The sequence below is a fragment of the Coregonus clupeaformis genome, chromosome 8 (genome assembly GCF_020615455.1).
Source record: "Coregonus clupeaformis isolate EN_2021a chromosome 8, ASM2061545v1, whole genome shotgun sequence".
In the NCBI taxonomy this organism is placed as follows: Eukaryota; Metazoa; Chordata; class Actinopteri; order Salmoniformes; family Salmonidae; genus Coregonus; species Coregonus clupeaformis.
This window is the reverse complement of record NC_059199.1, coordinates 33,073,410-33,134,357: the sequence shown is the minus strand read 5'-3', so window position 1 is coordinate 33,134,357 and position 60,948 is coordinate 33,073,410. Positions and strand designations below refer to the sequence as shown.

Sequence of the window (60,948 nt, the reverse complement as noted above, 5' to 3'; positions counted from 1 at the left end):
CCAATGCCACCTGGTGGTGGTAATATTATGGACATTTTAACTTAACACGGTCCTGTGTTTGAATAGTGTCCAGCAAGATTTTCACTGAGTTTAGACGTTTACAAAACTTGATCAAACAAAGTATACAAAAAGATAAGATACACACAAAAATGTTTATTGTAAATAGATCAAGATAAGATGTGCGCAAAAATGTTTATTCTAAATAGATACAAAAGATAAGATGCACACACAAAAAACACAAACAACACTTTTTTTCATTCCCAGTGTTTGTAACCAACTACAGTTGCGGCCAAATATACCAATAATAATAAAACAAATTGGTTCTGCAATGTTGAAAATTCAATAAGGTGTAGAGAACAAAACTTTTTCAATTTCTTGTTATTTTATAAATAGAGAATTATTTAAGATAAGTGCAAGGGTTCCAATGTATTTGGAGGCAACTGTATGTACAAACATGTTCAGCAAGCAATTCAAGTCAATATATACAAATACAGGCTTCTTTTCCATTCTCTATCTTTCATTTAGTCCTGTGTGAAATGTCTTTGCCTGCGCGCTCTTCCTCAAGAGGTCTCAGATTCTCCTCATGGTCACTTTCTCCATGTCCCCCTCTTGTTCCGCATTCCTCTCCGCCCTTCGCTTCCCCTCGGTGGGGGTTGACGAGCAGCGAAGGGTGCAGGGTCCCCTCGAACGTTTTGCCCAGCTCCTTCCCAAAACATGCCTGAAGTCGGTCCACTGACTTGAAATACAGAGAAATAGAGACAGAGAAAGAGGAAAGGGTGACGAAAGAGCAACAGAGCAAGATCCAGATCATCATTGATGACTAAAGAGAGCAATAGAGTACTGCTTTCCAAATCCCAAAGCTCTGACAAATTGTTTCACAATTTACAAGAAAAGGTAGGAGTTAGGGGATTTTGACAAAGAAAACAGCCATCATTTGGAAATGAGGGCCTACAAATGCAACTGTAGCCATCATATTTATTTCTCTATAAGCAAAATCAGGGTGAGCGGAGACACGGACACAGTCATTGTGAGTCTCCTCACCTTCACACTTTTCAACAGTGTGTGGAGGAGAAGCCAGACATCGGACACAAATTCCGACGGGGTGCGGTAAGGGGGGACCAGTTTCTGCAGCAACCGTCCCCGTATCAGGGTGATGTCGATGTAGTGAGAAGACTGGGAAGAGAGCTAAGGAGACGGAGAGTGTCAAAATACTATTTTTCTCTAGCGTCAAAGCAAGACAACTGACTAACATCAAACTGCAATTGTATACAGTATATCCAACACAGACAGTTGAAAAACAAAGTCATACTTAATTAAAAGGACTAGTCATGTCAGCAACCTACATGGTAATAAACATGAAAAGTCTCCTGTGATTATGTGTGACATTTTAATAGCGAACACCATCTATGACAATACTAAGAGGGATGTTGAGGATGTGAATGCAGTAAGTTGCACTTGTCGATTACCTTGGCTGGTCTGTAGAGGACAACGCTGTACCTTTTGCATGAAAGGACAAGTAGTAGGCGCTCACATCTCTGTAGGGTTAACCCCAAAGGGTAAGAGATGGTTTACACACATGGACAAGCAGATCCACACTGTAGACCAGTATTTACCAACTCCTTTCCTCCTGTACCCGCAACAACACATTTTTTGCTGTAGCCCCAGACAAGCACACCGGATTCAACTTGTCAACTAATCATCAAGCCCTCAATGAGTTGAATCAGGTGAGCTTGTCTGGGGCCACAAAAATATTTGCCGTTGTGGGTATTCGAGGACTGGAGTTGGAAACATTGCTGTAGACTACACTGGAAAAAAACACCTTGGATCAGGCAAACTAACAGAAGCAATAGTGATTTAATGACCAGACTAAAAAAAAAAGGTGGGTTGGATGAGTTTGGGTTAAAATAACCAATCAAGATCTGGTCATATCAGAAATACATTGCTGACATTTTTACTCTACCCTCATTTCTTTCAATTAAAAATGAGATCATTTAAATTAAAAATAGGGTCAGGGTCCATAAGTACTAGATGTGGACACAGCAAACAATACCAGACATGCGTAGACATGCTCAAAACAGAGAACTGGGCATACACAGTCATAAACTCAGCAAAAAAAGAAATGTCCTCTCACTGTCAACTACGTTTATTTTCAGCAAACTTGACGTGTAAATATTTGCATGAACATAACAAGATTCAACAACTGAGACATAAAACTGAACAAGTTCCACAGACATGTGACTAACAGAAATTGAATAATGTGTCCCTGAACAAAGGTGGGGTCAAAATCAAAAGTAACAGTCAGTATCTGGTGTGGCCACCAGCTGCATTAAGTACTGCAGTGCATCTCCTCCTCATGGACTGCACCAGATTTGCCAGTTCTTGCTGTGAGATGTTACCCCACTCTTCCACCAAGGCACCTGCAAGTTCCCGGACATTTCTGGGGGGGAATGGCCCTAGCCCTCACCCTCCGATCCAACCGGTCGCAGACATGCTCAATGTGATTGAGATCCGGGGTCTTCGCTGGTCATGGCAGAACATTGACATTCCTGGCTTGCAGGAAATTATGCACAGAACGAGCAGTATGGCTGGTGGCATTGTCATGCTGGAGGGTCATGTCAGGATGAGCCTGCAGGAAGGGTACCACATGAGGGAGGAGGATGTCTTCCCTGTAACGCACAGCGTTGAGATTGCCTGCAATGACAACAAGCTCAGTCCGATGATGCTGTGACACACCGATCCCAGACCATGACGGACCCTCCATCTCCAAATCAATCCCGCTCCAGAGTACAGGCCTCAGTGCAACGCTCATTCTTTCGACGATAAACGCGAATCCAACCATCACCCCTGGTGAGACAAAACCGCGACTCGTCAGTGAAGAGCAATTTTTGCCAGTCCTGTCTGGTCCAGCGACGGTGGGTTTGTGCCCATAGGCGACGTTGTTGCCGGTGATGTCTGGTGAGGACCTGCCTTACAACAGGCCTACAAGCCCTCAGTCCAGCCTCTCTCAGCTTATTGTGGACAGTTTGAGCACTGATGGAGGGATTGTGCGTTCCTGGTGTAACTCAGGCAGTTATTGTTGCCATCCTGTACCTGTCCTGCAGGTGTGATGTACCGATCCTGTGCAGGTGTTGTTACACGTGGTCGGCCACTGCGAGGACGATCAGCTGTCCGTCCTGTCTCCCTGTAGCACTGTCTTAGGCGTCTCACAGTACGGACATTGCAATTTATTGCCCTGGCCACATCTGCAGTCCTCATGCCTCCTTGCAGCATGCCTAAGGCACGTTCACGCAGATGAGCAGGGACCCTGGGCATCTTTCTTTTGGTGTTTTTCAGAGTCAGTAGAAAGGCCTCTTTAGTGTCCTAAGTTATCATAACTGTGACCTTAATTGCCTACCGTCTGTAAGATGTTAGTGTCTTAACGACCGTTCCACAGGTGCATGTTCATTAATTGTTTATGGTTCATTGAACAAGCATGGGAAACAGTGTTTAAACCCTTTACAATGAAGATCTTTGGATTTTTACAATTATCTTTGAAAGACAGGGTCCTGAAAAAGGGCCGTTTCTTTTTTTGCTGAGTTTATGTACCCAGATGTGCATATTCAAGTGAAATATAGCAGACGTGCCCAGACATGCTCTGCAAAGTAAAAGGCTCACCATTTGGTCAGGAGGGCTCATACACAGTTCCCCGTCAGCCCCACTGTAGTCCTGCAACTCCGCCAGATTAGAGCGGTCCCGGCACAGCATACACTGCCAGCGCTCACTGGAGGAGTAGCATCACACATATCAGGCCAATACAGAGAGACAAATCCCAATGCCTTATTTGGGCCTACACTGAAACATCTTTCCACACAGGGGCCCACATTTTTTGAGATCTATATACAATACAGATTCTAATTAAGAAACCAATTATTGAAGAAATAAAAAATATCCCAAACTACACTGAACAAAAATAAAAAAACGCAACTTGTAAAGTGTTGGTCCCATGTTTCATGAGTTGAAATAAAAGATCCCCGAAATGTTCCATACACCCAATAAGCTTATTTCTCTCAAATTATGTGCACAAATTTGTTTACATCCCTTTTAGTGAGCATTTCTCCATTGCCAAGACAATCCATCCACCTGACAGGTATGACATATCAAGAAGCTGATTAAACAGCATGATCATTACACAGGTGCACCTTGTGCTGGAACAATAAAAGGCCACTAAAATGTGCAATTTTGTCACAACACAATGCTACAGATGTCTCAAGTTGAGGGAGCGTGCAATTGGCATGCTGACCGCAGGAATGTCCACCAGAGATGTTGCCAGATAATTGAATGTTCATGAGGCCGATACATAAAGCTTAATAATGAGCAGTGATACTAGCAAGAGCAGTGTGCAGGTTTCTTCTTTTTTCTCATAATGTTAATTTCTCTACCATAAACCTCTGTCGTTTTAGAGAATTTGGCAGTATGTCCAACCAGCCTCACAAATGCAGACCATGTATAATCTGATGAAACTGTGTTTTCACAACCGAAGAATTTCTGCACAAACTGTCAGAAACAGTCTCAGGGAGTCTCATCTGCGAGCGGGGTCGTCCTCAACAGGGTCTTGACCTGACTACAGTTCGGAGTCGTAACCGACTTCACTGGGCAAATGCTCACCTTCGATGGCCATTGGCACGCTGGAGAAGTGTGCTCTTTACGTTTCAACTGTACCGGGCAGATGGCAGACAGCTTCGTGTGGGCGAGCAGTTTACTGATGTCAACGTTGTGAACAGAGTGCCCCATGGTATCCACTGGCATCACTTCACGTTTCAGCATGATAATGCACAGCCCCATGTCGCAAGGATCTATACACAATTCCTGGAAGCTGAAAATGTCCCAGTTCTTCCATGGCCTGCATACTCACCAGACATGTCACCCATTGAGGCATAACCATAATTCAGGGCTAAATATATATATATATTTTAAATCACTGTTCATTCAGAATGCAATTAAGTTAGTTAATTAAACAAGCTTACGTTGATAAGGCATAGATGGGTGGAATGTGACACTCCCTGTGGAAGCACCGTCCACACACGACACACAGGGTGAGCTTCCCTGACATCCTACATGCTGTGCAGTGTTTCCTCCTGGCCAGGAGGGGGCGTAGCTGGTGGGTGCTCCTCAGACTGTCTGGGCTCGACATGGAGGAGCAAGGAGACTCTGGCTGCTGGAGGATGTGTAAACCAGTGTCAGCAAGAAAATGTGATATTTACACACATTCAAACCAACACTATGAAAGTTGGCCTTACCGGTGCGTCCGTCTGGATCACCTGAATGACAGTTTCCTGCCCTTTGACCCCTGGGAGGAGGCGGAAGCAGGCTGGCGGGGCACCAACAGGGGCGTCAAGGATGGGCATCCAAATCAAAGACACCTGCAGAAATCTACAGAGAGCCATGCACTGAGGTTAAACCCCATGACGGTGCACACAATATGATGTACGCATGCATGTACACACACTCAATTATGCTACACACCACCACACTGAAGTAATGCCAACAGAATGATTTGTGCTGTTTTTCTGGTTGACAAATGTTACAATAAGGATAGAAAGTTTGTCACCTGCTATTAAGCCCAACAGACACCTGGCACCCAGTCTTTTCAATACTGTCAGCAGCATTGACATCAAAATCACCCATATTGTCATCTTCCTCCTGTATGACAGCAAGATAAATGGTTTACATTTTACTGTTGCGTCTGGGAGAGACTGTCAGCCTTACTTCTCAGAAGAAAATAATAATAATATATAGAGTGGGGAGAACAAGTATTTGATACACTGGCGATTTTGCAGGTTTTCCTACTTACAAAGCATGTAGAGGTCTGTAATTTTTATCATAGGTACACTTCAACTGTGAGAGACAGAATCTAAAACAAAAATCCAGAAAATCACATTGTATGATTTTTAAGTAATTAATTTGCATTTTATTGCATGACATAAGTATTTGATCACCTACCAACCAGTAAGAATTCAAGCTCTCACAGACCTGTTAGTTTTTCTTTAAGAAGCCCTCCTGTTCTCCACTCATTACCTGTATTAACTGCACCTGTTTGAACTCATTACCTGTATAAAAGACACCTGTCCACACACTCAACCAAACAGACTCCAACCTCTCCACAATGGCCAAGACCAGAGAGCTGTGTAAGGACATCAGGGATAAAATTGTAGACCTGCACAAGGCTGGGATGGGCTACAGGACAATAGGCAAGCAGCTTGGTGAGAAGGCAACAACTGTTGGCGCAATTATTAGAAAATGGAAGAAGTTCAAGATGACGGTCAATCACCCTCGGTCTGGGGCTCCATGCAAGATCTCACCTCGTGGGGCATCAATGATCATGAGGAAGGTGAGGGATCAGCCCAGAACTACAGGACCTGGTCAATGACCTGAAGCTGGGACCACAGTCTCAAAGAAAACCATTAGTAACACACTACGCCGTCATGGATTAAAATCCTGCAGCACACGCAAGGTCCCCCTGCTCAAGCCAGCGCATGTCCAGGCCCGTCTGAAGTTTGCCAATGACCATCTGGATGATCCAGAGGAGGAATGGGAGAAGGTCATGTGGTCTGATGAGACAAAAATATAGCTTTTTGGTCTAAACTCCACTCGCCATGTTTGGAGGATGCTTTTCTGCAAAGGGGACATGACGACTGCACCGTATTGAGGGGAGGATGGATGGGGCTATGTATCGTGAGATCTTGGCCAACAACCTACTTCCCTCAGTAAGAGCATTGAAGATGGGTCGTGGCTGGGTCTTCCAGCATGACAACGACCCGAAACACACAGCCAGGGCAACTAAGGAGTGGCTCCGTAAGAAGCATCTCAAGGTCCTGGAGTGGCCTAGCCAGTCTCCAGACCTGAACCCAATAGAACATCTTTGGAGGGAGCTGAAAGTCCGTATTGCCCAGCGACAGCCCCGAAACCTGAAGGATCTGGAGAAGGTCTGTATGGAGGAGTGGGCCAAAATCCCTGCTGCAGTGTGTGCAAACCTGGTCAAGACCTACAGGAAACGTATGATCTCTGTAATTGCAAACAAAGGTTTCCGTACCAAATATTAAGTTCTGCTTTTCTGATGTATCAAATACTTATGTCATGCAATAAAATGCAAATTAATTACTTAAAAATCATACAACGTGATTTTCTGGATTTTTGATTCCGTCTCTCACAGTTGAAGTGTACCTATGATAAAAATTACAGACCTCTACATGCTTTGAAAGTAGGAAAACCTGCAAAATCGGCAGTGAATCAAATACTTGTTCTCCCCACTGTGTGTGATATATATACACACACACACACTACCAGTCAAAAGTTTGGACACCTACTCATTCAAGGGTTTTTATTTTTACATTGTAGAATAATAGTGAAAACATCAAAACTATGAAATAACACATATGGAATCATGTAGTAACCAAAAAAGTGTTAAATCAAAATATATGTTATATTTGAGATTCTTCAAATAGCCACCCTTTGCTTTGATGACAGCTTTGCACACTCTTGGCATTCTCTCAACTAGCTTCACCTGGAATGCTTTTCCAACAGTCTTGAAGGAGTTCCCACATATGCTGAGCACTTCTATTGCTGCAGAATGCTGTGGTAGCCATGCTGGTTATGTGTGCCTTGAATTCTAAATAAAACACAGACATTGTCACCAGTAAAGCACCCCCACACCATAACACCTCCTCCTCCATGCTTTACGGTGGGAAATACACATGCGGAGATCATCCGTTCACCCACACTGCGTCTCACAAAGCCACGGCGGTTGGAACCAAAAATCTCAAATTTGGACAAATTTCACTGGTCTAATGTCCATTGCTCGTGTTTCTTGGCCCAAGCAAGTCTCTTCTTATTGGTGTCCTTTAGTAGTGGTTTATTTGCAGAAATTCAACCATGAAGGCCTGATTCACAGTCTCCTCTGAACAGTTGATGTTGAAATGTGTGTTACTTCAACACTGTGAAGCATTTATTTGGGCTGCATTTTCTGAGGCTGGTAACTCTAAATGAACGTATCCTCTACAGCAGAGGTAACTCCGGGTCTTCCATTCCTGTGGCGGTCCTCATGAGAGCCAGTTTCATCATAGCGCTTGATGGTTTTTGCGACTGAACTTGAAGAAACTTCCAAAGTTCTTGAAATTGTTCAACACTTTTTTGGTTACTACATGATTCTATGTGTTATTTCATAGTTTTGATGTCTTCACTATTATTCTACAATGTAGAAATATTATCAATTTTGTTTGGTATTAAGGGCAGAAAGGCTGTACAGGCCAGAGTAAGTTATGATTCAGGGCATTAACTAGGTAGATTTGGACCAAAAGCAAAACACTTACCTCTATCGGAGAGCAGAAATCATTGCTGAGGTCAAGGGTGAGGTCAATGTCAACTTCCTGAGTGCAGCTGGGGACACTGACCACATTGACAGTGTCATTTGTGGATACCTCATTGGTGGTTGACATGTCTGGCTGAATCTCTGTGAAGTCAGTTGGGGCTAGGTCCCTCTGCAGAGTAGCAGTCTGCACAATGTCGGTAAGGACAGTTTCACTGTGGATTGGCTCCATCTGCGCAGTGTCTGTCTGGACTGCATAAACTGCTTCAGTCAGGACAGGGTCTGTCTGCACGGTTTTAGTCAGGTTAAAGTTCGACTGGACAATTTCTTTCTGCACAGTTTCAGTCTCGGCAGAGTCCGTCTGCATAGTTTCAGGCTGGTTATCAGTCTGGAAAAAATTCCTCTGCACAGTTTCACTCGCATGAACCATTTCTGTGTGGACAGGGTCAGTCTGGACGGTTTCAGTAGGTAGAGTGTCAGGCATGATCGCTAAGATGGGTTCCATTAGCCCTGTAACTGATAAGCTGTCTGTGGCTGGCGGTTCTTCCTTGATCATGATCCCAGATACTTGTGTGCTTACGTTGACAAAGTCAGTCTGGTCAGTTTCAGTATGCACAATGTCGGGGTCAAGCATGTCTGCCCTCACAGACTCCATCGGTCCTGTAACTTGCCGTAATGTTTGTTCCTCCTTGATTCCAACAACTTGAGCAGGAACAATTTCCATCTGGGCTGTTTTAGTCTGGAAAAGTTCTGCCTGGTCAGATGCAGTCTGGACAAGTTCGGCCTGGTTGGTCTCATTCTGGACAAAGTCTGGCTGGGCAGTTTTATTCTGGACAATGTCTGTCTCCGTGGTTTCTTCCATGGCAAAGACTGTCTGATTAGGGTCTACCTGGATGAGGTCAACGTTGGTCTGGGCAATTTCCATTTGTACAGAGTCTGCCTGGGCACTAGTAGTTTGTACGAGGAGAGTAGAGGCGGCTTCATCCTTTCTGCACAATCCTGACTGAGCAGTGGCATCCTGGGTGGGCAGCTTGGTGTCCTGGACCGTTGAAATATAATTCTTTACCCGTCGAATAATTCTGATTGGATATTTTGGACCAGTGGACTGAGAAGCTTCCTGTTGAGAGGGTGTGATAGTGTCTTATTAATGAGATTAAGACTATCAAAGGCCAGAGGTGTGTTCTTACTTAACAATTCATAAATACATGCTTTCAAAAAGTTTCCAATTACATTACAAAACAGATATGATAATGAATTATTCACAGCTGATCTTCAAATTTTATTTTATACTTCAGATAATGCAACACTACAGTAGTCATTCCAAAGTTTCCCAAATTGTGATTTAGCAAAACTTTTTAACTTTCCATTATTTGCTCAACTACACAATACCTAACTGAGGATACTACAAAACAGGACAATTGACAAACTAGCGTAAAATGAGATTTGGGAGACCAACAGACAGAATATGGATTTTAGAGGAAGTAAAGAGATGGGAGGCAAAAGAGAAGGACACAGATCAACTACTATGGGATAGGAACTACTAGGAGAAACTATAGATAAGAGGGAAATAAACAGTAAAGACATTTCTTCCCAACTAACCATAGGGCTCTTTGGAGAGGTGGGGTCTGGCAGACGTGGTGGGGAGAGTCCTCCTGGGACAGAACCAGCTAGCACTTGGTTTTGACCTCCTCTAACAGTGCTCAAGATGTTGAAAAAGGGCATGTCATTATGGATGAAGACCAGGCTTCCATTGTCAAGCCTGCACACAGTGCCAGTGTGACTGGAAACTGGAGCGCTGTTGGACAAAACCAAGTATGGGGGGACAGCCCTTACACATCCAAAGCTGGGGGGAGTGTTCACGGTGCCAGGAAAAAGAGTGCCATTAGCTGGTGACATGCCCCAAGTGACAGAGTTCCCCGTGACAGGGAGTGTGAAGGGAGCTAAAACTACCTGATTGGCTGTCGTGACACTACTGCCTGAAGCCTTAGTAGCTTCTTGTCTGTACACTGGAGCCGTTGCATTCTGGTCCGTGATGTTGGGTGTAGCTTCTCTTTCCAAGACAACTGTAGCAGCCATGTCCACAGCCTGCTTTTCGGCACCTATAGGGGGAACCCTCTCACATGGAGAGTCCGCTGGTACCTTAAAGGGCTGCAAACGAGTTCGTTTAATTTGAGGACCCACATTTACATCCCCTGCTTTCCTTTTGACATGAAAGGCCCGGGAAACAAGTTCCACCATCAGGTCAGACTTTGAGGAGCCACCCTGATATGGGACAAGGGTGTCCTGGACAAACCCTGATAATAATGAGCAGTCATTGTTTCCCGTAGAGGACAAGGACAGAGGGCTGTCAGAGCGGGAAGAGGATAGTGCCTGTAAAGAGGGTCTGCGAGAGTCAGGGGAAAAGTGGTAACATGACAGTTTCTCTGGTTCATGGGGATAGGGGAAGGGGGAGGACTGGGGGCAAGAAAGCGAGCGCATTAGTGTTGGTTGACGTCCCGAGAGGGGAGCATTTCCCGCTGACAAACTGGAGGTTTCCTGGGATGAAGGTGACAATGCTGAGGATGCTCTGCTGTTTCTCTGCTGTTCCAGTGAAATATTGGGAGGATTAATTTGAATGGGACTAACCAGAGTCTTTCTCAGGTTTAGCCGAGCAAACGGGACCTCCTTAGTCACAATTTCCCCTGAACGCAAACAGAATGACACACACACATTAATTAAGAGTGCAACTACCACCATCTTCAACTATTTTTCTCTAAGCTTTAACGTCAAACAATCTTTCTGGCAGCATCAAGCCAACAAAAAAGCATCATCACTGCAGAGATGTCATTATTCATAAGTGCGACAAATCTAGACGCATCACTGCAAGTTTATAAATATGATAATTGAAAGTGTACAAAAATCACATTGCTTTGATACGTACCAAAACACCCAAGGGCTTGGTGGATGTCCTGGCTACAGTGGAGCTTCAGCTCCTTCATTGTAGACACTGTGCTGTTTTTTTTGGCTAGAACGGCTTGCAGCTGAGACTGGATCTAAAAGGAGAAAGAAGAGGATGGTAGGAGACAAGATGGTGAGAAAACTTGAGCACTGGTGGGTTAAGAAAGGGAAGATGCATTTTTCTGTACCGTAAAAACTTCAACTAAAGGCAGTCTCAAATAGCCGCCTGTCCCTTTTAATAGCCGGACATCTGCACACATTTCAGCAAATAAACGCCGAGTCTAAATGCATTTTTTATGAGGTTGCCATGGACACAGCTCTGATATTCCCAGTCAAAACGTGTTTTAATTTTTTATTCTGTCATCGTTGCTAGCCATGGCGCCACGAAGCGTATGATAGGCAGCCTAGTCTTTGCAAGTCTGATTTGCGATGGATTTGTAATTATAATGTTTATACTGGTCACAATAAACAGTGTGGTTGTCTTTTCTACATTTTATTGAGCAAAAGCTGTGTGCGTTAAGGAAATAGACGCCTGGCTCAAATAGATGCCCATCTAAATAATAATAATAATAATAATAAAGCCATTTAGCAGACGCTTTTATCCAAAGCGACTTACAGTCATGCGTGCATACATTTTTACGTATGGGTGGTCCCGGGGATCGAACCCACTACCCTGGCATTACAAGCGCCATGCTCTACCAATTGAGCTACAGAGGACCACTGGTTGTGTTCAGTGAAGCAAATAAATGCTGGGTTATTAATTGAAGTTTTACGGTAACAGATCAGGGTAGTAGCATGTATTCTCTCTAATGTTACCTCTATATTTACTGTTTTCTTCAGTGTAATTCTAAGTTACCTCTGATCGTAGATTGGACTTTTTATCTACCTGTCTTTTGCAGGATAACAGGGAGGTGTGATCCTCACTCTTCAGGGCTTTCTCTGTGAAGGCCAGCACATATTCCTGCCTCTCTCCCAGCTTCCTAAGTTGGGCCTGTCTCTCTGTGACACACTCGCTCTCCTTCCAACAGTGATCCTAGGCAACAAACAATGAGTCGATGACCAATCATTCAAATATAGTGTGCGGTATCAAGTTATCTACACAGCAGGCTGGATACTGTGGATACCACAGCTATTTTTCATTGGCAGGACTGGGTTGACTCTGGGAATTAAGTTGACTTGTAAGTTGCATGAGGAGTAACCTCATCTGAGACTTGAAGATACCTAGGCTTTAGCGCAGCAGGCTAAACATCATCTTCAGTCCCTCAGACTAATTTCGTCTGATACTTGGTTGGTTCAGCAGTGAGAAAGTATGAACAATACAAAAAACTGGTACAAAAGTGCTGTACTGGTAGAGTATGTGGGTAGGGTTGCTATCTACAAATGTAAGCTCATTCGGCTTTGAGGTTTATAATTAACAGCTACTTCTGAATAGTTGTCCAATGGATAAAAATGTTTAGAACATTTCTCCTATAGCTGTCGTTTCCATTTCACATGTCGCAATTTTTTTACTATTGGAATATGAGGACAGAGAAGAGCTTTGACTGTGCTGAGCGCAAACTGTCGTCCCGTAGGGGTGGGAGGGCCAAGATACCAGATTATTCCAATCTGTGTGTGTTAAATGTTACCTGCATTTCCTTGGAAAGCTGCATGGCTCTCTTCACCAGGACACTCCAGATGCCCTTGAGGATATCCTTGACCTCCGCCCTCACACTCTCCTGCAGATCCTCCAAGTCAGACAGCCTGGGGCAAAGGTCACACAGCTAGCTATGAGATTTATTCATTCTTTCATGAGACTAAATTACCACAAATGAACAGATCAACAATGACTGACCCAGTGAGACTTGGAAACTGTCTTGGATACAGCAGACTGCTGAACAATTGGTGTGCCGCCATCATTTTACGGCATCATCATTTTCATTCACGCACACCCAGACAAATGCGTTAACAACTGACCGTCCATCCAGGTCCAACAGGTTCTGTTGTACAGTCGCTCTCTGCATCCTCACAGTCTCTATTAGATACTGTAAACATTTCCTCTGCTCTGGTAAAGCGTCCTGGGAAAACTGGTACCTAGAGAAAATAAACAGAAAAATTACAGAACGAGTGAACATCATCAACAGTGGGATCTTTTAAAAAATTATCCAGAAGGAAGCAGAGGGAAGAGTTTAACATACTTAAGTAAAAAGTATACAAACAATTGTTTTTGGCATAAGTAGTAATGTAAGGCATGAGGGAACTGACAGCATCTATGGGCTCCATATGTATATACAGTGCCTTCGGAAAGTATTCAGACCCCTTGACTCAACATTGTTACGTTACAGCCTTATTCTAAAATGTATTAAATTATTTTTTTCCCCTTCATCAATCTACACACAATATCCCATAATGACAAAGCAAAAAAAGGTTTAGAAATGTTTGCAAATGTATATAAAAAAAAAGATATACCTTATTTATATAAGTATTCAGACCCTTTGCTATGAGACTCGAAATTGAGCTCAGGAGCATCCTGTTTCCATTCATCATCCTTGAGATGTTTCTACAACTTGGAGTCCATCTGTGGTAAATTCAATTGATTGGACATTATTTGGAAAAGCACACACCTGTCTATATAAGGTCCCACAGTTGACAGTGCATGTCAGAGCAAAAACCAAGCCATGAGGTCGAAGGAATTGCCCGTAGAGCTCCGAGACAGGATTGTGCTGAGGCACAGATCTGGGGAAGGGTATCAAAAAATGTCTGCAGCATTGAAGGTCCCCAAGAACACAGTGGCCTCCGTCATTCTTAAAATGGAGGGAAATTTGGAACCACCAAGACTCTTCCTAAAGCTGTCAACCCAGCCAAACTGAGCAATCGGGGGAGAAGGGCCTTGGTCAGGGAGGTGACCAAGAACCCGATGGTCACTGACAGAGCCCCAGAGTTCCTCTGTGGAGATGGGAGAACCTTCCTGAAGGACAACCATCTCTGCAGCACTCCACCAATCAGGCCTTTATGGTAGAGTGGCCAGACAGAAACCACTCCTCAGAAAAAAGGCAGATGACAGCCAGCTTGGAATTTGCCAAAAGGCACCTACAGCACCATCAGACCATGAGAAACAAGATTCTCTGGTCTGATGAAACCAAGATTGAACTCTTTGGCCTGAATGCCAAGCGTCACGTCTGGAGGAAACCTGGCACCATTCCTACGGTGAAGCATGGTGGTGGCAGCAGCAGGGACTGGGAGACTAGTCAGATGAACGGAGCAAAGTACAGAGAGATCCTTGATGAAACCTGCTCCAGAGCGCTCAGGGCCTCAGACTGGGGCAAAGGTACACCTTCCAACAGGACAACAACCCTAAGCACACAGCCAAGACAACACAGGAGTGGCTTCGGGACAAGTCTCTGAATGTCCTTGAGTGTCCCAGCCAGAGCCCGGACTTGAACCCGATCGAACATCTCTGGAGAGACCTGAAAATAGCTGTGCAGCGATGCTCCCCATCCAACCTGACAGAGCGTGAGAGGATCTGCAGAGAAGAATGGGAGAAACTCTCCAAATACAGGTGTGTCAAGCTTGTAGTGTCATACCCAAGAAGACTTGATGCTATAATCACTGCCAAAGGTGCTTCAACAAAGTACTGAGTAAAGGGTCTGAATACTTACATAAATGTGATCTGTTTTTTATTTTTAATACATTTGCAGAAAATTATAAAAAACAGTTTCTGCTTTCCATTATGGTGTATTGTGTGTAGATTGATGAGGGGGAAAAAACAATTTAATCAATTATAGAATAAGGCTGTAATGTAACAAAATGAGGAAAAAGTCAAGGGGTCTGAATACATTCTGAATGCACTGTAGCGCCAATCCCTTTATATAGCACCATTCTTGTGTATTCAATTTTACTCTGCATTGTTGGGAAGGGCTCATAAGCAAGCATTTCACAATAAAGTCTACACCTGTTGTATTCTGCGCATGTGACAAATACAATTTTATTTGGAGTTGCCAGCAAGGAGGTGCTTGAGGGAAATCTTACTTGTGTTCTCTGTGGAAGGTTAGCTGACAATCACGGCAAGTCAGCTGATCACAAGTCACACAGAAAAACTTCATCTGCTCTCTCTTATGGACGGGACACAACGCTGTCCTGCTGAAACCTGGAGATTTAACATTTCACGCCATCACTGACAGCTAATAAAATATTCAACTGCGGGCATTAACACTGCTTTGAATAAGGTGTTCCTTCGGATGAAAAGGTTTAATTGACCAGTGCTAAAGGTTTGTGGTCATAGTCTGGTCTGACATAATGGCAGAAGGTTGTACCTGGAGGTAATTGGGGTAGGACATTATGGTCGCGTGTTAACTTCACCCTCTTGTGGGCTGCCACACAGACAGAGCAGAGCGGTTCGTCACATTCTACACACCAGCCACAGACCACAGGCTCATCACAACCCCCACACTGAGAGAGAGGGGTATCACATCAGCTTTCATTCCATTCATAGCCAATAGGCTACTGCATGTATACATTGAGTGATAACTACTACTTTGTTCACTGTCATTCACAGCAGCACCCATCCACTACCTACCCAGGTTTTTGAATCAGAGGCAAAGGTAGGGAGGAAAGGATAGTCAATGATTTCTGAAGAAGTGTATTGCCTTCCACACACCGGACATTCTAGGAGAAAATGGAAGTGATATTCAATTCACAGGATGGACAGGAATGCTTGTCTGCAATCACTTTGTCATGTCTTTATCAGACTTGCATATTTTAATTATTGGACAGACTGTAAATCAGACTGGTCAGAGACTGAATCAGGTCAGTGGTCAAGTCTCTTCAGCCTACTGAAATTCAAAAGAGTTTGAGTGACATCGTTCAACATGGCTCACCTGTCTTGAAATCACTCTGGGGAACACACTCCTGACACACAGAATGTAGGCATGGTAGAAGTTGAGGATTTCTGTCAGGCTTCAATTCCGTACAACACAAACCACAACCATCGAGGGGCCACAGAGGGCGCGCGGTTACAGGTGAGGTTGTCCCCCTGTCAGCTCTCGGAGATACCATTTCACCAAACGATTATAAACTGTCTACCCGCGTAACCACCATGAAACAAAAAAGGTGAGAAGAAACGTCAGTTATTAAGAGTGAAATGCGTACAATGACACGAAGCATTTACCTGGGGTCACACTGGCACTGTTAGTTTTCATTTGGCATATTAAACGTTAACTAGCGAACGTTGAATGGTTTGTGGCCACGTCTTATTCCTTGAGATTGTGAGACTATCTAGTAGCAAGGCCCTCAAATCAATTTCCACGCGACCCTTAGCTATTGACAGAGCGGCTTAAAGTCATTCGGCTTTAACCTACATTAAGACGAGTGTGTTAAAATTAGCCAGCGCTTACCTCAGACTCCAACAAACATGTTGTGTGGCGCGAAGGCAGAAGAAAAAAAAAAGTTGTGTTCTTTCTGTGGCGTTCTCGCGACTGTCAATTACCGAATCCCAATTGAAGGGGCAATCTGCTGTTCAAACGACAACAACGCATATACCCTGCCACTGTTTCGGTAAACAGCTGCGGGGTGGGGCTGAACAAAATTCATAGACAGAACTGTGTATGCAAGGACTAGCCATCCATTATATACAATTTATATTTTAAACAATGTTTTGAGGCTATACAGTGTTTGTTTACAATTAGAAATTGTTTACACACAACGGAGTAAAACAAGCATATACTTTGGGTTCTGATGGGGTTGGACAGTTTAACTAAGATCATGAGGAAACGTTACGTTTCTACACTCTAAAACGTAGGGGTTCAACAAGGGTTCTTCTAAGATCCTTGAAGAACGTTAGGGTTCTTGGCAATGAAAAATACCCCAAAAGGTTCTTCCAAGAACCTCATAGGAGGTGGGGTTCATTGAGGAACCTCCTTAGGTTCCTGCAAGAACCCCAAAGAACTAAACTGCACAACTGAAAAATGTGGTGTACATTTATACATTATTTTATCCAAGAATAGAATCAATGGTTCAATAATTGAAATGACCATTATTTCCAGATCCCAAACTGTAGCTTTAAGCTTAAGCTGCTGTCCTATTCACTGATATTGTTAATAAACTGCAAAATTCACCTGAGCTCCGTAGACTGGTCTTCCCTGCCTGTCTGACCCTCCTGGGACTCCTGTCACCATCTGATCCTGCTAATACATGATGACCATAGTATTGTGTACTGACTGTGCACTTCAGGCCACTCTGTATGCGTTAGCTTACCTATTCTATTAAAAACACATTTTTCGCATTATTCACACACTCAGACTTCGCTGCTTCAACTTCAGTAGACTACCTCTCCTAGTTGGGCGTGAGACTTCAAGTGCGCCTACTTCTTCTTCTTCTTTGATGAGGTTTAACGGCGGTTGGCATCCAATTTGTTGCATTACCGCCACCTACTAGACTGGAGTACAACTCCCTTATATTATGCTTGAAAAATAATATAAAGAAATACCCTACCATCTAACACTACACTCACAAATTCAAAAATATTATCAATAATTAACACCACCCTACTCCACTATTTAAATATATTCATTCCTACCTACCTCATGCCCTCAACCTGAAATGATGGGAAATCACCACTTAACACTCCCTGTAACTCTTCTGATGTCAAGTCTCGCACACCCAAATACCTCTCTGCAGCTGCCACCACAACCTCAATTTTCTCGACTTACGTTCCATCCCTGCAGTACAATTAATAACCATTGCTATAAATGCTAAAAATCCAATTTTACTGAAACATATCACTTGTTGGCCTATCCCTCTGTATTGGTACATATCTACTACTCTCACCACTCCTCCCCCTTGACCCATCTTCCTCTACTTTCTTCACTGCCCCAGCATATGACAACTTCTTCACTACTCTTACCCTGGAAACCTCAACCTGCCTGTCTCGCACAGGACATTTCTGATCCCTAGCACCATGGGCACCCCTACAATTAGCACATACCACTACTTTCACCAATGCTATACATTCCTTTGTCTCATGCCCTTCTGCACACTTCTCACACAAGTGTGCCTAGTATGTGTGGTCTCATTGAAATAGAGTAGGCTGCCTACATGGGCGAAGAATCATGTGTCAGTTAACTTGAATATGAAATTAACTTTTTTTTTAAATAGACTGTAGTTTACTACAGTGTCTGTATATAAATATGATGAGGAAACAATGGCTATATATCATGAAATAAAAGTAAAAAAATGTATGTAGCAATCTCAGATTTCCCCTTTAAAAACAGAGGCACAACATGAGGGGGTTGTGTGGAAAGGCACCAGGTAGGCTACGTCTTGGGCCTTTTCTCATTTAAGGAAAAGTCCATCCTCCACCATCTCTCCTCCGTCCTCGCTCCTCCATGAGCTGAAAACAGATAAGTGGTTGAGGAGATGTCAATGTGTTAGTAGGCGAACGGAAGAGTGTCCTCTATTACTCAGATAGCCACCTTTCATCGAGGATTAATCTGCCACACCCCCTTTGCATCAGCTTTTGTTTTTGTCGGAGGAAATAAGCATGCATACATTTAAAAACAATATGCAGCTTATCGTTTTATCTATAAAATGTTTTTCACAACTAACTTAATTCGTTTTGATCACTTTATGCATTTATTTTGAGATCCACCCCTATAAAAGTAATTTGCCTGATGAGGTGCGAGTGGAGGTCAGTCATTTCATACAAGCACATTTTCTTCCACTTTCCCTCTCCTCTCCATGATTACCTTTGACCAAAAGGAGGCGAGAGAGAACAGAGGAGAGAGAATGCAGGAATTCAGCTAAACCAATTGAGAAAAGGCCCTCGATTTGAAAACTCTTCCATGAAGGACTCAGGTAGGATACACACTATCCTCGATGAAAGTTGGCTATCGAGGAGGGGAGGACACTCTTCCATTCGCCTACTAATGAATTTACATCTCCTCGACCACTTATCGGTTTCTGGGTCACGGAGAAGAGGACGGAGGAGAGGGTGGAAAACTGATCTTTACCCAAATGAGAAAAGGCCTAGGCCTATTTGAAGTTAAAGCAAATTGCCCCCAATTTATGAATTTAGCTACATCAAATAAAAAATATATAGCAGGTGACCAGCGCTAGTTTCTTGTGTGTGAAGAATAATCAAACCACCAGTTTTAAAGTGGTAAAGGTAGAAAAAAAAATGTTGGAGACTTTTTTTATTTAAAAAAAATCCCTCAGTTTGTCACTTGAAAGTCATGTTGTTTGGGACAGGTCACCTCAATTAAAGGGATGTTCCACTTAATACAATCTAACATGACTTTCTGACTTATCTTGGCAGTACCTGAATGCCCAAGACAATATTTTGGATCCGTTTTGCTTGCCTAGAGTTTTGGAGTGATTTTGGGGTCATTGCAGCGACCCACACACTTCTGTATTATTTTGTGATAAAACTCATAGAAACACACAAGACACACCTATTAAAATAACATACAACTAAAATCTAAATTCCACCAACCTTTTAGCGGCCCCTGTAATACGGGATAAATGACATGCATGCCAAATGTAATCAATTACATTAAATGTGTAAGCATGAACAAAGTCTTTGGCTTACGGATGGTGAAATTATTATACTTTATTTTATTAATACTGTAATAATTGTAAGTACAGGCAATGAAATGTGTAATTGAGCATGATTTACAATCCATGCTAAATATCATATTATGATATGTATTTATATGTATTATATAAATATTATATATGATAATATATGTATTTCATTAATTCTGTGATGTATGCTTTTAAATGTTTTAAATTCCACTTTGTATGCTCTACTACACAAGCCTAAGTGAAGTGAGCAAATTGTTAAAAAAATGTATGAAGCATTTTGTATTGCATGGTAAGAATATGACTGACTTACACTGCTCAAAAAAATAAAGGGAACACTTAAACAACACAATGTAACTCCAAGTCAATCACACTTCTGTGAAATCAAACTGTCCACATAGGAAGCAACACTGATTGACAATACATTTCACATGCTGTTGTGCAAATGGAATAGACAACAGGTGGAAATTATAGGCAATTAGCAAGACACCCCCAATAAAGGACTGGTTTTGCAGGTGGTGACCACAGACCACTTCTCAGTTCCTATGCTTCCTGGCTGATGTTTTGGTCACTTTTGAATGCTGGCGGTGCTTTCACTCTAGTGGTAGCATGAGACAGAGTCTACAACCCACACAAGTGGCTCAGGTAGTGCAGCTCATCCAGGATGGCACATCAATGCGAGCTGTGGCAAGAAGGTTTGCTGTGTCTGTCAGCGTAGTGTCCAGAGCATGGAGGCGCTACCAGGAGACAGGCCAGTACATCAGGAGACGTGGAGGAGGCCGTAGGAGGGCAACAACCCAGCAGCAGGACTGCTACAGTGGGGAGAACAAGTATTTGATACACTGCCGATTTTGCAGGTTTTCCTACTTACAAAGCATGTAGAGGTCTGTAATTTTTATCATAGGTACACTTCAACTGTGAGAGACGGAATCTAAAACAAAAATCCAGAAAATCACATTGTATGATTTTTAAGTAATTAATTTGCATTGTATTGCATGACATAAGTATTTGATCACCTACCAACCAGTAAGAATTCCGGCTCTCACAGACCTGTTCGTTTTTCTTTAAGAAGCCCTCCTGTTCTCCACTCAATACCTGTATTAACTGCACCTGTTTGAACTCGTTACCTGTATAACAGACACCTGTCCACACACTCAATCAAACAGACTCCAACCTCTCCACAATGGCCAAGACCAGAGAGCTGTGTAAGGACATCAGGGATAAAATTGTAGACCTGCACAAGGCTGGGATGGGCTACAGGACAATAGGCAAGCAGCTTGGTGAGAAGGCAACAACTGTTGACGCAGTTTTTTGAAAATGGAAGAAGTTCAAGATGACGGTCAATCACCCTCGGTCTGGGGCTCCATGCAAGATCTCACCTCGTGGGGCATCAATGATCATGAGGAAGGTGAGGGATCAGCCCAGAACTACACGGCAGGACCTGGTCAATGACCTGAAGAGAGCTGGGACCACAGTCTCAAAGAAAACCATTAGTAACACACTACGCCGTCATGGATTAAAATCCTGCAGCGCACGCAAGGTCCCCCTGCTCAAGCCAGCGCATGTCCAGGCCCATCTGAAGTTTGCCAATGACCATCTGGATGATCCAGAGGAGGAATAGGAGAAGGTCATGTGGTCTGATGAGACAAAAATAGAGCTTTTTGGTCTAAACTCCACTCTCCGTGTTTGGAGGAAGAAGGATGAGTACAACCCCAAGAACACCATCCCAACCGTGAAGCATGGAGGTGGAAATATCATTCTTTGGGGATGCTTTTCTGCAAAGGGGACAGGACAACTGCACCGTATTGAGGGGAGGATGGATGGGGCTATGTATCGCGAGATCTTGGCCAACAACCTCCTTCCCTCTGTAAGAGCATTGAAGATGGGTCGTGGCTGGGTCTTCCAGCATGACAACGACCCGAAACACACAGCCAGGGCAACTAAGGAGTGGCTCCGTAAGAAGCATCTCAAGGTCCTGGAGTGGCCTAGCCAGTCTCCAGACCTGAACCCAATAGAAAATCTTTGGAGGGAGCTGAAAGTCTGTATTGCCCAGTGACAGCCCCGAAACCTGAAGGATCTGGAGAAGGTCTGTATGGAGGAGTGGGCCAAAATCCCTGCTGCAGTGTGTGCAAACCTGGTCAAGACCTACAGGAAACGTATGATCTCTGTAATTGCAAACAAAGGTTTCTGTACCAAATATTACGTTCTGCTTTTGTGATGTATCAAATACTTATGTCATGCAATAACATGCAAATTAATTACTTAAAAATCATACAATGTGATTTTCTGGATTTTTGTTTTAGATTCCGTCTCCCACAGTTGAAGTGTACCTATGATAAAAATTACAGACCTCTACATGCTTTGTAAGTAGGAAAACTTGCAAAATCGGCAGTGTATCAAATACTTGTTCTCCCCACTGTACCTCCACCTTTGTGCAAGGAGGAGCAGGAGGAGCACTGCCAGAGCCCTGCAAAATGACCTCCAGCAGGCCACAAATGTGCATGTGTCTGCTCAAACGGTCAGAAACAGACTCCATGAGGGTGGTATGAGGGCCCGACGTCCACAGGTGGGGGTTGTGCTTACAGCCCAACACCGTGCAGGACGTTTGGCATTTGCCAGAGAACACCAAGATTGGCAAATTCGCCACTGGCGCCCTGTGCTCTTCACAGATGAAAGCAGGTTCACACTGAGCACATGTGACAGACGTGACAGAGTCTGGAGACGCCGTGGAGAACGTTCTGCTGCCTGCAACATCCTCCAGCATGACCGGTTTGGCGGTGGGTCAGTCATGGTGTGGGGTGGCATTTCTTTGGGGGGCCGCACAGCCCTCCATGTGCTCGCCAGAGGTAGCCTGACTGCCATTAGGTACCGAGATGAGATCCTCAGACCCCTTGTGAGACCATATGCTGGTGTGGTTGGCCCTGGGTTCCTCCTAATGCAAGACAATGCTAGACCTCATGTGGCTGGAGTGTGTCAGCAGTTCCTGCAAGAGGAAGGCATTGATGCTATGGACTGGCCCGCCTGTTCCCCAGACCTGAATCCAATTGAGCACATCTGGGACATCATGTCTCGCTCCATCCACCAATGCCACGTTGCACCACAGACTGTCCAGGAGTTAGCGGATGCTTTAGTCCAGGTCTGGGAGGAGATCCCTCAGGAGACCATCCGCCACCTCATCAGGAGCATGCCCAGGCGTTGTAGGGAGGTCATACAGGCACGTGGAGGCCACACACACTACTGAGCCTCATTTTGACTTGTTTTAAGGACATTACATCAAAGTTGGATCAGCCTGTAGTGTGGTTTTCCACTTTAATTTTGAGGGTGACTCCAAATCCAGACCTCCATGGGTTGATAAATTTGATTTCCATTGATAATTTTTGTGTGATTTTGTTGTCAGCATATTCAACTATGTAAAGAAAAAAGTATTTAATAAGATTATTTCATTCATTCAGATCTAGGATGTGTTGTTTAAGTGTTCCCTTAATTTTTTTGAGCAGTGTATTTGTCCTGCTAAATGGCTCCTCTTGACTTTTCCATCTGATTAAGTTACAAGTTAACATACCACCATCTTAGTACATAAAACACAACAGTATGCGGACACCTTTGCACTCTCTACATAAAGGCTTCCACCCTTTGGCCCTTTAATGTGATACAGCCTTCAGTCAACAAACTCACTGCTAAGCTGGAGCTGAAACCCCTCAAATAGTTATTTTAAGCTCTCCCTCACATCACCGGTCACCACAGTAGTCCTGATGTCAGAGTCATGGCCTCCCTGTCCATCAGTGGGTAATATAAGCCTCAGCCCTCTACCCCTACCCTCTAAGCACAGCCCCTTCTCCTCCACCAAGTCTCTGGGAAATCTCACCTCTGACACCAATATGGTTTGTGCTCCCACCTCTTCTGCCACTCCCTCCATCCCAACTGTGCTCTTTAGCCAGTCTTCGGGGGGTACAGGCACTAAGAGCAGTTGGCCCTCCTGCATCCAGAACACCTGCACCTCCTTCTGCTGGCTGTCCGCTTGCTCTGCTTCTATGGAGATCAGGTCTGTGAGGAGTAGCCCCTGCTGGGAGGCTGGGCCAGGCTGCAGGAACTGAACCCGGCTGTGGGTTATCCTGCAGTGCTGTTCTGCCCGAGGGCTGTGCCTGTATCTGCTGGAGGTCCACATGTGATTGTGTTTGCAACAGGGGATTGGACAGCTGAGGGTTGCAGTGAAGTTCCATGCCAGCTTTCACCCCTTTCTCAGGTGGCAGCGCCACCTTGACTACCAGCACATCTCCACCACTCTCAGACACGCCACAGTGATAGTAGTAGTTTTCTTAGCTTTCCTGTGGCACTCCTGCATATGTTGTGGCCTCTCCAATCTTTTGACCTCAAGCCTTCTTCGGAATGTATCTTCCTCTTCGACCCTCTCTGTCCCTCTCATCAACGCAAGAGCTCCAAGGGCCATCATCCACAGTTCCCTGTCCACCTTTTCTTATCCAAGAGCTTCCCCTGGATACTTTAACCCCATCGCCTCCCCCCCTCCTCTTCTAACCCAGCTTTAGTCTCTGGAGTCAGTCCCAGTAATTCGGTTCCCCAGGTCTGTCTTCAAATAGCCCCATGTCCTCTGGCACTAAATCCATCTCAGTCTCCTCTGGCTCGGCCAGGTTGGCACCTCCTCCTGCCCTATCTCCATCTCCTCGCCAATCCCTGAATTCGACCTCCCCTCCCCTGCCCTTAGCTCTGTCCCATGAGCGAAGCAGGGTGTGTTTCAGACGAGTTTCTCTGAGGCGCAGGAGCACATGCTGCAGCCGGTTCTCCTTCCGCCTGGCCATACTGAGCAGCCGCAGGAACTTTTCCAGGCTGTCGATGGCCCTGTCATAACGCTTCCACCACAACAGGGGGCAGTGCTGAGCATAGTTGTGTTCCTTGGGCAGGTAGAAGCCGGGAGGTGGAGGGAGGCGCAACATGTATTGCGATGGGGAATGAGGACGGGGAGAGGATGGCGAGCCAGGAGTGTCTCCGGGTGAAGCGCCTGATGGGTGTTGAGAGGGACTCTGTGGTGTTTCGACAGTCGGCGCAGATATTCCCGGGAGGGAGGGACTGTGCTTTGCCCTGCTCCATCTGGTTATTCGGTTCCCGATTGGGGGTCTCAGAGCAATGAACTTGTTCTCCACTACCTATATTTTAGTCTTCAGTTTCTTGTTGTGCGCCATTCTGGCTGTCTTGTTCCACTTTCAGAGAGCAGGACCTCCGAAAAAAGGGAAGATTGCTATTATCACGCATCACAGCTCTGCGCTACATGTACAATAGCGACTCTTAGTTTATAATCATAAAGTGTATACTACAATCACACCGGACACTGTACTTCCATATCCATACACGATTAACACATTTTTGATTGTTCAGTTTTCTTACTTAGTCTGTAGGCTTATGACAATCTGTTTGCCCTTTCCTCTAGGAGTTTCCCCCCCTCTTCTTCCTCCTGGCTACGGGACCATTTCAAAGACTGTGGGCGATGCATCGTCCTTCAGCGCTCAATTTGTAAAGTAACCAGAAGGTAAGATTAGGAAGATTTAAAATGCTGGCAGTTATCCTTGATGCACTGTAACAGTGCATTCGGAAAGTATTCAGACCCCTTGACTTTTTCCACATTTTGTTACGTTACAGCCTTTTTCTAAAATTGATTAAATTGTTTTTTTCCCCCCTCATCAATCTACAGGGCTCCCGAGTGGCACAGCAGTCTAAGGCACTGCATCTCAGTGCTTAAGGCGTCACTACAGACCCCCTGGTTCGATTCCAGGCTGTATCACAACCGACCGTGATTGGGAGTCCCATAGGGCGGCGCACAATTGGCCCAGCATCATCCGGGTTTGGCAGGTGTAGGCCGTCATTGTAAATACGAATTTGTTCTTAACTGCCTTGCCTAGTTAAATAAAGGTTAAATAAAAATACACACAATACCCCATAATAGAAATTCTAGCTAATTTATTAAAAATAACTGAAATATCACATTTACATAAGTATTCAGACCCTTTACTCAGTACTTTGTTTTAGCACCTTTGGCAGCGATTACAGCCTCGAGTCCTCTTGTGTATGACACTACAAGATTGGCACACCTGTATTTGGGGAGTTTCTCAGATTCTTCTCTACAGATCCTCTCAAGCTCTGTCAGGTTGGATGGGGAGCGTCGCTGCACAGCTATTTTCAGGTCTCTCCAGAGATGTTCGATCGTGTTCAAGTCTGGGCTCTGGCTGGGCCACTCAATGACATTCAGAGACTTGTCCCGAAACCACTCCTGCGTTGTCTTTGCTGTATGCTTAGGGTCATTGTCCTGTTGGAAGGTGAACCTTCGCCCCAGTCTGAGGCTTTGGAGCAGGTTTTCATCAAGGATCTCTCTGTACTTTGCTCCGTTCATCTTTCCCTCGATCCTGACTAGTCTCCCCGTCCCTGCCGCTGAAAAACATCCCCACAGCATGATGCTGCCACCACCATGCGTCACCGTAGGGATGGTGCCAGGTTTCCTCCAGACGTGACGCTTGGCATTCAGACGCTTGGCATTCGCTGACAGTCCTTTAGGTGCCTTTTGGCTGCCATGTGTCTTTTACTGAGGATTGGCTTCCGTCTGGGCCACTCTACCATAAAGGCCTGATTGGTGGAGTGCTGCAGAGATGGTTGTCCATCTGGAAGGTTCTCCCATCTCCACAGAGGAACTCTGGAGCTCTGTCAGAGTGACCATCGGGTTCTTGGTCACCTCCCTGACCAAGGCCCTTCTCCCCCGATTGCTCAGTTTGGCTGGGCGACCAGCTCTAGGAAGAGTCTTGGTGGTTCCAAACTTCTTCCATTTAAGAATGATGGAGGCCACTGTGTTCTTGGTGACCTTCAATGCTGCAGAAGGCTCTACGGACAATTCCTTCGACATCATGGCTTGGTTCTTGCTCTGACATGCACTGTCAACTCTGGGACCTTATATAGACAGGTGTGTGCCTTTCCAAATCATGTCCAATCAATTTAATTTACCACAGGTGGACTTTAAATCAAGTTGTAGAAACATCTCAAGGATGATCAATGGAAACAGGATGCACCTGAGCTCAATTTCGAGTCTCATAGCAAAGGGTCTGAATACTTATGTAAATAAGGTATTTCTGTTTTTTATTTTTAATACATTTGCAAAAATGTCTAAAAACCAGTTTTCACTTGGTCATGATGGGGTTTTGTGTGTAGATTGATAAGGAAAATGTTTATTTAATCAATTTTAAAATAAGGCTGTAACATAACAAAATGTGGAAAAAGTCAAGGGGTCTGAATACTTTCCGAATGCACTGTGCATCCTGTATATTTTTATATATCTGCATCAATATCAACAGCTCAACAACGCTAAGCTTACTTTGCAATTTATTACATTTTCTTTCATTTCAGTCCTTATACAGACATCCCCAAAAAATTAGGATTAAGGGGTCAGACTGTAACTCTAACCATCAATACATAAATAGCTCAAAAGGTGAACTAGTGGCTAGTCCTAACCACCCTGCCAGTTAGGCTGAAGTTTTTCCAGTGGCAACTAGGCACTAGAGATACACTGGCCAAAATTATGTGGACACCTGCTCATTCCAAAATCACGGGCATTAATATGGAGTTGGTACCCCCCTTTGCTGCTATAACAGCCTCCAATCTTCTGGGAAGGCTTTACACTAGATGTTGGAACATTGCTGCGGGGATTTGCTTACATTCAGCCACAAGAGCATTAGTGAGGTAGGACATTTTTTTGTTCTTCTTTTCTTTTCTTTTTAGGGGGTAGATCAGCTTTAATATTGCAGATAGATTGTAACTTCCATCAATGTAATTGTTTGCATCACTTCCAATCCCCCATATGTTTTTTCCACCGCAAATATATATATACACACATATACATACACATACATACATATACACATACAGTGGGGAGAACAAGTATTTGATACACTGACGATTTTGCAGGTTTTCCTACTTACAAAGCATGTAGAGGTCTGTAATTGTTATCATAGGTACACTTCAACTGTGAGAGACGGAATCTAAAACACAAATCCAGAAAATCACATTGTATGATTTTTGCCATCCAGCTGGTCCTATTGCAAGAGGATAGTGATGACCACAGCAGCGGTTTTTATACTTTTCCTCGTTAAATAAGATTTGGTTCATGTGATCACCTAATCAGTACCTAATTCAGTAGACTGAGGTGTGCCTGTGTTGGAATTCAACAGACACTGGAATGGAATGGCTGTCATAATTTGCAGTGGTCTCTTAATTTTTTCCAGAGCTGTATATATAGCAAGACTGGTTTGTCATGTCATGAGTTACATGTCATCTTTCATTGTTTTAATATCTGATAAGCTCAGCATGATAACAAACGAGCTCTAGCAAAAGCCTTAGATGTAATTATTGGGAATTATTTTTTGGAAAATGATTTGAACTGATACAAGATGAGCTGATAAAAAAATTGTTTTTCACAATATCTGTCACGTCAAAATTGTAAAGCAAATCCCATGCAATTATAATTATATTATGCTTTGAACAAAGAAAAAACTGAAACATTATATTTTGTCTTTGTCAGTGCTTTAATGCAAAAAAGAAACCAGTGCAAAGTAAATTCCTCATACTATCAATGTCACAGATCAAACAGAAACACATGACACATAATAATTTCAATCTAGTTGAATTTCACATTAATCATCTAACCATGATCATGCCTTTGGCCAAAGGGACCGTCTGAAATGCTGAACTATGCAATGCGAAGCAGTCACCAACTCGTCGATCACCTCATCCCTTATTCACCATGACATCTCTTTAAGCCAAACTTGTCAACTGCATCATTGGTGTGATTCCTGCCCAACTCAAGTCGACACTTCTCCCCAGCCAGCATGCCATTTCTGGAGTGGAAGACCTTGGCCAGGGAGGCGCTCATAGGAGAGGGGATGTACTCTTCACAGCGAGAGCCTCCAAGGCTGGGAGCACATTGCACCGTATAGGAGAAGAAGAATGTGCCAGATTGGAACACACAGACGTCACTCACATTTCCTCTACGCAGATCAAAGGAACATTCACCCAGGACATCTTTGTTCCAAACTTTGTCTGTGTCATACACCTTGAAAGTGAGTTTGGTGGCAAAGTTGATATGGATGGGTCCGAATTCAAAGCTTGCTGGCCAAACGGGATTGTCGTCGTCTTTGATCACCTCAGTGATTTTGACTTGTTTATCATATGAGATCTCAACAAAGCCATCCGTTTCGGTTGAGATGTCCCCGTATAGGCCCTTTGCTCTCAAACCATAGACTTGCAGCCTGGCCAGGCCTTTCCCAGCAGGGCAACAGTTGGACTTGATGCTCTGATCACTGTTGCAGACACAGGCACAGTGATCCCTTGGGCTGGTCCTCGTACCAATCTGACAGGACTCTGAGCATTTCATTATCAGGGCGTTTTCCAGGATGTACTCCTCCACTGCTTTCTTCAGCCCAGGTAGAGCAGGATGTCCACTTTTCAACAGGAAGTGAAGGGGCTTAAGGGAGTAGTGCACCACGTCAGGGATTGTTTTCAAGGACTCCAGCCAGTCTTTGTAGGCATTTGCGTCCAACCCACCTGAGAACAGCAGGTCGCCTCCATTTACTGCCCCTCCTTTAATTTCAGAGTGGCGGTCACTGAACATTCTGCTGAAACTTTGGTTGGTGCCAAGTTTCTTCTTTATTTCATTACAGTAATGAAGCTCGGCGGTCAAACTAGCGCTGAATTTATATGACAAGGAGGCCTCGACATCCAGACAGTCCTTCACTGCAGTGTCTGTCAGTCCGTTCATAGTCGCCTGACAAGACTTGATGGAAGTTATAGCGCTCACTTTCCCTCCCAGGTTGACTTGAGAGGTGAAATGAGTGCCATACGTGTCTATCAGGATTTTATAGGCTGGCTTAGAATTGAGGTCATAAACAGTGGGGAGCTTCTTCAGCGAATTCAGAAATTGTTTGTGAAGAGGAGGATCTTCGACCAGGCTATATCTGAGGAAAAAAGTGACAATGGTTTGGTTAACATTTAGCAATAATGGGTATTATCTTAGTCTTTAATAGCAGTTAAGTTGAACACAATTGGTATGCATGTGATGGTATTGTATGTGAACCCATGACCATGCAATGGCTACACAATATTCATGAAAAGCATTATACAGTGGGTAAAAAAGTATTTAGTCAGCCACCAATTGTGCAAGTTCTCCCACTTAAAAAGATGAGAGAGGCCTGTAATTTTCATCATAGGTACACGTCAACTATGACAGACAAATTGAGGGAAAAAAATCCAGAAAATCACATTGTAGGATTTTTTATGAATTTATTTGCAAATTATGGTGGAAAATAAGTATTTGGTCACCTACAAACAAGCAAGATTTCTGGCTCTCACAGACCTGTAACTTCTTCTTTAAGAGGCTCCTCTGTCCTCCACTCGTTACCTGTATTAATGGCACCTGTTTGAACTTGTTATCAGTATAAAAGACACCTGTCCACAACCTGAAACAGTCACACTCCAAACTACACTATGGCCAAGACCAAAGAGCTGTCAAAGGACACCAGAAACAAAATTGTAGACCTGCACCAGGCTGGGAAGACTGAATCTGCAATAGGTAAGCAGCTTGGTTTGAAGAAATCAACTGTGGGAGCAATTATTAGGAAATGGAAGACATACAAGACCACTGATAATCTCCGTCGATCTGGGGCTCCACGCAAGATCTCATCCCGTGGGGTCAAAATGATCACAAGAACGGTGAGCAAAAATCCCAGAACCACACGGGGGGACCTAGTGAATGACCTGCAGAGAGCTGGGACCAAAGTAACAAAGCCTACCATCAGTAACACACTACGCCGCCAGGGACTCAAATCCTGCAGTGCCAGACGTGTCCCCCTGCTTAAGCCAGTACATGTCCAGGCCCGTCTGAAGTTTGCTAGAGTGCATTTGGATGATCCAGAAGAGGATTGGGGAGAATGTCATATGGTCAGATGAAACCAAAATATAACTTTTTGGTAAAAACTCAACTCGTTGTGTTTGGAGGACAAAGAATGCTGAGTTGCATCCAAAGAACACCATACCTACTGTGAAGCATGGGGGTGGAAACATCATGCTTTGGGGATGTTTTTCTGCAAAGGGACCAGGACGACTGATCCGTGTAAAGGAAAGAATGAATGGGGTCATGTATCGTGAGATTTTGAGTGAAAACCTCCTTCCATCAGCAAGGGCATTGAAGATGAAACGTGGCTGGGTCTTTCAGCATGACAATGATCCCAAACACACCGCCCGGGCAACGAAGGAGTGGCTTCGTAAGAAGCATTTGAAGGTCCTGGAGTGGCCTAGCCAGTCTCCAGATCTCAACCCCATAGAAAATCTTTGGAGGGAGTTGAAAGTCCGTGTTGCCCAGCGACAGCCCCAAAACATCACTGCTCTAGAGGAGATCTGCATGGAGGAATGGGCCAAAATACCAGCAACAGTGTGTGAAAACCTTGTGAAGACTTACAGAAAACGTTTGACCTGTGTCATTGCCAACAAAGGGTATATAACAAAGTATTGAGAAACTTTTGTTATTGACCAAATACTTATTTTCCATCATAATTTGCAAATAAATTCATAAAAAATCCTACAATGTGATTTTCTGGAGAAAAAAATTGGATTTTTTTTCCTCAATTTGTCTGTCATAGTTGACATGTACATATGATGAAAATTACAGGCCTCTCTCATCTTTTTAAGTGGGAGAACTTGCACAATTGGTGGTTGACTAAATACTTTTTTCCCCCACTGTATTAGCCTCATATTAGAGTCTCTTTAAGAATCTTTGAGTTTAGTTACTAAAGTTGAGTGCCTCACCTGTAGATGCTACAATGGACTTCATGCCTGGTAAAACTATATCTGTCCTGCTTCGACTTTGCAATGGCATATGTTGCTTCTCTGGAATGTGTCCCTCCAATGATTGTCTTAAACTTTACTTCATTCATCGCAAGGTCCAGGCCAAGTTTCCAGTTGTTAGTCACAGCTGAAGTTGTGGTATTGATGAGGGACTCACTGGATTCATAGATGCTGCTTGAGACCTCCCGCTTGCAGTTGGTGAGGGCTCTCCAGTGTGCCATGGCTGCTGGAAGCTTCTGCTTTGCTCCATCCAAATAGAGATTTACAACTAACTCGCAAGTGTCTCCCTCCCTCTTCCAATTTTCCATGTCGATCACATAATAACTTTTTCGCTGCATCTTCACAATGTCGAAACCTTCCCCTGCCAGATTGTAACCAGGGACAAACTCGGCCTGCTCACATTCCTGTGGCGTGCCAGGAATCTTTCCCCTCAAACTCCCTGCCAGGCACTGGAGTGTGCCTGCCCAGCAGATCAGTAGAAGTATCCACAGCTCCTTCATCACCCTCTTCATAGAAAAAAAAGGGATCATATTTGGTCAAGGGGACATCCACAGATTTTTCGCCAAGTCAGCGTCAGCTCTGAACCAGCAACCTTTCGGTTACTGGCTCAATGCTCTTAACCGCTAGGCTACCTGCCACCACACACTGTAGTGAGCTTGTAATGGTAATTTACGAGTAAATGTGTTGTTTTACTGATCCATTTGATCAGTGAAATGTATTGCTGTTGTAAGTACTAAGTACTTATCAATTACAGTACAGTGAACATGAAATAAAGTTTTAAGAAATAGGACAATATACCTAGAGATCAAAAGATAAAATGTATCAAGTTTGAGACTTCATATCATACCATGTGCTCTTTCTCTTGGAGATGTAAAACGAAGACAGAGATAAGAGCCTTTAAATACACTGCTGGGTGGCTTGAGTTTTTTTTTGTTGTTGGTCATTTTCACAGAATATGTAGTGGCATATCCCACATTTCAACGCAACAAAAGAGAAGAAGCACATTCTCCTCTATGTAGTAATTTTGTGACAAGTCAGTTGGTGGCTTTAGCATTAGAATGCAAAAACTATGAGTTTTAGGAGTTGGGTTATGCAAGATATGGTTCTGTTTCGAGTAAAAATATGTGAGGATGATTTCAAATGATTGAAAATACATAGTTTCATTTTACTTGGACAGTAGTATCTTCAATGATGTTCTTGCTCTGTCATTTTTTTATCTAACAAATCTTTGTGAGTCATTCACACACACACACTTCTCACACTTTACCCTCACCACAGCCACCGTTACTGGTAGAGAGCGCTTCGTGAGACAGCTTGGACAGCAGTGTGACCCTGTGGGTGCATGGATGTTGCACAGGGTTTTTTTCATGTTGCAAAATAAACCACTACAGCCACACAGGGCAGAGATGGAAACTGTACTGGTTGCTGAGGGGAAGTGGGGGAGGGCAAGCTCAAAAACTGAGGGGGCAAAAATATGTTTATCTTAGGGCTCGACTAATGATTAGCGATTGTGTGATGATACTGTATGTAGGCCTATAGTCTAGCCTGGCCAGGCCACATCCAGCATTTAGAAATATGCAATGGTTTGAAAATATATGCAGCCACTTACATTTGATGATGGCCCATCCATATTCATAATGTAAAAGTTGACATATCATCACATGAGGTTAGCAGTGTAGCTAAGCGGTTCCATTATTTGTTCAGTCAGAGCACAGGTGCGGTGAGTACAGCTTGTGTGCATGACGAATACTGTAGTGTAGCTACTACACATTTCCTATTACAATTCCAAATGATATAAGGTCTATCAACATTCTCCCACAGGATAAACTACTACCACTAAGACTACTAGTTTAAACTTTAAGTCACGATGACAGTACAGTAACATATTTACCTCCCAATACTTTATTAAATGTCTATTTAGGATGATCTAAGTCTTCAACATGGTGAAAACAAGATTACAGGAAAGAATCCATGTTTTTATTTTTTAATTTTGCAGCCAAGAATGGACAATTAGTCTTTCAGAGTACATTACCCTTTCCCTTTAATTTAAACCATTGTAGCACTAACGCCCAACACAGGTTTATCTTCAATGAGTGTTCACCTGTCTACAAATTCAAGTAAATTCTCTTAGCTCCAACAATACCATTCAGCTTATATCATCCCTGTACATCCGTTGTCAGTGTTGCTGTAGGTGGGTGTGGTGGTGGAATCAGGCGCAGGACGCAGAAGTACAGTCCAAAGACTTTAGTGAAATATCCACAAGAGAAACGCACAAACTAGCCCGAAGGCGAAACTCCGCACGCAGGCGAAAACAAAAGGGGCGCACTACACAGGTGCGACAAAACACTCCAACACAATGGAGAACAGCTCAACCGAGCAAACAGTAATACGTCCAGCAAAACGCACGACAGTGAAAACAATCACACACAACACTAGACAAACACAACGAGAAATTATAGGACACTAATTACACTAAACGATAACAGGTGTAACAACAATCAGACAAAAGCAAACGAACATAGAAACATGCAACGGTGGCAGCTAGTATTCCGGAGACAGCGAACGCCGAAGCCTGCCCGAGCAAGGAAGAGAGGCAGCCTCGGCCGAAACCGTGACAGTACCCCCCTTGACGCGCGGCTCCAGACGTGCGCCGACTCGGCCTCGGGGACGACCAGGAGGACGCGGAGCAGGGTGCGTCGGGTGCCCACGATGGAATTCCGTCAGGAGAGACGGGTCCAAAATGTCTCTCCTCGGCACCCAGCACCGTTCCTCCGGGCCGTACCCCTCCCACTCCACTAGATATTGGAGACCCCCCATCCGACGTCTCGAATCCAAGATGGACCGCACGGAGTACGCCGGTGCCCCTCGATGTCCAATGGGGGCGGAGGAGTCTCCCTGATCTCACTTTCTTGGAGTGGGCCAGCTACCACCGGCCTGAGAAGAGACACATGGAACGAGGGGTTAATACTTTTATACTCAACAGGTAGTTGTAATTTGTAACACACCTCGTTCAATCTTCTCAGGACTTTAAATGGCCCTACAAACCGCCGACCCAGTTTCCAACAGGGCAGGCGGAGGGGCAGGTTTCTGGTAGAGAGCCAGACTCGATCACCAGGTGCGTACACCGGTCCCTCACTGCGGTGGAGATCGGCGCTCGCCTTATGACGACGGAGGGCCCGCTGCAGGTGGACGTGTGCAGCGTTCCATGTCTCCTCCAAGCGCCGCACCCACTCATCCACCGCAGGAGCCTCGATCTGGCTCTGCTGCCAAGGTGCCAGAACCGGCTGGTAACCTAACACACATTGGAAAGGGGTTAGGTTAGTGGAGGAATTGCGTAGGGAATTCTGGGCCATTTCGGCCCAGGGAACGTACCTTGCCCACTCCTCCGGCCGGTCCTGGCAGTATGTTCTAAGAAACCTACCCACATCCTGGTTCACACGTTCCACCTGCCCATTACTCTTCGGGTGGTAACCCGAGGTGAGGCTCACCGAGACCCCCAACCGCTCCATAAAAGCTCTCCAGACTCTGGAGGTAAATTGGGGACCTCGATCAGACACAATATCCTCGGGTACCCCGTAGTGCCGGAACACATGGGTGAATAGTGCTTCGGCAGTTTACAGGGCAGTAGGAAGGCCCGGCATAGGGAGCAAACGACAGGCCTTAGAAAACCGGTCCACAACGACCAGTATAGTGGTATTCCCCTGTGAAGGAGGAAGGTCAGTGAGGAAATCCACCAAGAGGTGAGACCATGGTCGTTGTGGAACGGGCAGGGGCAGTAACTTACCCCTAGGCAGATGTCTAGGCGCCTTACACTGGGCGCACACCGAGCAGGAGGAAACATACCCTCACATCCCTCGCCAACGTGGGCCACCAGTACTTGGCACTAAGACAGTGCACTGTCCGGCCGATACCAGGGTGTCCAGAGGAGGGTGACGTGTGAGCCCAATAGATCAATCGATCCCGAACCTCGAGCGGAACGTACTTCCGACCCTCCGGGCATTGAGGTGGACTAGGGTCAGTGCGTAACGCCCGCTCGAGTTCAGCATCGACCTCCCACACTACCGGTGCCACCAGACAAGACTCCGGCAGTATGGGAGTGGGCTCCACGGACCTCTCCTCCGTGTCATACCGCCGAGACAGTGCGTCTGCCTTACCGTTCTGTGACCCAGGGATGTACGTGATCTTAAATGTGAACCGGGTCAAAAACATATTCCACCTCGCCTGGCGAGGGTTCAGCCTCCTCGCTGCCCGGATGTACTCCAGGTTACGGTGGTCCGTCAAAATGAGGAAAGGGTGTTGAGCCCCCTCGAGCCAGTGCCTCCACACCTTTAGGGCCTGTACCACAGCTAACAGCTCCCTGTCCCCTACGTCATAGTTTCGCTCCGCCGGACTGAGCTTCTTGGAATAAAAAGCACAGGGGCGGAGTTTAGGTGGCGCGCCGGACCGTTGCGAAAGCACGGCTCCTATACCGGCCTCTGACGCGTCCACCTCTACCTGAAATGGTAAAGAGGGATCCGGATGCGCCAGCACCGGGGCCGAGGTAAACAGGTCCTTCAGCCTCCCAAACGCCCTGTCCGCCTCGGCTGACCACTGCAGACGCACCGGACCCCCCTTCAAAAGAGACGTTATGGGAGCTGCCACCTGTCCAAAACCCCGGATAAACCTCCGGTAGTAATTCGCAAACCCCAAAAACTGCTGCACCTCCTTCACAGTGGTTGGCGTTTGCCAATTACGCACGGCTGACACCCGGTCTACCTCCATCTTCACCCCTGACGCAGACAACTGATAAACCAAAAAGGAGACCGACTCCTGGAAAAACAGACACTTCTCTGCCTTGACATACAGGTCGTGCTCCAACAGCCTCCGCAACACTCGGCGCACCAGGGCCACATGCTCGACTCGGGTAGGCGAGTACACGAGAATGTCATCTATGTACACGACCACCCCCTGCCCCTGCATGTCCCTGAAGATCTCATCCACGAATGATTGGAAAACTGAAGGAGCGTTCATCAACCCGTATGGCATGACAAGATACTCGTAATGGCCCGAGGTGGTACTAAAGGCTGTCTTCCATTCATCGTCCCCTAATGCGCACCAAGTTATGCGCGCTCCTGAGATCTAATTTAGTGAAGAAACGCGCCCCGTGCAATGACTCCGTCATGGTCGCAATCAGCGGGAGTGGATAACTGTACTTCACCGTGATCTGATTGAGACCACGGTAATCAATGCACGGCGTAACCCACCATCCTTTTTCTTCACAAAAAGAAACTCGAGGACGCAGGGGAAGTGGAGGGCCGTATGTATCCTTGTCTCAGAGATTCGTCTATGTAAGTCTCCATAGCTCTCTTCTCCTCCTGAGACAGAGGATACACATGGCTCCGTGGGAGCACAGCTCCTGCCTGGAGGTCTATCGCACAATCTCCCTGCCTATGGGGGAGGCAACTGCGTCGCCCTCGACTTACTGAACACAATAGCCAAATCCCCATACTCAGGGGGAACGTGCAATGCGGGCACCTGGTTTGGACTCTCCACCGAGGTAGCCCCTACGGAAACGCCTAAACATCGACCCACACACTGGGCAGACCACTCCATCAGAGCCCTCTCCTGCCACGAAATAGATGGGTTATGGGTACTCAACCAGGGCATGCCCAGCACCACCGGATACGCAGGCGAGTCGATCAGAAATAGCTGGATCATCTCCTGATGACCCCCCTGTGCACACATCCTAAGTGGCGCCGTGACCTCCCTGATCAAGCCCACACCCAACGGACGGCTATCTAGGGCATGAACGGGGAAGGGGACGTCAACAGAGAGAAGGGGAATCCCTAAGGCTAAACAAAATTTCTTATCAACAAAATTCCCAGCCGCGCCTGAATCTACCAGCGCCTTATGCTGGGAATGAGGTGCTACCTGTGGAAAACGCACAGGTATACAGAAGTGTGCAACAGAGAGCTCTGGGTGAGTGGGGCGCCTAATCACCTGGAAGGACTCCCCAGTGCGGGACCTGTCGTCTTCTCCCCTAGGAGGCCATCCCCAGCACCTAGCCGCGGTGTGTCCTCCCCGGCCACAGTTGGTGCAGGAGATGGACCCCCTCGTAATCCGACCCCTCCTCTCTCTAGTGCCAGCGCCCCCGAGCTCCATGGGGCACGGCTCGGAGGCGCTGGAGGGTGAAATGGACGGACCCCCCTCGGGACGTCCGCGGGTAGCTAGCAGGGTATCCAGCCTGATGGACATGTCGACCAACTGGTCGAACGAGAGGCTGGTGTCCCTACAGGCCAGCTCCCACGGACGTCCTCACGTAGACTACATCGGTAGTGATCGATGAGGGCCCGCTCATTCCACCCTGCATCCGCCGCTAGAGTACGGAATTTCCAAGGCGAACTCCTGGGCACTCCTCTTCCCCTGCCGGGAGGCAGAACAGACGCTCCCCCGCCGCTTTCCCCTCCGGGGATGGTCAAACACCGCCCTGAAGCGGCGGGAGAACTCGTCGTACGTGATGGTGGTAGCGTCTATTCTCCTCCACTCTGCGTTGGCCCATTCCAACGCCTTGCTGGAAAGGCAGGAGATCAGGGCGGACACGCTCTCGTGTCCCGAGGGCGCCGGGTGCACGGTGGCCAGGTAAAGCTCCACCTGGAGAAGGAATCCTGACACCCGGCAGCGGTCCCATCGTAGGCCCTCGGGAGCGAGAGTCGAACTCCTCTGGGTTCCGGAGCGGGAATGGGCTGACTTGCCGATGGTGAGGGCAGGGAAGATGGTGGTGGAGGTGTCCCTCGGGTCTCCCAGCCTCGGATGGTGGTGATCACCTCCTGCAGGGCGGACCCCATCCGCAGGATCTGGTCATTCTGCTCGCGGACCCCTGTCCTCCAGCGTCGCCTGTGCTGCTGCGGCTCCTGCTGATTCCATTCGAGCAGGTGTGTGATTCTGTCAGTGTTGCTGTAGGTGGGTGTGGTGGTGGAATCAGGCGCAGGACGCAGAAGTACAGTCCAAAGACTTTAGTGAAATATCCACAAGAGAAACGCACAAACTAGCCCGAAGGCGAAACTCCGCACGCAGGCGAAAACAAAAGGGGCGCACTACACAGGTGCGACAAAACACTCCAACACAATGGAGAACAGCTCAACCGAGCAAACAGTAATACGTCCAGCAAAACGCACGACAGTGAAAACAATCACACACAACACTAGACAAACACAACGAGAACTTATAGGACACTAATTACACTAAACGATAACAGGTGTAACAACAATCAGACAGAAGCAAACGAACATAGAAACATGCAACGGTGGCAGCTAGTATTCCGGAGACGACGAACGCCGAAGCCTGCCCGAGCAAGGAAGAGAGGCAGCCTCGGCCGAAACCGTGACATCCGTTTTCCTTTTAATCACATTTTAACAGAATGAGCAAAATGCAAGCACAAATGAACAGCATGTAGTTCTATTATCATTATCAAAATTGAAAAGTATAGCAAAGGAAAACTCTCATGTATAGACTATCAAAATGCATTGACCTTACACAAACAAGACATTTACAACCTCCTGGATGCAGTGTCACCACAAGGGTTGCGCATACTGTAATGAGTGGATGATGGAGGGTGTTTGTACAGAGATATTCATAAAACATATATGTTGTTACTAAACAAATGAGTTTGCATACACTACCGGTCAAAAGTTTTAGAACACCTACTCATTCAAGGGTTTTTCTTTATTTTTACTATTTTCTACATTGTAGAATAATAGTAAAGAAATCAAAACTATGAAATAATACATATGGAATCATGTAGTAACCAAAAAAGTGTTAAACAAATCAAAATATATTTTATATTTGAGATTCTTCAAATAGCCACCCTTTGCCTGGGTAAGAGTGTTGTGTCAGTAACTGAAAGGTTGCTGGTTCTAATCCCCGAGCCGACTAGGTGAAAAATCTGTCGATGTGCCCTTAAGCAAGGCACTTAACCCTAATTGCTCCTGTAAGTCGCTCTGGATAAGAGCGTCTGCTAAATGACGTAAATTTAAATGACAGCTTTGCACACTCTAAGCATTCTCTCAACCAGCTTCATGAGGTAGTCACCTGGAATGCATTTCAATTAAGCTCAGCTGGTAGAGCACGGCGCTTGTAACGCCAAGGTAGTGGGTTCGATCCCCGGGACCACCCATACACAAAAATGTATGCACGCATGACTGTAAGTCGCTTTGGATAAAAGCGTCTGCTAAATGGCATATTATTATTTATTATAATTAACAGGTGTGCCTTCTTAAATGTTAATTTGTGGAATTTCTTTCCTTATTAATGTGTTTGAGCCAATCAGTTGTGTTGTGACAAGGTATGGGGGGTATACAGAAGATATCCCTATTTGGTAAAAGACCAAGTCCATATTATGGCAAGAACAGCTCAAATAAGCAATGAGAAATGACAGTTCATCATTACTTTAAGACATGAAGGTCAGCCAATACGGAACATTTCAAGAACTTTTAATGTTTTTTCAAGTGCAGTCGCAAAAACCATCAAGCGCTATGATGAAACTGGCTCTCATGAGGACCGCCGCAGGAATGGAAGACCCAGAGTTACCTCTCCTGCAGAGGATAAGTTCATTAGAGTTACTAGCCTCAGAAATTGCAGCCCAAATAAATGCTTCACAGAGTTCAGTTTACAGACACATCTCAACATCAACTGTTCAGAGGAGACTGTGTGAATCAGGCCTTCATGGTCGAATTGCTGCAAAAAAGAAACCACTACTAAAGGACACCAATAATAAGAAGAGACTTGCTTGGGCCAAGATACACGAGCAATGGACATTAGACCGGTGGAATTTTGTCCTTTGGTCTGGAGTCCAAATTTGAGATTTTTGGTTCTAACCTCTGTGTCTTTGTGAGACGCGATGTGGGTGAAAGTATGATCTCCACATGTGTATTTCCCACCGTAAAGCATGGAGGAGGAGGTGTTATGGTGTGGGGGTGCTTTTCTGGTGACACTGTCTGTGATTTATTTAGAATTCAAGGCACACTTAACCAGCATGGCTACCACAGTATTCTGCAGTAATACGCCATCCCATCTGGTTTGGGCTTAGTGGGACTATACTTAGTTTTTCAACAGGACAATGACCCAACACATCTCCAGGCTGTGTAAGGGCTATTTGACCAAGAAGGAGAGTGATGGAATGCTGCATCAGATGACCTGGCCTCCACAATCCCCCGACCCCAACCCAATTGAGATGGTTTGGGATGAGTTGGACCGCAGAGTGAAGGAAAATCAGCCAACAAGTGCTCAGCATATGTGGGAACTCCTTCAAGACTGTTGGAAAAGCATTCCAGGTGAAGCTGGTTGAGAGAATGCCAAGAGTGTGCAAAGCTGTCATCAAGGCAAATGGTGGCTATTTGAAGAATCTCAAATATAAAATATATTTAGATTTGTTTAACACTATTTTGGTTACTACATGATTCCATATGTGCTATTTCATAGTTTTGATGTCTTCACTATTATTATACAACATAGAAAATAGTAAATATATAGAAAAAGAAAAACCCTTGAATGAGTAGGTGTTGACCAGTAGTGTATCTTTTGACTGGTAGTGTATCTGTTCTAGGCCTACCTGAGTGTAAAACAGACCTATAAGGATATTCTGTATTTTTGATTCCAACAATGTATTACAAAAAGCTATTCATTAAAAAGCTGTTAATAATTTTTTGCATTACCTTCAGTTATTTGTCAATTGATTTAAACAGTAATTCACAACATTTTGCCAGTTGGTTATTAACATACCCATGTAGTTGACAAATATTTATATGTTAATGGTTTTATTTTATCTAGTTCGATAAATTGCACTTGTTAAAATATAGTGTTTTATTCGATCACGATGATTGCAATTAGGCCTATACTGTCTCTTCTGAATAACTGCTATGTTTCTTCATAGAGACACGTCTCAATTGTCACTAAGAGGGCAGTATTTTAATGGAAGTAACACCTGTTCACCTTTGGTCACATGGTTTACTCCTCCAGTTCCTTTGGCTACCAGCGCATGGGTCACAGCACATTATTTCTGTTAACCCTTATATCTATAACATTGGCCTTGGAGGCCCACAGTGACATTTGAATTACATTTTAGTCATTTAGCAGACGCTCTTATCCAGAGCGACTTACAGTTAGTGAATGAATACATGTTTAGTTTTTTTATTCATACTGGCCCCCCGTGGGAAACGAACCCACATCCCTGCCGCGGCCGGCTGCAACAGAGCCTGGACTCGAACCAGGATCTCTAGTGGCACAGCTAGCACTGCGATGCAGTGCCTTAGACCACTGCGCCACCCGGGAGTATTCACATGACAAACAAGAGAAAAAAAGTACAAGTGATCGAATTTGGAGTTCTAAGTACTTATCAATTACAGCACAGTGCACATGAAGTAACGTTTTAAGAAATATGACAATATACCTTAAAGGTAAAACAATTTGTGTTTTGTATCCTATTGCACAACAGCTGATGAAACTAAATCAGTTTTATTTCCTGATAGTTGCTGGTTGAAAAGACAACCTACAGAGGACCTTCTAATCAGCATGTTTGCATGGATTACAACCTATATTCACCCACTCAAAAAGACAGCCAAAAGTTAGTTTAATTTTCACCGTGTTATCACTATGCTTTCAATCATCTAAAAGCCCAACCACATTCCAATGGAAAACCAATATCTGATTTTTGGTTTAGTTGTCACCCAAGTGTCCATCACTCCGCTTTCAACAATTTAAAAGAACAGCAAAGTTCAAATGGGAATACAATGTCAGATATTTTGTTTTTTTTATACAACAGATTAATGTGTTATCACTGTGCTTCATCTAATAGCAGAACCAAATTACCTGGATTGCAGTTAAGATTACATTCAAAGTACATAGTGCAAGTGATCAATGCCGTTTGAGATTCTGCGCAGATTATTACAGCAATTGTGAAGATCTCCACTGACCTGCGACAACCTATATATACTATCTTGAACATGCAAGCTTTATGTGATTACATAACAATAAATGTATGGTTACAGTAACCTAAAAATGTGGCAATGGATGTGTTACTCATTTTAAAGTTGAATGTTACATTAGGGTCGTTCCACCTCAAGAAGCACAAGAAATAGGATTTTGACACTCACCATCTCCGATTGTTCTGAAATTGTTTCTGTTGTTAGAAACCGATAAAATTAGCATTTGTAGTGTATTAAGATTATGATGGTGCTAAATGTTTTTCATGACGAAATGGAATGTTGGTTGTTCAGGCCAGAGGGGGGATGTTTTATGATGTTATTTGAAATGTGCCGCTTGGAGGGTGACGCCCGAGGGGAGACTGGTGATTGGCCAGAAGAGGGGGTAACCCTTATTTTGGTATTGTCTATATAAGAAGGGTTTTAGACAATAAACCCCAGAGCGGTTATTATAATTCGAGGCAACTGCTCTCCAGACAACGCGTGTCTGTAAACTTATGCTGTAAGCTTGTGATAATGAATAAAGACTTTCTAATCAAAGGGCAGCATAGGCAGACTCCTTTGTTTTACAGCAAGAGCACCTGCCGCCGACGCGACACGACACATTCCTGCTACATTATTTTGTTGCAATATAATTTGATCTTTGAGAAATTAGGCTAATTGATTGCACCCAAATTGGTAATCTTAATGTATATGATTCATATAATATTCAATAAATATAGTACCTAACATCCGATTTGGACCAAACTTTTTTCTAGCAATGAGTTAGACATGAGGAACCCAAAGAAATGGTCAAAATCCTCCCACATACCCTCTACACCCCACACCAATTCCACCACAACAACGTATATAGTATCAGTTCTCTATGTCTGACAAGTAGTATGGAGCTGTGGCTTGGAGAACTTCATCCTATTTAATGAATTTCCAGTGACTTTGGTGATGTTTTTTTCCCCCTGTTCAGAAAAATTAGTCAATGAAGTTGTTAGGTTTACAGTTGAAGTCTGAAGTTTACATACACCTTAGCCGAATACATTTAAACTCAGTTTTTCACAATTCCTGACATTTAATCCTAGTAAAAATTCCCTGTTTTAGGTCAGTTAGGATCACCACTTTATTTTAAGAATGTGAAATGTCAGAATAATAGTAGGGAGAATGATTTATTTCAGCTTTTATTTCTTTAATCACATTTCCAGTGGGTCAGAAGTTTACATACACTCAATTAGTATTTGGTAGCAATGCCTTTAAATTGTTTAACTTGGGTCAAACATTTCGGGTAACCTTCCACAAGCTTCCCACAATAAGTTGGGTGAATTTTGGCCCATTCCTCCTGACAGAGCTGGTGTAACTGAGTCAGGTTTGTAGGCCTCCTTGCTCATACACGCTTTTTCAGTTCTGCCCACAAATGTTCTATAGGATTGATGTCAGGGCTTTGTGATGGCCACGACAATACCTTGACTTTGTTGTCCTTAAGCCATTTTGCCACAGCTTGTCCATTTGGAAGACCCATTTGCGACCAAGCTTTAACTTCCTGACTGATGTCTTGAGATGTTGCTTCAATATATCCACATCATTTTCCTTCCTCATGATGCCATCTATTTTGTGAAGTGCACCAGTCCCTCCTGCAGAAAAGCACCCCCACAGCATGATGCTGCCACCCCCGTGCTCCATGGTTGGGATGGTGTTCTTCGGCTTGCAAGCCACCACCTTTTTCCTCCAAACATAATGATGGTCATTATGGCCAAACAGTTCTATTTTTGTTTCATCAGACCAGAGGACATTTCTCAGAAAAGTACGATCTTTGTCCCCATGTGCAGTTGCAAACCGTAGTCTGGCTTTTTTATGGCGGTTTTGGGGCAGTGGCTTCTTCCTTGCTGAGCGGCCTTTCAGGTTATGTCGATTTAAGACTCGTTTTACTGTGGATATAGATACTTTTGTACCTGTTTCCTCCAGCATCTTCACAAGGTCCTTTGCTGTTGTTATGGGATTGATTTGCACTTTTCGCACCAAAGTACGTTCATCTCTAGGAGACAGAACGCGTCTTCTTCCTGAGCGGTATGACGGCTGCGTGGTCCCATGGTGTTTATACTTGCGTACTATTTTTTGTACAGATGAACGTGGTACATTCAGGCGTTTGGAAATTGCTCCCAAGGATGAACCAGACTTGTGGAGGTCAACATTTTTTTTTCTGAGGGCTTGGCTGATTTATTTTGATTTTCCCATGATGTCAAGCAAAGAGGCACTGAGTTTGAAGGTAGGCCTTGAAATACATCCACAGGTACACCTCCAATTGACTCAAATGATGTCAATTAGCCTATCAGAAGCTTCTAAAGCCATGACATCATTTTCTGGAATTTTCCAAGTTGTTTAAAGGCACAGTCAACTTAGTGTATGTAAACCTCTGACCCACTGGAATTGTGATACAGTGAATTATAAGTGAAATTATCTGTCAGTAAACAATTGTTGGAAAAATTACTTGTGTCATGCACAAAGTAGATGTCCTAACCGACTTGCCAAAACTATAGTTTGTTATCAAGACATTTGTGGAGTGGTTGAAAAACTAGTTTTAATGACTCCAACTAAGTGTATGTAAACTTCCGACTTCAACTGTTATGTCCCATCCCACATCCTGATATTACCAACAATTTTAGTTAAAGAATAGGACAAAATCAACGCTGTATATAGATCGATTCTCCAGTAGGAGGTGTTGCCCAGCTTATAGTTTTTTTCTGATAGTAGATATAACGTTGAAGATCTGACATTTTAAAGATACAAATTCAACATAATTTATACAAGGTTTGTCTATGTTGAAAAATGGTTACCAGGATGACATAATCCTGTGGTTGAAATTTCACCTTCAAAACACATTGGATTTTTTCAAATCCAATGCATTTTCCATGTAGATTTCGCATCACAATACGTTGACAAATTACTTTGAAACAACTTTGATTCAACCAGTTTGTGCCCAGTGGAAAGTCAGTTGGTGGCTTTACCATTAGAATGCAAAAACTAGGAGTTTTAGGAGTTTGGTTATGCAAAATATGAATCTGTTTCAAGTAAAAATATGAGTAGGATTTCATATGGATGAAAAACATAGTTTCACTTTACTGGTAATATCTTCAATGATGTTCTTTGTCTGTCTTTTTTAAAATCTAACAAATCTTTATGTGAGTCATTCACACACACTCTTCTCACACTTTACCCTCACCACAGCCACCATTACTGGTAGAGAGCGCTTCGTGAGACAGCTTGGACAGCAGTGTGACCCTGTGGGTGTCAGTGACTTCAGAATGCATGGATGTTGCACAGGGTTTTCTTCATGTTGCAAAATAAACCACTACAGCCACACAGGGCAGAGGTGGAAATGTACTGGTTGCTGAGGGGAAGTGGGGGAGGGCAAGCTCAAAAACGGAGAGGGCAAAAATATGTTCATCGTAAGGCTCGACTGATGATTAGCGAATTGTGTGATGATACTGTATGTAGGCCTATAGTCTAGCCTGGCCAGGCCACATCCAGCATATAGAAATATGCAATGTTTTGAAAATATATGCAGCCGCTTACATTTGATGATGGCCCATCTGTGTATTTTGTGTAATAGGAGCACATGTTCATAATGTAAAAGTTGACATATCATCACATGAGGTTAGCAGTGTAGCTAAGTGGTTCCATTATTTGTTCAGTCAGAGCACAGGTGCGGTGAGTACAGCTTGTGTGCATGAAGAATACTGTAGTGTAGCTACTACACATTTCCTATTACAATTCAAAATTATACAGTGGGGAAAAAAAGTATTTAGTCAGCCACCAATTGTGCAAGTTCTCCCACTTAAAAAGATGAGAGAGGCCTGTAATTTTCATCATAGGTACACGTCAACTATAACAGACAAATAGAGAAAAAAAATCCAGAAAATCACATTGTAGGATTTTTAATGAATTTATTTGCAAATTATGGTGGAAATAAGTATTTGGTCACCTACAAACAAGCAAGATTTCTGGCTCTCACAGACCTGTAACTTCCTCTTTAAGAGGCTCCTCTGTCATCCACTTGTTACCTGTATTAATGGCACCTGTTTGAACTTGTTATCAGTATAAAAGACACCTGTCCACAACCTCAAACAGTCACACTCCAAACTCCACTATGGCCAAGACCAAAGAGCTGTCAAAGGACACCAGAAACAAAATTGTAGACCTGCACCAGGCTGGGAAGACTGAATCTGCAATAGGTAAGCAGCTTGGTTTGAAGAAATCAACTGTGGGAGCAATTATTAGGAAATGGAAGACATACAAGACCACTGATAATCTCCGTCGATCTGGGGCTCCACGCAAGATCTCACCCCGTGGGGTCAAAATGATCACAAGAACAGTGAGCAAAAATCCCAGAACCACACGGGGGGACCTAGTGAATGACCTGCAGAGAGCTGGGACCAAAGTAACAAAGCCTACCATCAGTAACACTGTTTTTGGTAAAAACTCAACTCGTCGTGTTTGGAGGACAAAGAATGCTGAGTTGCATCCAAAGAACACCATACCTACTGTGAAGCATGGGGGTGGAAACATCATGCTTTGGGGCTGTTTTTCTGCAAAGGGACCAGGACGACTGATCCGTGTAAAGGAAAGAATGAATGGGGCCATGTGTCGTGAGATTTTAGGTGAAAACCTCCTTCCATCAGCAAGGGCATTGAAGATGAAACGTGGCTGGGTCTTTCAGCATGACATTGATCCCAAACACACCGCCCGGGCAACGAAGGAGTGGCTTCGTAAGAAGCATTTCAAGGTCCTGGAGTGGCCTAGCCAGTCTCCAGATCTCAACCCCATAGAAAATCTTTGGAGGGAGTTGAAAGTCCATGTTGCCCAGCGACAGCCCCAAAACATCACTGCTCTAGAGGAGATCTGCATGGAGGAATGGGCCAAAATACCAGCAACAGTGTGTGAAAACCTTGTGAAGACTTACAGAAAACGTTTGACCTGTGTCATTGCCAACAAACGGTATATAACAAAGTATTGAGAAACTTTTGTTATTGACCAAATACTTATTTTCCACCATCATTTGCAATGTGATTTTCTGGATTTTCTTTCTTCATTTTGTCTGTCATAGTTGACGTGTACCTATGATGAAAATTACAGGCCTCTCTCATCTTTTTAAGTGGGAGAACTTGCACAATTGGTGGCTGACTAAATACTTTTTTCCCCCACTGTATAAGGTCTATCAACATCAACTAGTCAATTTGCTCTACTACAGTACTGGAACATTCACATTCTCCCACAGGATTAATTACTACCACTAGGACTACTAGTTTAAACTTTAAGTCACGAGGACAGTACAGTAACATACCATTGCTGATACATTACTCTTCATGGTAAATGTTGCCTAACCAGGGCATTATACATGCAGTGTAAATTCTCCACATTATGGTATCATCATGATCTGTTTATTTGTATTTTATTTTCCAGAATTGAAAATATTTATTAAAAACACTCAACTGATTTCGATGTTCTGAAAACATATTTTCCCCCCAATGAACCTTATATGTTCCCCTCAATGCTTTATGAAATGTCTATTTAGAATGATCTAAGTCTTCAACATGGTGAAAACAAGATTACAGGACAGATCTTTTTTTCTTCTCTTTTTCTTTGCAGCCAAGAATGGGCAATTAGTCTTTCAGAGTACCTGACCCTTTCCCTTTAATTTAAACCATTGTAGCACTAACGCCCAACACAGGTTTATCTTCAATGAGTTTTCACCTGTCTACAAATTCATGTAAATTATCTTAGCTCCAACAATACCATTCAGCTTATATCATCCCTGTACATCCGTTTTCCTTTTAATCACATTTTAACAGAATGAGCGAACCTCAAGAACAAATGAACAGCATGTAGTTCTATCAGCATATCAAGATTGAAAAGTATAGCAAAGGAAAGCTCTCATGTATAGACTATCAAAATGCATTGACCTTACACAAACAAGACATTCACAACCTCCTAGATGCAGTGTCACCACAAGGGTTGCGCCCTTGATCATGACTCTCAGTTCCATTACATTACACATAAGTCATTAGCCGAAGGTGTCTTCTGTAGCAGCCTGGTCTCATAGACTAGAGGTAACATAGTACATGTAAATCCGGAACACTCAAATTATATGATACTGTATGTTTCGTTTGGTATGGTTACATAAGACAGATGGTTACTTAAGGCAAAAACTAAAGTAGGGTGGTTTGTCGTATAACGCCAATGTCTAGCAACCCAAAGTTTGCGAGTTCGAATCTCATCATGGACAACTTTAGCATTTTAGCTAATTAGCAACTTTTCAACTACTTACTACTTTTTAGCTATTTTGTAACTACTTAGCATGTTAGCTAACCCTTCTCCTAACCCTAACAAAACCATTTTAGCTCACCCTTCCCCTAACCAAAACCTTAACCCTTTTAGCTAACCCTTCCCTAACCCTAACCTTAACCCTTTAACCCAGTGCTTCTCAATTATTTTCTGTTACGCCCCCCCTAGGAAGAAGTAAACATTTCGCGCCCCCCAACTCTCCGCCGCAACTGTATATAAAATATAGATCAACTTACAACAAAGAATAAACTTTATTAACATTGTTTTTTAGTCTGTAACAGAAAATACTAAAAGTGCATAAATTTGCCTGAAATTTAAAAAAAAATTCAAACCTTATTTAAACTGTAAACATTTTTTGACAATTTGATACTGAAAAATAAAATAAAATATAATCAATAAATAATAATACATTCAAATTGATCAGCAACATTAACTCAGGAGCACAATATATATAAACACTTTGACCTATAAAACAAAAATGAATAAAACAATTTGTGCTGATTATTATTATTTTTTTAATCAAAATGAGGAAGTCAGGATTAATGGCTACAATGAGCACGTTTTGCAGTGCACAGCTTTTCGAAGCGGGGTTTGAAGCATGATACTGCAATTCTCAGCTCCTGCTCAATGTTTAGCTGGGACCTGTACTTGGTCTTCAGTGCAGCAACAGCAGAGAAGCCAGTCTCACAAAGATAAGATGTTGCAAAAGGAAGAAGAATGCCCATGGCCCTCTGACCTATGAGTGGATACTGCCTCTCTACACTCAGCCAGAATTCACTCAGTGTCTGTGATGTGAACCTCAGTCTCAATGTGGAGTCAGACGTCATATCAATGAACTGGTCCTCCTCTGCAGAGCTGAAACCAGTTGGAGCTGGTGCATTGAAAGGATCTCTCACCCAGTCATATTGGGAACTGTTTTCAGGGAAGTACTTTTTAAAGAATCCCATCAGTGATGAAATATGCTCCTTAATATATGGAATCACTGAGGTGGCATCATAGTCAGTAGTGTCAACAAATTCATGCAGGTTCTCGAATGAATCAGTATTTCCTTAATCAAGTCGCCTGCCCCACATTGCAAGCTTTCGAGTGAAAGAGCTGATCTTGTCTGTGACCTGAGGGAGGTGTTTATCTTTCCCTTGAAGCTGTAGATTTAGTTCATTTAGCTTTCCAAATATGTCACTCAGGTAGGCCAGTTTTGCCAGGAAGTTCTCATCACAAAATTTTTCTGCGAGGTCATACTTGTGCTCCTGCTCCGAAAACATTCTTATCTGCTCTCTGAGCTCAAAAACTAGACTTTTCCTCGTGACAGCCACCTTGCTTCACTGTGAAACAGCACAGCTTGATGTTCAGCTCTCATCTCCTCACAGATAGCAGAGAAGACTCTTGTTTTTAGTGGTCTGGTCTTTATAAAATTGACTACACCTACAATGTCAGTCATAACCTCACTTAATTCAGAGAAAAGGTGCCTTGATGCCAGTGCTTCTCTGTGTATAACATAGTGTGTCCACTCAGCATTAAGTGAGGCCTTCTTGATGAGTGCCCAAAGTCCTTTTCTCATCCCTGCCATGGTCTGTGCACCATTACTGCAAACACCAATGCAGTTCTCCCAATTTAGCCCATTCTCAGTCAGGAAGCAGTCCAGCATTTTGAATAGCTCTTCAGCTGTGGCTCTGTCTCTGACATATTTACGAAAAAGTAGATCCTCACACAGGGAGTTTGTCATGTCAAAACGTACATAAGCGATAAACATTTACATTTACATTTACATTTTAGTCATTTAGCAGACGCTCTTATCCAGAGCGACTTACAGGAGCAATTAGGGTTAAGTGCCTTGCTCAAGGGCACATTTACGTCATTTAGCAGACGCTCTTATCCAGAGCGACTCACCAATTGGTGCGTTCACCCTATAGCCAGTGGGACAAATGAATTACTTAAAAATCATACAATGTGATTTTCTGGATTTTTGTTTTAGATTCCGTCTCTCACAGTTGAAGTGTACCTATGATAAAAATGACAGACCTCTACATGCTTTGTAAGTAGGAAAACCTGCAAAATCGGCAGTGTATCAAATACTTGTTCTCCCCACTGTATATATATACCTCTATATATATATATATATATATTGTTGTTGCTTGTTTTGCATGTTATTTTGGCATGTCACATATCAGTTTGCAAACAATGTAAATAAAAAAGAAAATGTGTTAATAAAGCCGCATACAAACATGGTCTCTTTTTTTGCTTTCTTGAGTAAGGCAGCTCCAAAATGCAGGTGTTTCAGCCAAGCTCAGTGCTTTCTGTGGTGGTCGGGCAGCCAGTGGAAAATACGGAGCGTAGGGGTTGGTAATGTTCTGTAGTTGCGCCGTGATTGGCTCAGTGTTCTATCACTCATGGGGACACTACGTCACCGCAACATCTACAGGTAGAGCTCGAAAAATTCAAGCCCCTTGGGTGCTCCCATAGAGTTACATTAGAAGTGCCCATCCAAGAAGGCTCAAGGTCATTGGCCACAAATACAATTATGTAAAATCAGGTTATATCTACCGTAGCTTTGAATGGACTGATCATGTCAACATCATAATTTCAAAATCTTAGCTAGCAAGCTAGCAGTCATCATCATGAATCAAGTCGACAATCTACTGGCAAATCCTTTTCAATCCTTGTCATATAAAGAGAAATTATTAAGAGAAATTATAGATAAAACGTATTGGTGCTCATCGGCCATTGGACATAAACATTACACAACAAGTTGGAAATTGCAATTTCAACAATGAGTGGTTTGGAAGGAATCATTGGCTAACTGCAAGCATTGCAAAGCAATCACTAGCCTGCTATTCAGTGGAGTGGGTGTGTGGTCCAAGTCTGTGTTTAAGGGTCTATTTTCCAAGCTTAAAAGGATAAACATTCAACACCATGGGCCATAAAAGGATTAAAACATTGGCCATGCTGTCAATCCAGCATGACTTCTGCCGCGTTCAAAACAACTGGAAACTCGGAACTGGGAAATCTCCGACTGCAGTGAGTTCAAGACAACAGGGAACTCGGAAACAACTAGCTCAGACTGGGAAAATACGTTTTGAACAGTCATCCAACTCGGAATTCCAAGTCGAGAACTCGGGCCTCTTTCTAGAGCTCCGACCTGAAGATCACTGACGTCATGATTCAAACTTGTTTTTTTTTGTCTTGAAAGCATCATAAATCCAGATAATGCCAGTCTTTGATGACAAAGTTTGATGACAAACTTTCCCACAAAGGACCGCAGTGCCACCTTCCTGTTCAAATGAGCACAGCACAACAAGGTGAGTCCATAAAATGTATTGTATGTTGCTGCATAAATGTTGTAATATGCCAGGGAGATATGTTTACTGTAGCTAAGAAAGTAATACTAAGTGTATGTTGTGTAGTAAGCTGTTAGTACCCCATGTGCCTCACTCTAATAATTTGGTCCCTTTCCGCCTCATAATTTAGCCTACTGTTCTGACTTGGTGGTGCACATGTAGCCTATAGCCTGTTTTAGAGAAATGTAATCATCAAATATTGTAAGAGCTTTCATTGTCTGCTTATATGCCCCCTTTATTTATCCTACGGTTCTGACTTGGTGTACAGGGAGAATTACTGTAAGAACGGCCCATGTTCTGAATTCTGTCGCTGTACATTTCAAAAGTGCTGAACAAATAGTTATATTGTCTACGTCCATCCTAGCTCGCTCATTAATGTCTTCATGGAAATTACGGATTGCCTCTCATCCGCTCGTCATCCCCTTATGCCATAGTTTGTACATCTCAATTTTCAGTAGAAACCACATTTGTTTAAGCAAGTCAACCATATCAGCTATGTAAATGAGGCTGAATGAACTGTTTCGCTGCCAGACAAGGCTCCGCTGATAGCCAGGTGTAGCGGTGGTAAGGATTCACTTCATGGTGCTGAAAAGAAAGCTCTGCTGTTGGGACAGCTTTATGTAGGCCCTAACAGTTTGTGGGCACCGTTTGTCACCGTTATAGTGCAATTCATGTATTGTTTAGTGTTGTGTAGTGGCTTTGCTTTTTTGGGGTTTGCCCCACCAAGATTTACATGCTAAAATCGCCACTGATGTATTGTATTTATGACATTTCTGTGCTGAACTAGGTTGAATATTTGCTTAATGAAAACTACAACTCCGTTCAGCCCAGGATCCCACATAGTTCTTGAGTTGATTTGTCTTGTGAATTATTTGATTCTCTCTAGAGAAACGGCGCGTTGGGCTCACAAAAATACTGAATTAAATGGAATTCAAGTAATTGAACCAACATCAGTCAATTAGTTGTTTAATAACTTTTTTTTTTAATGTCGGTTAATCGCTCAGCACTATTTATTAGAGGCACAATGATCGCAATTAGGCCTATACTATCTCTTTTGAATAACTGCTTTTTCTTCATAAGGACACGTCTCAATTGTCCCTAAGAGGCCAGTATTTTACTGCACGTAGCACCTGTTCACCTTTGGTCACATGGTTTACTCCTCCAGTTCCTTAGGCTACCAGCGCATGGGTCACAGCAGATTCTGTCTGTTAACCCATATATCTATAACATTGGCCTTGGAGGCCCACAGTGACATTTGAATCCACATTACTCTATCCTCTCCAAAAGTGTTGTTAATATGAACAACTGTGCACTATAACTGTGCATTATAATGTTAGAATACACTTTTCCAGAACGTTAACTGATGATGCCCATTTAACTCATAAATGTAATTTCTTCTAAATTCCTTGACACACTCCCTAGAGTACCACATATTATTTGTTGTCTATATTATGGCTAAGTATATGCTTCTAGTGCAATCCCCACTTTCTCTGCTATACTATGTCATGTTAGCTTTACCTTCTTCCTTATCTGGTAAAATTTGCCTTGAGTTATCACAGTCAAACAGTCACGTGTGTCCAAGAGCCAAACTAAACCGTCTTTGTATATATCGACCACACCCCATGAACCCTATTTGCCTATTTGTTGGCGATGATGAAAGCAGCAGAAAATCTAAAAAACCCTTAGAGCATTACAATGAGGACCCTAAGCTTTTACCTTATCGTCATCCTTCAGTCGTCTTTGACCCCAAAGCCTGTTGTTACAGGTGAGATAAATACATTTCCTCTTAGACAACATGCATTTATTTGTGGGGATATTCATTGGGTGTGTATGTTGTTTTGATCTAGTCTAGAATTATTCTTTTTTGCAGAATTATTTTTTTTACAATAGAAATGACCAGACCATGTCAGTTGTAAATAATCCCAATCTCCGACATATTAGGATTTTTGTCTAGACAGTGGATGGTTGAAGAGACATATTTCAGATATAACAGTACACACTGAGCCAAATACAAGCATCAAAAGGGTGAGGGTATTGCTGATAACCTTGCTTTACCAGTAAAATATATCAAGTTACAAGCCATGATTTTAAAAAGGAAATGACAATGGGAACATATTATATGCTCTTATGTCAAAATGGGATTCTGCTCGCAAAATTTCATTCAGCTAACGTGAATTTGACCTGAAGTTCATTGCATTAATTTGCAGCTGCTAATGGGACTTTATTGACAAAATAAAAGTATACAGTACCAGTGTTCTTTACGTCTGACCTAGCTCCAGCAAAGTGACAGCACACTAGACAGTGCCTACATGTGTCATACTCAGGTATCATGTGAGTTTTTTTTAAATGCTTGTAATGTCTGTTTGCACAGGAGTGGACTGGGAAACCCAGAATGTGGCATTTGAGTCCGATACAACTGATAGGTAAGGTATCATCAACATTTTCAAAACTTCTCTTCACCAGCATTTATTTCAAAATGTGTTTTGAATGCAGTTATTTGAATTGTGTAACATGCATAATTTTTTTTTTCAATGTAGTATTTGAATGATCCAGGTTTGATAAGCATCATAGGGTGCAAAACAATGGGATTGGTAGGACCTTTGTAGCATAATCCAAATAACATGCCTAAATCACCTTGTTGAAAATGAGAACTATGAAGATGTTATTTTTTCTAACCAAATTTTGGTTTTGTCAGGTCCATACTGCCACCAAATGAAAAGACTCCATGGGACCTTGTCTCCTCACTAACATACTCAAATGGTGCTGGATCCAGTGCTGATTTACATGAGCATGTCAAGCCTGGGAAAGACTGTGCAGTGCCCAATAGTGTCAAGTTGTGGCCTATGAAAGCCCTTATCACATCTGTGTCACATTGTAGGCTGTTTGGAAATGTCAGTGGTAGCCATATTATAGTAACGAGGTATTGTGAAAGTGGTTTGAAAATTATTTGGTCCGTCGTTCTATCAGAAGCTACTAATTTGGTGGTGAAATTAATAACAGGGTTATTAGAGGTTGTCGCAATGTCTATACACTTGTTCTCTAGTCTTTTTAAGACAGTCACACCAAAATCATTAGTCCAGATTGACTCTGATAGAATTGATCAACACGATACTGTATCTGAGGTTAATGTGTCCTATGTTCATAATGTAAATGTGAGGGACATTTTGATTTATTCTGACCACCAGAATATAGTGATCCTGGAGGATGACCCTGTAGTGATGGAGTCAGCCTCCTTCCTCTTTGAGAAGCACCCCTCTGTGTCGACTCTACTGAGTTACCACAAGGGGGCGCTGCAAGTCCTCAGGGGCTCTCAGACCCGTTTGACAAGAGACAGTCGTGTGGTACTGGTGGGTCATGGCAGCAAGGGCAGTGATGGGGTGGCCAGACTAGGAGGTTATGGACCAGAGGAGCTTGCCAATATCGTGGTGGCCATGAAGATAAAAGATGGGCATCTGCACACTCTCAGTCTGGTGGGCTGTGCGCTAGGAAAGGACCTCCAGTTTGTAGAGCGGCTGCTACGAGCGCTCATATCACTCAACGTGGAGACCAAACTGCACCTGAGGAGCTCAGCACTATCCGTCAGCCCCAACGGAGAGAAGTTAACCAGGGAAGAGGGGGTCTGGAGGCACAAAGATGGCAGTAAGAAAGTCATCGCCCAGCTGGACCAGAACGGTAACCTGCTGACCAGAGTGGAGGGGGACGACAGAGGACAGATCATTCCCAACTACCAGGGGCACGCCCTATACATACAGACTTTAGAATGGCCGACCCAGCCTCAAATGTTTGTCTCAGCAAATTTGCGCAAGAAGTACACCTCCATTGACTGTTTAGAGGGGCTTACATGGAGCCTGTTTTTTGAGGAAAATGAAAGAAGGCGCGCTCTAGATTACGTCTCAGAGCACAACCAGGGGAACCTCATGTCCGTGTGGCTGACTGACCACAAACCCATGGGAGACATTCCCATCAAGCACCTCACCACCATTCTCGATCTGCTGGTGGAGATCAGGTACAACGCCAGGGAAGACTCAGACTTTGACTTGTATTACGTTCTGAACGACTGCATCTTTAAGGTGCAGAGGAGAACCTTCCACGCCTCCCTGGTGGGGAAGTACATTCATTCTAACCATCTGGAAGAAATTGAGAAATTCACTGAAGCTTTCCGGCACCAGAAGGAGCACTATTCCCTCCGAGAGCTTAGATTGGGCCTCAAGGCGTCCGAATTCAACAACTTCTGCCGCCAGACGTTCCAGCTGCAACGATGTGTCCAGGACTGCGAACGCTGGGGCCACTACTTCATGGCTGCTGTGTTCTCCGCATCCATCCGAAACTTCCGCACCTTCTCGCTCTTCCTCATGAGCGTTATCGCTTGCGAGGTGGGCCGATCCCAAGGTTCTGACAGCCCGCTCTGCACAGCCTTTGTTGGGGATGACCACCCTATGGTAGGGGACGACCTTTGGCTCGAAAGCAGTAGACGCGGGTTCTATGGTTGCACTGTGGGAAAAGCTGAGGAGATAATGGCCAAACGAGACAGACTCGACTGGCTGGATCAGGTTGTTTCCAAGGAGAATGCCCTCTTTGCCAAGTCCAAGCAGATGATGAGTGGCGTCGACCACGACCAAGAGACAGAGCTCGATATCTTCGGGAGGGTCAAGGTCATGAATAAATATGTGTTTTCATCTTACCTTGAATTCTTTCGAGGAACGCCAGAGGGGAAGAAGCTGGCAAGAGGATGCAGAGCATGAGGATGGTACATTGCTGCTAGATGACCTAAACCCTATTCAATGAGATCGCAAAATTGTAATCATTGTTACTGGCTAATATCCGTTAAATATGGGAGGCAAAATTATAGTTTAATTAATGTCTAATTAAACAATAAGGGCCGAGGGGGTGTTGTATATTGACCAATATTTCACTGCTAAGGGTTGTTCTTAGGCACAACGTGAAGCAGAGTGCCTGGATACAGCTCTTGGCTGTGGTACAGTATATTGGCTATATACACCACAAACCCTTGAGGTGCCTTATTGCTATTATAAACTTGTTACCAACATAAATTGTAAACACGTATTTTTGCGTCATAGCCGTGGTATATTGTCTGATATACACACACACACGGCTAAAATGCTGTTTCAGCCAATCAGCATCCAGGACCCAAACTACCTGGTTTATAATGAATGTCTCATGTTTAGGTTAATCTCTATGGGCAAAATGCTGTTTCAAGAAACATTTGTGTGTGGCATTTAAATCCATCTCCACTTATTTCACGAAGTAGGCCTAATTGTGGTTAGTGTGGTGTGTGGGTATCAGTTATGGGCAATTATCCAAACAACGAAACATTCATTAAAGTTTAGGCCATCATGTTTCCAAACCTGTAAGGAATATTGCTAGATTTAGCACCATTTGCTATCATTTAGCACTAAAATATATACGTCAGAATATGGTTCTAGCTAGTATTGGTACAAGCTAATTGACACAAAAATGTACAATCATTTCTGAGGGTAATTTCTGTACTATCGATTAAATATTCATCCATCCGGGGAGTCATCCTTTGAGTACAGTTCTGGGTTGGTGTGTTGGCTATGTTCCGTAAGGAATACAAAGGCTTAATTAAGTAAGTAAGTAGCTGGGTTGGTTTGGTTATTTGAATAATTGCGAAGCATAATGTGACTGTAAAAAACTGTATTGCTGACTTAGGAAGATACCATTGCTTTTAGCATTGGGGATTGTAGTTCAGAATTTTAGAATGGCATTCTCCATACAGGGATTCACTGGACCTACTAGTGCTCATGCAAAAATAATGCTTCTAATAGCTGTCATGGAAGAATGCAAATCTACAAACTGTGAACGTTTAGATAAGACCTTCCCATTGAACAATTTAAAATAAACTGATTAATTAGATAGTGTGATGTTCAGAGGTTGTATGAAAATGTGTAATAGATGCCATTTGCCCAATATACTTAATTTGCCTAAATTATAATACTGTAGTAAGAGTGTAACAATTACACACTGAATAATATATGTGTGCTGTATAGTTGTGACAACTATTGACCTTATAGTTGATACACTGAAATATGTATATTATCTTTTTTTTGTTTGATCACAAAATGTATAAAGGGAACATAAGTGAACAAATAACACAACAATTACATATTTATTTCATTTACTTCATAAACAAAGTTATGCAACACCCAATTCCCCTGTGTGAAAAAGTAATTGCCCCCTTACACTCAATAACTGGTTGTGCCACCTTTAGCTGCAATGACTCCAACCAAATGCTTCCTGTAGTTGTTGATCAGTCTCTCACGTCGCTGTGGAGGAATTTTGGCCCACTCTTCCATGCAGAACTGCTTTAACTCAGTGACGTGTGGGTTTTCAAGCATGAACTGCTCGTTTCAAGTCCTGCCACAACATCTCAATTGGGATTAGGTCTGGACTTTGACTAGGCCATTCCAAAACTTCCAATTTGTTGCTTTTTAGCTATTTTCATGTAGACTTGATTGTGTGTTTTGGATCATTGTCTTGCTGCATGACCCAGCTGCGCTTCAGCTCCAGCTCACAGACGGATGGTCTGACATTCTCCTGTAGAATTCTCTGATACAGAGCAGAATTCATGGTTCCTGCTATTAAGGCAAGTCGTCCAGGTCCCGAGGCAGCAAACCATCCCCAAACCATCACACCACCACCACCATGCTTGACCTTTCATAGCACTGTATGTTGATTAATGATTAAAGTGATAATTCAACCAAAATAAATCATAATAATGGAGATCACCATTGTTGCAATTTCTTCTGATCTTTATTAGAAAACTTTTGGTCATGTTTTAAGATGTTATTACAATGGCCAGAATAAACAGAATTACAAAGTATAAATACAAAACTGCAATACCACAGTGGGGAAAACATTGTTTAAGGAAACATGCTAATGGGACTCTGCATCACCAGTACTGTATGTATATGGACTACTGGTGGCTCAAAGGTGCTTTCCACTAATGTGTACTGCCATGTGTAAATTCATATTTATTTATTTTATTTTTTGCAAAGCACCTAAAGCTCACTCATGGCTTTCTGATTTCACTTTGGGTCACATGTCATCTAAGGATTATTTGTAGTGGTTACACTGGTAGTAGGCCTATAGGAAAGACATTCAGGTTTTGAGAATGGGGATATTTGAATAGAGGGGATATTTGGATGGAAAGACCAACACTGATAAAAAAAATCCTGTAAACCAAGTAGCATAGAGCTAGGAGATGAGCACTGCTGGCACTACCAAGCATGGGAGATGTACATAAAAGGCCTGTAGTGGAGGGGGTGATGACTATGTGAGTGTCCAGGTCTGGATGGGAGCAGTGCGGTGAGAAGGGGTACTGACACTGGGTGAGGCTGTCTGGTTCCCCCTGGCTCACACCACCGTCAGAAGGCATGGACCTCACAGGAGCACACAGGCGCACTTGGACACCTTCTCGCTGCTGAGAAGACCATGCTGCGTGGTGGCCAGTGACTGGATCAAGCCCCAGAAGTGCTTGAAGGTGATTCCCTCGCCGTCCGACACACCCATCTGTCTCATCACCTCGCCCAGGCCCTGCTCTGAGCCTCCAGTCTGGGGGAGGGAGGGAGCACAAAAACAACTCTTCACTATATGGACACGGTATTTAATTTACTGACAGGTAATAAGCAATTAAGTAATCATGCATAGACATGTATTAGAAGCAAGTTAGCAATTAGTCTATTACACTTTTGAGCGTATAACATTGTTGCCTAAATTACTCAGTAGGCTATATTCATAACAGTACTGATATTCACTGCAGTAAATATTATATCAATAATTAAACTGACTAACTACTATTGGCCTCTCTTCAACTGTATGCAGCTCTATAAATACAGCATGTGAGTACTTTGTCAACTAACTGTGTCATGTTTCAGGCTTTGCTACCCACTAGTGGTTATAGATCCATGGCTCTTTTTCTAGGAACATTTTCATTTGTATGGATCTTTTCAGAATGCAACCTTTCTTTGTTTGGTATTTTAGAGGTAATAACAGTATCTGGGTAGCCAATCTTATCTACAGTGCCTTCAGAATCACACCACTTTGTGGTGTTACAGCCTGAATTAAAAATTGTACAGTCGGGGTCAAAGGTTTTGAGAATGACACAAGTATTGGTGTTCACAAAGTTTGCTGCTTTAGTGTTTTTAGATATTTTTGTCAGATGTTACTATGGTATACTGAAGTATAATTACAAGCATTCCATAAGTGTCAAAGGCTTTTATTGACAATTACATTAAGTTTATGCAAAGAGTCAATATTTGCAGTGTTGACCCTTCTTTTTCAAGACCTCTGCAGTCCGCCCTGGCATGCTGTCAATTAACTTCTGGGCCACATCCTGACTGATGGCAGCCCATTCTTGCATAAACAATGCTTGGAGTTTGTCAGAATTTGTAGGATTTTTAATGAATTTATTTGCTAATTATGGTGGAAAATAAGTATTTGGTCAATAACAAAAGTTTCTCAATACTTTGTTATATACCCTTTGTTGGCAATGACACAGGTCAAACGTTTTCTGTAAGTCTTCACATGGTTTTCACACACTGTTGCTGGTATTTTGGCCCATTCCTCCATGCAG

At 43.6% G+C, this 60,948-nt stretch overlaps 3 protein-coding genes across 3 annotated transcripts in view; all 3 read right to left on the bottom strand.

Moving 5' to 3' along the window:
* Positions 1–220: 220 nt before the first annotated feature.
* On the bottom strand, positions 221–16,726 carry LOC121571770. The gene is made up of 18 exons (XM_041883444.1): positions 16,648–16,726; positions 16,132–16,332; positions 15,831–15,919; positions 15,568–15,703; positions 15,284–15,401; positions 13,232–13,348; positions 12,904–13,018; positions 12,165–12,311; positions 11,262–11,373; positions 9,941–11,022; positions 8,346–9,458; positions 5,588–5,679; positions 5,277–5,409; positions 5,004–5,194; positions 3,655–3,760; positions 1,467–1,535; positions 1,042–1,185; positions 221–736 (listed from the first exon to the last, which is right to left on the bottom strand). The coding sequence occupies exons 2-18, from the start codon at positions 16,307–16,309 to the stop codon at positions 518–520; spliced, it is 4,161 nt and encodes a 1,386-aa protein (XP_041739378.1). The 5' UTR covers positions 16,310–16,332; positions 16,648–16,726; the 3' UTR covers positions 221–517.
* Positions 16,727–28,432: 11,706 nt separating this feature from the next.
* Positions 28,433–32,217, bottom strand: prf1.8 (perforin 1.8). Its single transcript, XM_041883442.1, has 2 exons — positions 31,679–32,217; positions 28,433–29,832 (listed from the first exon to the last, which is right to left on the bottom strand). The coding sequence occupies exons 1-2, from the start codon at positions 32,215–32,217 to the stop codon at positions 28,614–28,616; spliced, it is 1,758 nt and encodes a 585-aa protein (XP_041739376.1). The 3' UTR covers positions 28,433–28,613.
* A 26,890-nt stretch (positions 32,218–59,107) lies between these two features.
* LOC121571769 (protein S100-A14) overlaps positions 59,108–60,948 on the bottom strand; it is a 12,085-nt gene continuing 10,244 nt past the window's right edge. Inside the window, exon 3 of the mRNA XM_041883443.1 lies at positions 59,108–59,927. Within this exon, the coding sequence (XP_041739377.1) occupies positions 59,757–59,927 (171 nt within the window). The 3' untranslated portion in view covers positions 59,108–59,756. The remainder of the gene's footprint in view (positions 59,928–60,948) is intronic.

Bases quoted from the DNA above. Each gene is read 5' to 3' on its own strand.
- prf1.8 (XM_041883442.1), bottom strand. From the start codon at position 32,217: ATGAAGGAGCTGTGGATACTTCTACTGATCTGCTGGGCAGGCACACTC. The intron at 29,833-31,678 runs GTGAGGCACTCA...TTTTTTCCTCAG, and splicing joins GTCCATTGTAGCATCTACAG to ATATAGCCTGGTCGAAGATC.
- LOC121571770 (XM_041883444.1), bottom strand. From the start codon at position 16,309: ATGGTATCTCCGAGAGCTGACAGGGGGACAACCTCACCTGTAACCGCG. The intron at 15,920-16,131 runs GTGAGCCATGTT...ATTTTCTCCTAG, and splicing joins CCAGAGTGATTTCAAGACAG to AATGTCCGGTGTGTGGAAGG. The intron at 737-1,041 runs GTGAGGAGACTC...CTGTATTTCAAG, and splicing joins CACTGTTGAAAAGTGTGAAG to TCAGTGGACCGACTTCAGGC.